Source organism: Alligator mississippiensis, chromosome 1 (genome assembly GCF_030867095.1).
Source record: "Alligator mississippiensis isolate rAllMis1 chromosome 1, rAllMis1, whole genome shotgun sequence".
Taxonomy (NCBI): domain Eukaryota; kingdom Metazoa; phylum Chordata; order Crocodylia; family Alligatoridae; genus Alligator; species Alligator mississippiensis.
In genome coordinates this window covers 109890909-109962997 of record NC_081824.1, presented here as the reverse complement: position 1 = coordinate 109962997, position 72089 = coordinate 109890909, and the positions used below count along the sequence as shown (strand labels likewise).

The following is a 72089-nucleotide window of genomic DNA, read 5'->3' as shown; positions in this document are numbered from 1 at the left end:
GGCTCCGCATGGCAGAATCGCCACTGCCACAGCCCTGGGAGGACCCCAGGATCCCAAGTAAGGCTGCTGAGGCCAACCCAGTACTGGCCCCAGCCTCCCCTACCCTACCTAGGGTAATTTACCACACGCCAAACCACATATGAGATGGGCATTCCCTGGGGACAAGTAGCTGCAGAGCAAGATGTGCTGCTGCTACTTGTCCCCAGGGAACCAAATGTTCACACTCATCTGGACGCACCCCTAAACTATATCAGGCAAGGTGTTTCCAGCATAGAGAGGGAAGTGTTAGTGCTATTGTATAGAGCACCAATGAATCTGAAATACTGTGTACATGTCTAATGAACCTTGTTTGTTCAAACAGGAACAGACACAAAAGGGATTTTAAGATGATCTAAGCAATGGAAAGCCTGACTTATCTCAGAAGATAGAGTTTGGCCTAACTGCTACAACAAAACCAAAAGCTGAGAGAGTATATGATTGGTCTCTCTAAATACATTAAGGAAGTAATCTCTATGGAAGGAAGGGAGCAATTTAAGCTGAAGGACAGAGATGACACAAGAACAAATGGGTACAAAAGGCCATGAGTGTATGTAGGAAGGAAATAGGTAAAAAAAAAAAAAAAAAGTGTTTAACTTAGAAGTGGATGGTTCTTGAACCACTTTTCAACACTGTGAGACCAAAAACCCAAATTATTTTTGTGATGAAATTTGTGCTTTGGTGTGATTAGATGACGTGGTGGCCTTCAATAGCAGAGGACTGAAAACAGAAGGCCTTTTCCAGTCCCTCATTCCTAATTTGTAGTAACTGACACAGGGCATGAACCTAAAGAAGAGAGGACAGTTTCTGGTACTGACATATGTTAAGAAGTTTGGAGAAACCTGAAGTCCCCCATAATCTTGCTTCACCTTGTTAATCTGTGTGAAAACAAGTTGCCTTGTCTTCACCAAGAGTTTATTCCTGTTATCTATGATAAATTACAGATATACCTTTCTTTCTACTAAAGACAGGGACTCAGAAGGGCCTATGTTTGTGTAGAGAAATGCATTCAAAACTCAACAACTTGAAGTAGAATGTAAGTGCTATGTAATTTTACAAGTTCATAGGAGAACAAGCACAAAGGAGATTTTCTAGGATTCCAACCACAGAACCAACATGAAGGTTTTACTTGCTTATATCCCCTGCAAATGGAACCTGTACGAGTTAGTTTTTTGTTGCCCCACAAACTGACCTTTACATCTTTTGTCTAGTCCTATTTGGAATATTTGTAATCTTCCCCTAATAAAATGCCAAAACATTTCAACTCTCGCTGTCACTCATATAATGTGAAATTCAACCTGGATGTAAAACTGTTGACTTCAGTGGGTCAGGATGGTTACAAGAGGGGTGAATTTAGGACAGTATTTTTTCTTCCCTTGATAACGAGAATACAAACACTCTTCTGGATGTATATCTATATTGCTGACAAAGTTCGCTGTCTCTAAAATGCAATCCAGTCCCAAAAGGCAACTATGTTAATTCTATATGGGGCAAAAACAAAGTTAGATTTGTGTTCTCTGGAGGAGGGGTCAGTAGGGAAAATACACTATATAGAATATTACAAATCTATAAATATTTCTAATGAGTTGAGAAAGGAATTTTTTATTTTTTATGACCCACTGTTTCCACTTAGAGTCTGAGACAAAGTCACTCTTACATAAACAAAAAAGGTTATGGTTAGCAAAAATTGTAAAGAATAGAACTCTTTTAAACATCAATATAACATCTAAGTATAATAAACTAAACTTTTCTTTCCGGTCTAATGATATGCTGGGCATATGCCTGCAAATCATTTATTTTGGAAATGATACAAAAATATGTGAGGTTTTGTTCAGGATGATCTCTAGGTAGAAAAGTCAAGCACATTAGTGTACTCTGCATATAACTGAACCTGAATTAGAATACTCCAGAATTTGTTTGGGTTTCAAAATCCAAGACTACGCTGCAGCTCAAGCCCATTTCTAGCATGCTAATCTAAAGGGCTTTATACATAATCAGGAAAGGAGGCCTACATCATATTTACTCACTGGCATTTCATGACTTTAAACTAGCTCAGCATAGAAAACAACTCTATTTTTGTCTTCTCTTTAGGAGATTAAAAACCTCAATGCCCCACTATATACTGTCTCTGCAGGCTGGAACTGTTAAGCACTGATATAAGGTTCTTTAGAACACACATGTGGTGTTAATCCTATGGGATATAGCATTTCCTGGAAAGGTATTAAAATGTAGCTAAGACATTCATATCATCACCCTGCAAAATGCTCCATTGTAACATATACATTTTAAATGTTTAAGATACAGACTCTATAAAATGAATTCTTTTTGTCCTGAAGATAAACATGCAATCTAAAGTTACAGAGACTACTGCTTATTGAATCACACACACTAAATAAAGTTCTGTTCTCATACCACTTTCACATGTTGGCTCAAAACCACCAACTTTAGTAGGGTTATCAGTACTCCTGATGTACACTTTTGAGATCAGAATGAAGCCCACTCTGCATCCAGATAATGTTTCACCAGTTGTAAAAATATTATAAAAAGCCCACTGCCTAGCAGGCAGGATCACATTCCTATGTAATCTTTAAAGTGCTGTTTTGCCTATGATTAAAAAGTTCTACAATTTTGGAAAGAACTGTCAAACCATGAGAGAGAAAATGTTATGCTCTACAGTTTTTCAGACAAGAGATTTTGCAAAAAGTATTCTTATTTGTCGCTCAGCCTTACTATTATCAATTTCTATGATGGTCACACCTATAGTAACTAACTCATATTTATCCTCAAATACACAAATTCAAATCCTAATCTGGCTCCCAACAAAGCTAGTGGGAGTTCAGCCATACACTTTAATGGGAGCAAATTGAGCACTACATATGTTCTAACCTTTAAAAAAACATAGAATTTGCAAACTAAAGCTGTTAAACATTTGACAGTCTAAAGGCATTGGAAAAGAACCAAGTGTAGTTTCCTTTCTCACTGAGCTTTTGGACCACTGAGTGTCTTAATTCTTAGTGAAAACCAAACTTTATTCCTATAAATATTAGTTATTTCTACTGTATTCTCACATGAGGACCTTTGTCAGGAATCAAGATGTTTTTCCCCAATTAAACTTACCATACTGGGAAGCAAAAGTTTTAGATATACCATGTGTGGGCTACCTCTTACCCTAGCAACAGTGCAGCAGCATGTGTGTGGTACCATGAATATGCTAATTAGCTTGGGGTGAGCTAATTGACACTGTCGCTCAGTCCACCCAAACCACCGTGGCAACCCATCCAGAACAATGTGGTGTGCTTGAGGAAATGTTGCCAGGCCTGGTAAGGTTGCTGTACATACTTAAACACTCTGTCCAGTACCACACACATGCTGACTGTTTCCTTCCTAAATAGATACATTCTCTATAGGCCACTGTGCGAGCTGGGCTGGAACCCGGGCCCTTTCGTCGCGCTGCATGAGGGCTGTGGCCGGCAGCCCGGGCAGGCCGGGTCGGAGAGGGCGGGCGCCGAGCTAGAATTAGGCACAGACACGTAACGGTTGATTTTAAGATTGTTTACTTACACCAAGATGGTTGAGGTGCAGGCTGGAGACTTGCTTGAGTTGCGGTTACAAAAGAAAACATGAACAATCACGTGGAGTTTGCTAGGCTCCATGCAGACAGAACACGAACAATCACATGGCGTTTGCTAGGCTCCACGCAGACAGAACTCCGGATGTCAAGGACAAGCGCGTATCAAAATAAAAAACTCGTCGATACGTCTTATAGAAAGTTACCGCTCGAAGACGGGAAGAGGTGGGCGGTGGATCAGGCCACCAAACTCCTCTGAGTAACACACAGGGCTTCGATGACCCTGCCGCGCACCCAGAGTCCCCACGAGATGGATGTGGAGTCCTCTTCGGCTTGGGCGGAAACTGCTCAAGCCTCTTATATGGCTAGCAGGCCAACCGCTAGCCGCCACGTGGGAATAATTTAGCACTAGCCAATAGCGGGACATGAATTTGCATGCAAAGAGCGGGAACTCCTTTGCACCGTGCATTTCTGTGTTGCAAAGAAAATGCACCCTGCAAAGACAGCTGCAAAGTGGCGGGAACTCTCTCCCTTGCACGCGGGTTCTCTGAGCAGCAGAACTCCTCCGTGCAATGAAGCTGTAAACCCACGGGGATAATACTTAGTGCCGAAGCACACACAAAAAATCAGACCTTTAGGTCATGACAGCCACCATATAAAGAATGCTGATGAGGAGCTGGCATAGGGCTGGCTGCACCTGACCTATGCTTCTCTGAGAACCCACTTACAAAAGTGGACAGTTTTGGTGCTGCTGTAATGTCACAAAACACTTTCCCTTGATCAAATGATCTTGTGCAATGTAGCCAACCTTACTTTGAGGAATATAACTTTTAATGTGTTATTTTGTGTATTTACAAAGTCTTAATATGCATTAATATGTATATTTCATAGAAGTGCCATAAGTTAAATGAAAACTTGTTGTTACAATTTAGTTACTTATTGGTAGCATCTACATGTGCAATTAACGTGAAGCAATAAACTCCAGAGCAGTATGAGCTGGAGTCTACACATGCACCCAGGACAGCAGCAATTTGAGCTAGGGCAGAACAGGCCTGGGCTGGCAGGGGGCACTAGAGTTCAACCACAGGCCCTAGGTGGAGGGGCTGGCTGGGGCATGAGAGTGCTGAAAGTGTGGAGCCATGTGGCTAGGTGACAGGCCACAGGCTAGCTGGGCTAATGAGGTGCAATTTGCATGCGCGGTCAGATTCTACACATGCATTTAATCACAGTAAATTACCCTAGGGTAAAATAGTGCTATCTTTGACAGTACTATCTTATTGTGGCATTAATCAGTTTTCTGAGGTCTAACAGCATTGCACGTGCAGATGGTGACACTTTACTCAACAGCTAATTAGTCTACTTCACAGTAAAGTACATGTGTAGACACAGCTCTTTTGTTATAAGAGGAAAATATTCTTTTTCTTATTTTTGGTCATGGTGCCACACCGCTTTTGATCTTCTTTTGCACACAATAGATGGAATCTCTTATTCACAGAGAAAACAAGTTGTGTTTCATATTAGGCTTCTATGTAAGCAGACCTCTGTGTAATCTTTATCTATAACAAAGTTGTAGGAATGTGTAGTTATATCTTAATGATAGCATTTGCTGCCTGCAAAGATACCAGTGGTATATCCATATGATGAAAAGGAACAAGCACCATGCTAGCTCCAGAAGTCAGAGAAATATATTTATGTTAGCACAGCACTGGGGTCAAGCTAATAAACTCTGCCAAGAAGCAAGTGCAGAGCTTCTCTTGCACTGCAGCCTAGGAGTTCAAGCATTCACCAGTTTGCACTAGCTGAGGATGCAGTTCAGTATTTCAATACAAATATGTAGCTATAGGAATATTTAGCACAGATGGAGTGTTCAAGGGGAAAGAGAGAGAAAGAGAGAGACATCTAAGTGGAAGGGGGAAAGCTCTTGATGGTAGTCCCATCTATTCTGAAGGAAAAAACAGAACAGAAGATTATGGATTTTAAATTGTGCATCTGGAAGAATGTGTACCTGAGTAATATATAGCTGGGAGGAGTTGAGGAGGGAGGAGGGGAGACGGGAAGAGAGAGAGAGAACAAGTTAGGATGAACCCTGTTGTGACTTAATAATGTCCTTTTAATCCCTGCCTACATGAAGATTTTTTTTTTTTTTAATAAAAAGGCAAACCATCTCACTATTATTCCAGCACTGATGTAGCAACATCATTTAGATTTAGGTAGGGTAGGAAGATGGTCCAAAACTAACATATGTTAGTTAAGTCACCAAGTGGTTTTTTATTTGGGGTTTTTTTGCTAGATTTAACAGGGTATTTTGCTTCAGTCCACTCTGGATTAAGCCATTTCCATAACCTTGAAGCCAAAACCCTATTGATTTTCAGTGGGTGCTTCTACACAACATGCTACATCACCATAGCAACGAGCTACGGTGGCATAGCTTGTTGCTATGGCAGCATAGCAGGAGTGGGCATGCACCGTGATGCTGCCACTACTGTGCAATAGCAGTGAGCTGCTGTACAGTAGGGTTGGAAAAAGATCATGCAATGCCGGGACTCTGCAGTACCGGCGGTTACTGCGCAGTCACTTAGTACTTGGTAAAACTAAAGCAAGTACTAAATGACTGCACAGTAACAACTGCGCAATCAGGCACACATGTAGACATGCCCAGTAAGACTTAGTTTTCCAAATACTTAAAGCAAATTCGAAAATAGGGCTTTGAATCATAACCTAGATCACAAGGTAAAAGCTCTGGACTTGGGGCTCTTACATGTATATTATTTGCATTGTATTGTTTGTGACTATTATTCTCTTCTAATATTATCATTAAGCAAACTGTGAAGCTAAACAAACTCAAAGTAATACCTTATCCACTAGAGATATATTGTATTTATGTGCTGGTTAAGATAACTAATCGTACCTCCTCTTTTCCCCCAAGAAACCCATTCTGTAAGCTTCTCATTAACAAACCCTCTCTCTAACTTTTACAAAAGTTCTCTTTTTTGGACAGGCTGAACTCTACAAAGAAAAGAAGGTCTGTGGAGAAGTTATTTTCATTAGGCAGGGAGGTGGGGGGTGCATGGGAGGTGGTTGTGTTCATGTGTTGGGGGGGGCTTCCCACAGTCTAGATCCCAAGAGTCAGATGGGGAGAGGGAAGGAGGGAGGAAGGGGGGTGGGGCAGTAGGGGGCACATGAGGCAGAGCTTGCCTGGACGATGCAGATGCAGTCCACCCCTACCATACAGCCCATGGCTGCTCCTGTGGCACTCCTCATGGGGCTGAGCCCCATCTGCTCCCACCCGGGGCAGTCCATGCTGTGCCCCCACCTGCCCCAGCCCTGGCCAGCAAACACAGCTTTCCTGCAGAGCTGCTCTGAGTGTGGCTGCAGCCACCCCCGTGCTGCTCAGTTCCCCCCACCTCCACCTCCCATCCTGCCCCTGCTGCGTTGCTCTAGGCAGCAGGCAGTGAGGAAAGCTGTCGGGATGCACACCAGGCAGCAAATGCCCAGCCAGGAAGGGGAAAAGCTGCAGTCAGACAGCTCCTGGCCCAGCATGAGGGCTCCACCCACTTGGATTTTCAGTGTTACCTATGGACATCTTAACAGTCGAGTAGTGGGACCTTGCTTTGCATTACTCTACTTCTAATCTCACCAGGTCAGAAATGCTCAAGGGCTCCCACCTGATAGCTGTTTCCATTTATGCCATGAATCTTATAGAAGAGCTCTCACTGATCTGTCTAGACTGATAACCAGCCAAGTCACTACTCCTTACCAAGAAGTAGGTGGGCATCCTTAATATTCCCACTGATCAAAGAGCTTACTGAACTACTTTTGGGTCTCATATTTCTAACAAATATCAAACCTCCAGTTCAAACAGTAATATTATGTGGTACAGGGTTTGAACAGCATCTCTGTCATACAACCCATGCCTTACACATGCTACATGACTAGTCTGAAGATGAAGTTATGTAAAGAATTGTATGGTAAAAATATCAGAGCACTACATGTTATAGTTAACATCTGAGGGAAACAGATGTAACAGAGGCAAGAAAGAAGGCAAGTCTTCATTTAAGGTTTGTAGTAAGTGAAAAGCCAGAAAGGCAGAGTTTCAGGATGGCTGTTTCGAATGCTGGTGGCTGACAATTAGGTAATGCTCAAGCCACCAATGTTGGGAGAGGAATGAGAAATAAGCTAACCTGAAAGAGCATCAAGAGATTTTAAAAGATGGACAGGTGTAAGAAAAAAAACAACACATTCTACAGTCCAAGACTCTTGTATATCGCTACTTGACATGCAGAGGCCAACAATCAGTACTTCCCACATAAGGCAAAGTTCCTCATCAATAAGACCAATTTCTTGAGTATTGGATGAAAGATTATATTTGAAAACGTAAATTGGGAAGTCATCAAGTTTCTGCTGTATGCTGATTTACCAGCCTTTCCAAAGAGCAATACAATTAGCATTTATGAGTTCCTATCAAATATGGCTTCATTTATTTGTCATAAAGTTCATGCAGAGTACAGGAAGTGGACTACTTTATTGCTTACATTGTGGGGGGGGGGGAGAGGGGGCGGGAGCCTGTTCTTGGTTCCCTTGGAAATAATTGTATTCTCTGGAACAAAAAAATGAAACAGATATTTCAGATGCTAATTGGCTTTTGCTATATAAACACATTGCACTTGGAAAATCCTTCATCATTAACATTCAGACATTAAAAGAGTCTATGTTCCTTATTAAAAGAATAAATCTTGGCAAACTACCATTATGATAGAATGTGATATATCTGTGTCAAATTATGAACCCTGTGTTCTACTACGAGTGAAAACATGCTGGGACATGCCCAAATACAACCTATTGTATAGCATTCAGACAACTGGAAATATGTTTGACACCTCATTGAAGGTTTCATATAAAACAGCCATCAAGACTACAATCTGGAGTCCTTGACTGTCTCTCAACTGCTTCCTCTTTCCCAGGGAGCAATGATTTTTCTACACAGGATCCCAAAGCAGAGCAAGCATGATGAAAGGGAATCAAGATAGGAACTTCCCCATGCTGCCTAAGGCCCAGCAACAATATTCTACTTAGAAGTACAGTTCTGATCAGTGGAGCAGAGACAGGAGGGTTAGGAAAGGAGGGTTGGCCACCATCATACATAAGAAACATTTGCATAAAGAAAGAGGTGGGAGAGATTCTTGTCAGCTTGAAATGCTGGTGAGTATTATTTTATATGTATTATTATGTCAAACCAAATTCATGGACCAGGACTCCATTCTTCTAGATGCTGTGCATTAGAACCAAAAATAGGTTCTTGCCACACAAAGCTTACTATGCAAGGTCTTGTTTATAAGACAAGCCTTGTGTCAACAGGGCTGCCACCACAGGAAAGTGGCCAGAGTATGTCTTCTTCCTGCTCAGTTTCTGCTGGCTCCTGCCAATGCCATGTAGCTCCTCAACAGTAGCTCTGCTGGCCCTGGGAGGGCACGAGTCGTTAAAGCAGCAGCAGCTGCCTGCAGAAAGCAAGGATGCAACTCCAGGCATTTTCTGGCAGCTTCCCTGTGGTGGCAGCAGCCTTCTGTCACTCCTAAAGCATTGGTCTGCTGAAAAAAGAAGAGGTTCTGCTTCCAAGGCCATTGGTGATGCGTAGGGGGTACACCTCCTACAACTGGCCGGTTGCTGCTCACAACCCCCCCTCCCCTCAATGCCAACACCACCAACCGCATCTGCGGGCGGTCACTGATTGCCGCTGGTCGCCACTGACACTACTGGCAGCATCTGCGTGTGGGTCGGCACTCACCACTCACAGATATTCAAAAAGTCCAAGGCAGAATTGATCTAAGTTTGGTGGTTTTCTTTAAACAGCATAGTTTAGATCAGTATCAAACAGAACACACATTTGCCCTTTGGTGGGGCAGAGGGGCAAATCTTAGACTGGGTTCCACCATTTGTAAACCAATCTGTCTGCCAAACTTCTGTTCTGTTACAGGTATAAACCAGTTTCCAACCACTAATAATGATAAAAGTGTAATGCCTGCACCTGGCCAAAGACAGCTGAGCTCAGATAGGGGAACGGTGTTTCTCAGGTCTTGTTATTTTCAGCGATCAGTAACCTTCAAGTGATGATGTGCCTGTGATTAAGAAATTCCTTAGCTGAGTCTGTTCCTTGGATTCCTGCCACACAGTCCCCCAAAATGGTTAAATTAGAAGCTCAGAGTGTCTGCTGCTTAGGTGGAGCTGTGAGGGGATCATGCATGAAACCCTGGGACAAAGGGGAGCTTTGGAGAACCAAGCAGAACTGGTTGGGAACTTTCCAACAACATGTTTTTGTCAGAAACTGTAGATTCATCAAAACTGAAATTTTCTTATGGAATGTGCCAACTCTGAGGAAAGTTTTAGCAAGAAATCAAAGTTTTGTTTAAGTCAATGCACAACCTGACTCTCCCATATCAGATGGCTACCCTAAATATCTAACTATACAGAGTCAGAGAAGAGTCAGCCATTCCCTCAAACTTTGACAATCTGGGGGATTCATCCTAATACAGAACAGAAAAATGTCCAAAATCTCAAAAGTATTTGTGGGTCTGATGCACTGGTCTCAGGCACTGACACAAGGGAATAGATCAGCTGTACAGCAGCACCCCACCTATATGTCCGACTCCTTCCTTGGAAGCAGTCAGATAACAGATTCGGAGTATATCCCAGGGCTCTGGGCCAGAAACAATAACTAAACTCGACCTGGATGCACTTGGCTTGAGAATGCATGGTTCCCAGAAACAGAAAATATTTGCAGCAGGTGACCATATCTCAGGTGACCATATATCAGGCCATTATTTGTTCTTTAATGTTTTCATACCTTCCAATGCCTGTACTTTGTCAACTTCCTCTGAAGAGCCTCATTAACTGCACATAGCTGTACTACAGGATTCATTTTTCTGCTGCCTGGATCTAGAAGATAAAATGCAACAAATATTAATTTCCTGAGTTGGTGAGGGGGAGGGGTTGGAGTCAGTACGCACATTACATTGCCCAGTGACCCATGCTACAGAAGAACAAGGAACATTGCTAGAAATCTGGAAAAAGGGAGCTGGTATTACCAAAAAAGGAAACCATGACCCGATGCTTTGCAGATAGAGGATTATTAAATATGAATCTCAGTGGAAATTCTGAGCCTCTTTAATTTTTTTTTTTTTTTTTTTTGAAGGGACTAAGTGACCCTAAACTTGCTACGGTTTAGTTCTTACACATAATTTATTCCAATCTGCCCATTGTCAAAAAGCAAGTGTAAGATGAAACATAGCACTGGTATATGCAAATCAGTGCACATGGTAACGCAAAATTAAAGTATTTGTGAATTAACTGTGACCAGTCAGAGAAAAGTTCTGGACAACATTTTGGATGGCTCAGTATACCTTGGTGCACAATGAACAATGAAAACAGCAATGTATTAGACTACATGAAGACCAAGATAGATTTTTTTAAGAAGCCCATTAACATTTTTTCTATGACATTTCCTCTGCTTATTCTACTGACAAAGAAACAGAGCAAAAAACACAAACCAAAATATGGGCATCAATAATAATCGGTATGATAGTGATAATGGTATGATTCCATGTGATAAAATATTGAAAACATTAGTTAAACAGAGTTACACCTTTTAGACTCAGTGGAGGCTGCTCCTGGGTCCTACTTGCCTTCCATGTTTAGTTTATTCCCCCTGCTGCTGCAAGGGCAGTAGAGAAGGCATCCCCAGGGGCCTCCCACATATCTTGTTCCATGTTCCCTCTACAGCATCTGCTAATCACTGCAGGGGATGCAGAGATTTGCAGCCTGTGGCAGGGACTGGGTAACAAGCAGTGGACCATGGCAGCAAAAAGTTGCCAACCCCAGCTCTAAGGTACCACATTGCACTAACTTTTGCCTGATTTCAGACTACCACAGCTAACCATCTCTCTAGGTTGACAGGGATGAATAAGAGAGGTCATCATAGAAAGGTAAAAATTAAAAGGTCAGAGGAGAGAAATAAAGTATCCCTCTATAGACCTAGGTTGAGAACAGATGGTCTAGTTCATGAAGGAAATTGACCTGTCAAAACATGGCTTTGTTCTGATTCAGAACAAACATGGAAACATTTCAAAATTCTCCCCCAAATAAAATTCTGAAGAAAAAAAACCAACAGGTCAATATACTTTGGTGTGGACATTTGTGGTTTGAAAAATATACTTTCACATGAATTTTTTATATGCACATGCACTTTCACTTTTTTTAAAAAAACATACATAGGCACTTACCATGCAAAACTGTATACTTCTGGAAAAAATAATTTAGAAAATGAAAATCAGTATTTTTGAATGTTGGAAGAACATTTTTTCTAGTTTGTTTCCAAAATAAAATTTGGGTAAAGCCAGTTATTCTGTAAAGTGTTTTGATTTTGACAGAACCACCTACTCTGGTGGAGTATGGTAACATTAACATTGTCTCTGACCCTACTATTATTTATACATTCATAAAATACAAGAGCAAAGGGAGGGGAACAAAATTAAAAGGCAATGTATTTAAGATATAACCGTGGCCAAGATTTTCACATGCTTCAAAAATAGGTAAGATACAGTAGACCCCAGATAGTTCGTAGGGTTAAGTTGCACATCCCTTAGAAAGATGAAGGTTTGAGGTTATTCACAGCCACAAAAGACTAATGCATGTACTGCAGCTGTTTGCTCTTGCTTTTATTTTATAGGGTGCTGCTTCTCCAGTTATCCCTGCAGAACGGCTGCTATGCTTCAGCTGTATAGAGAAGCAGTGGCCTTAGAAATAAAAGCCACAGCCGTCAGCCGTGTGACTCATCCTTTACTAGGTGACCCATTGAAAGTTAAATAGGTTGTGAACCACCAGGACAAAAATGATCCATGTCTTACTCTTTCTACATAGATGATAAGAACATCCACAGTAACATTAGCCATTAGAAAAACAGCTGCCTTCATAAACCAGGAGATAATCAGTCCCATCAGTCAGTGGTTAGTTTAGGAAGAAACTTTTCTAGTAACAAGCCATTTTATCTTTATCTGTTATTGAGTTCTTTGCCTTTTCCTTTGGCATCCAGTACCAGTGTAACATAAATGAGAGCACTGGGCTAGAGGGTACATTCGTCTGACACAAACTGTTCCTCCGCAACCTGAAAGAGACAGTAGTTATGTGTGGTTGGCAGCATGGGCAACTGGTGCCACCTTAGTCAGGGGGGCACGTGCCCCTCCCCCCCTCCCCCCCCAGCGACCAGTCAGCGACCGGGGGGTCCCCCCGTGGCTGATCCTGCCAACCACAAGACAACCAATCGCTGCAGCTGCTTCTGGAAGTGGCTGCGGCCACTTCTGGGAGCACATCGGCACTCTACTCCCTGGCCAGTGCTTGCAGGGGGGGCACTGGTGCTCCCACCTGCCCCCCCTGCCCATTGCCTAAGCAGCAAGCGCGGCCAGTCAGGGGGTACACCAATGCTCTCACGGGGTGCACTTGCGCCCCCTACACATCACCACTGGTTGGCATCCCTTTCCTGTTCCATACCTCTACCAGTGCACACCCAATCCACATTTGGCGCATATACAGTATTCATCCATAGCTGTAAGCACATTCTGAGGCAAAACTGTCACAAAAAGACATGCTAACTACTATTAGAGATCTTTGTTTTCCTCCGTTTGACTAGGTCTCGCCCTTTCTTTGTGTTTATCATGTTTACACACTTGGATGATTTTTTTTCATAACTTTCAAGGCTACTCATTCCTTAGAGCATTTCTTTTGCTTATTTAAAAATTGCTGAGTGCCTTCTTGTATTTATGAGGAAATCCATCCATAGTTCAAACAGAACATAAGTAATAAACTCTAGTGTTCTGGTTATTACATGTTCTGGAGAATTTTATTCAACAGACTATATAGGAATTTGGCTATGTAATTCTTTAACAGTAAAGAATTAGAGGGCAGTAAACTTATGCACAAAAGTGCAATTATTACAGTGATTCAGACAGGAACTTATCTGTTTCCTTGGAGCTACCTCACAGACAGAAAGACACTTGGCTACAACAACTATCAGCTATGAGGTCATTAATAAAGCTGGTCAGCTTCAGTAGTCCCTTTTAAGGTGATAGTGTTGGAGGATAAAGCTAAGAAGATAGCTTTGTTGTTTTGTATGTAGCCGTATTAGGGTTTGGTATTTTAAAAGATTTTGACAGGGCTTTCTTTGAAATTTCTGGCCTAGGTTTCAAGTCAACGAACCATTTGCATATTCGGCTCTTTCCATAAAGCTGGCCTGTGGAATCAAAGAATATGGGTGAGTCCCTGCCAAAGAATATAAAAGGAAAAAACAAGATTTAAGATTTATAGTAGAGCTGGTATGGCTTAAACTTGAGAAATTCTGCCAGGCAAGCAGACCCTTTCCTTTAGAGGAGAGGCCTTTAAGCTTCTGAGCTACTGAGCATTTAACTAACATCAATTCAAAGGCAGCAAAAATTAAAAAGTGGATGGTGTCTTGAAAAAACTCTCTCTGTTTTTCACCCCGCTTCTGCACAAGTTCTTATACTTGTCTTGTACGTAGTGCTGTAGTATTCAAATGTCTTTTTTGAAGGTGGAGGTATGTCACTGAGTTTGGCTACCAGATACAGCAGCATAACTGAAGGAGCAATGACAGGGACAATAGCCCTGGGTGCTGCCTTCGGGGGAAAGAACAGCAGCTGACCACACTGCTGCAATCAGCCCAGCAGGAGCCAGTGCTGCCCCGTGTATTGCAGCTACCCCAGGTGCAGAGCTGCCCTGCTTCTCCTCTGCAGATATAACATGGTGATATGAATTGGAGCCAGTCTAGATGGCCTCTAAAAGCAAAGGTCAACATTTTCAAATATAAAAGCTTAGACAGAGATGACAAAAATCCATATTTAAGATAAATGAAATTGGTGAATTTTTCAAAAGGGTTGGATAGCCAAAACTCCCACAGTTGGCAGGTTTATAAACAAAAGTGATGAGTGCCTGCACTTTCCTATCAAACCAAGAAGAGACTGTACTACCCTATATATGGCTGCAGGAGCCTGTAGAAAAGAGTTCAAAATCCTAGATGATTCTCACGCCCAAGAGTTAGGAAAATATTTAGACCTGGAGCCAAATATTGCAATTCAGGGCCATGTCTCCCGTAAGTTATGCAGCAGGAGGGAGAGAGCTATTCTTGAAGGTACATTTTTCACACATAAAGTGCATAGCAGACTAATTTCAAATCAACTGATTTATCAAGGGTCCCTGGAAGATTATGGAAAGATGTAGCTCTTTTCAAAGATAAAATGAAACACGTCTCTGCCACTTTAATCCCAAAATGTGGGGCCATTCAGAGGCAGGGTTTTGGTTTGGATCCATCTCTTCATAAAATATTCCTCCCTTACTGAAGTATTAGGATGCTTTTTTTGTCAAACCTAAAACTCAGAACTCAATATATTTCATGTGACACACTACAGTCCTTTTCTTTCTTCCATAAAACTAGTAATAGAGTTCAACTGCTCCAAATATTGTGCTACAAAAATATTATTAATACTTTAAAGGTGTCATTTAAACCAAAGCTTCCAAGTGGACATTTTAAAAAAAGGAAGAGGTGGGGGGAATTTAAAAAATCTGCTTGAAAAACTTACTTCAGGATTTTTACAACCTGATCATATTACTTTATCCCTCCCTGGACTGTCATTACTGAGCTGAAAGTGCTATGTTGTTATTTTCCAGTGAAATAAATTACTCTCATTTGTGTACAGGAATCCAGGTCATTTCTCTGGGTCATTATTTTCTCCTCTTCAGTTTAAATAGCAAGCCCACCTGACTCCATATCACAAAGGGTACTCAATGTGGGGTAGGGTACTCAATGCAATACACTAACACCACTTCAGAGCAGTCACTATGCACTTGTACAAGAAATTTTTCTTCCCAGAACTAGAGGTCTCTCTAGCAGCAACTCTCAAACTCTGACATATTTGAAGATCACCATTGGCTTTCAAGGTCTTTCCTGGTAGCCTAGGGTATTAAATGAATTGAGAACAGTGTAACTGGAAATTATCTGTGTGGGGATCTCTTATGAAGTGATTAAGATATGATGAATGATACTGAGCAAAAATAGCACTTTTCGTTATTGCCGTTTCAAAAGTAAAACCCAATTTTCTTACGTGGTAGGGAAAAGCCCCCTTATAAGTGTAGATATTAGCCTTTTGAAAAGCTGTACAGGCTTTTGGAATACAGAAACATTTAAGCCTCTTCTTTCTGTGTTGTGTGTGTGCATACCCAGTGAAGTTATGCAGAACATTTGAGTAAGATGAAATGAGTATTTTGTTAGATTCCCCCTCTGTAATGTCTTTTTCTCTAGTCTGTACGTGAACTGTATTCAGTGCCCGCTTTCTCCGCACTCCCTCTCTTGGAACTCTTTGCAGGCCTAGTCGCTCTAAGAAATTTGTTGTTGTACAGTAAACAAAACAAAGAGCTTTAAAACTGATACTAGTATAACCTGCAAATGCATGACTAACATTAATATCATGCATGACTTTTTGCCAAATCCTTGCCTTGTGTCATCACTATGATTGGCATGTTTGCAGCCCACATTGCAGGAGCTTGATTTGGTTCACAGCTCACAGTGGGTTTTATGTTCAGACATATAATCTAATGAGGTGAAAATGGAAAGCAACCCCTGAGCATTTGGCTATTGCTGGGAAAGAATGCAAATTAAATATATGAAAGAGGGAGTAGGGCATGGGGTAGGGTGTTGTGGAGGCTCAGAGGTCCATCAGGTGTCTAGCCAGCTCTCACAGCCTTTGTGTCCACATTGTCTGCCTGCTGGATGGAGCTAAAAGACAGAAGAATGACAGTCTGGGGGGGAAAAAGAAAGACAGTAATTATGGGACGTATGTGATTAGCATGGTAGCCAGAGAAATTAAACCACTAGTCCCAGGAATCTTCCCTTCTGTAAGGTACCTGTGGTGGGAGAGAAAAGCTGCTCACCACAGAGTTCAGTTGGAATCCACTCCCTGCTAGTTTAGCTTGATTGCTTTTTTGGATACCTACTGTGGGGGTTCAGCTCCTTGACCTTCCTGTCTATAGAACTGTATTGTCCTACCATGAAGAAAGGCAGATTAAGAATTTACAGGGATCCTTCCATCACAGGACTGTGACAGGACTTCTGGGGGAGTTAATTTTTCATGGCTTAAATTGCCTCAGGCCCAGATTCTTATCAAAACGGTTTGGTTTAATGTAAAGTGCAGACTTTTCTTTTTTATTTTTTTTAATTTTAGCTTCATATAAAACCCCCCACAATTTTCCCTTTGAACAGTACGTTCCTGAGCTGCTTTCCTTTGAAGAATGTAGAAATTTGGGTTAAGGTTTTATTGTTCCCAAGTAAATCACTTTAGCTAAGAAGTTTATAATTATTTTCCGGCAGGTAAAATGTTTTATAATAGCTTACTAGTCTGAAAAAACATTCCCAGGAAAAATTAGAGCTTGGATTCATTGTTTAACTTGCATGCCATTTTAATAGTGGCTGGTTTACAATGTAGTTTCCAAGCTTTGTCTTTATGGTATCAACAGATCTTGGTGAGGTAGGCAATAAAAGGAATTAAACCATTGCAGATCTTAGCTGACATTTGTACTATACATTTCAAGTACAGCCCTTTGCTCTATGGCACCTTAAAGTCTTTACAGTGTGGCCACCGTTCTTCTGGTGGAGTCTTTCACTTTTTCCTAAGCAGCTATAGAAGTGACAATGCAATGGCACTAGAAAGCCTGTCTGCCTTCTCCCCAAGGGACAGCAAGCTGCTTCCATAAACAAGTGAGGGACTAAGACCAGGAATCACAAAGTATTAAATGGGAGAGTGGTCTCCTCTTCTTCAACAACTCAGTGCTCAAAATACTCCTGAGGATATAAGAGATCTGGATTACATTTCTTCCTCTGCCTAAAGAACATTTAAACTTGCTTCCTCCCTCCCTCCCAAGAAAGTGGTACTCACAGGTGGCAGATTACCTCCATTCCTTTTTACCTAAGAAATTCCACTTGACATGGAATAAGTAAATATTCATTGGGCAAGAAAGAGGGAGTGTGACAGAGCATGGCTAGGGTATTCACCTTTGAGTGGAAAGACCTACTCTCTGTTGTAAAAACTATTTAGCGCACCCCAGTAGGCATGGGGAGGTCTGGATTTGAATCTCTAGCACTGAATGTTGGTCTTCTACTGCCTTAGTGGTATGGATTAGAGCTCTAATCCCTGGACTACTGAGTAAAGGAGATCACAACTCCTCCATATTCTGTGCAGAGCTAGATCTGGGTTCTGGGAATGCCTATCATATTGAGCCTTACAAGTGGAAAGGGTGAAGAAATGGCTATCTGTATATTCCGATGGGGCTTCAGGTAAGAAATAGGCACCAGCCTCATCAATGCCGAGGCAGCTTGGGGCATTCCCAGAAGCTGAATTTAAAGTGGAGAAACTTTAATTATGAAAACTAAAACTTCAGATTGCAGCTGGGTGATAGATCTGAGGGTCCAAATTTTGGAGTTAAGGGCATAAGACCCAAGCAGGGTGCCAATTTTTTTTAGTGGATCTAGTCCTAGAGCAGAGTTCTGGGCCCATTTAGTCAATGGAAGTTTTGACTTCAAGGAGAAAAAAGTTTAATTTCCAGAACACTGTAAAAATATAAAGAATGGCCTACCTGGCAAGGGTTAGAATATTTGCTTTAGTTTTGCATTTGTTAATCAATAATAGATGCATTAAACCCCCTCCATAACAAAATGTTAATATGACAAGTATGATCGCTAAAGAGCTGCATCACAAATATCTATTTTTGCCAGGATTTAAAATATGTATTTGTTACCTGTTATACCTAAACATACATAAAGTGTCAGTCAAGGTTACTAAAACTAAGCCAATACCCTAGGAGATCAGTGTCAAACTGTAGACAGATATGTTGGCAGGGGAGTATCTTTGTGGGAAAGATCCCCTTTTCAAACAGTTTAAAAACCTCAGAGATATGAATGTATTCTTAGCTAACCAGATGCTGTAGACTAACAATGTGCCAGTATTCTCTCAGTTCAAAGAAAAATAGTTGAAGCAACACATTTGATGGATTTGTTAGGGATTTTGTATGCATATGGAAATCATTTGTTTCTCTACTGCAAAGTATGTTTAATCGTTCAGCATCAACATTAACTAGAAAAAGTAGCTACAGTGATCCCAGTTGTGTAGAGCACAAGCTAAACTAAACAAAATTGGAAAGCAGCTTCAGCATCTCTCATATCCATTAGGAGAACAAATGAAGAAAATATTAACTGACACAACTTTCTAATGCACAATTCCTGTTTCATCCACCTACACTAAGCTAAACCCTAAGAGGGCAATCCCACTTTTTAAAAATATCAGCATGTTAAGACATAAAGATCCATTGCACAGATAATTAAAGTCCCTAACAAATACTAATCATCTCCGTTGTAAATGCTGATGAGAGCAGAGCAAGTGTGCAACAAATTTATTAATTTTACTTTTTTCCTGTTTGTAGCACAACAATGAAGAAATTGTGATTTTTCTAGAATGCATTCGTTATTTCAAAACAATGACATTGCCGTCTTATTTGCCCTAAATTCAAGCTGCAAGGTTGTGACTTTCCACAATATGTTTCAAAGTTGTCCGACTGCATAAGCATAACCGGACTTCTAGTATAAATGAACAGAAAGCAAATTCAAATATCACATTACTGTTTTATATATAAGCTTAAAATGCTCTCTTCTAAAAACATTCGATCAGTAAAACTCACAAGGAAATGTCTTTAAAAACTCAAACAAGTATTCGCAGATAACATTTGCTCAGCTCTAGTGGTAACTTTTAAACTCCCACTTCCAGTATTACATTGCAGGTGATCATCTATAATCAGTTTTTTTCCATACTATTTCATAAAGGCTTACTCCAGAGATGACACTGGAACTAATTCAACTACTTAAATTTGGCTGGTGGGCTCACAAGACCAGATTGTGTCTGTTTTGTGCAACTTGAACCTCAATTTGCAAGCATGTAGACAAGATCTGAATGAACAGATGAATTTGAAGGTTCCTAGTCAAAAATCCAAGCAAAGCTATTTGAAGTCTTACACACTGTGGATCACTATAAATGGGACAAAGGCTAGTATTTGGACTCGAAATTAGGTTAATAAAGTCTTTTTACTCAAATTGTGGTTATAATAATTATAATTGAAATCTTATTTCAAGGGTTGGTGGCAAAGAGGACTGGGTTGAAATACTTATGGATTTCTTCTAAAATTAGCCAGTGCCAGCAATTAAAGCACCCACCACAGACTGGCAAAAATAAACACCTTCCCTAAGCTTTCAGAGCAGACAATGCTACCCCTCTTGCACAGAATCAGATTGGGGAAACACATTAACAAAGAAGCATCAGCATCTTTATGCAAATAAATAAACAAAACATAAATAAATTTTTAAAAAGAATTTCGGTGGCTAGTTCTTTAACTAAATTCCCTAATGATACAGATAATATAAATCAATAACCATAATCTTTTTCCTCCTTACTGTTTCACTATGCCGCACTCACAGTTAGTTGTCAGCAGAAGCCCCGAAATTCAGGCCTCCTCTCAGTCAGCTCTCTGTCCTAAGAAATACAGCCTAATCCGATCCAGTCCTAGAGCTCTCCCACCTGGCCCAGCTATAGCGCTTTCAGCTTTTGTAGTGCTGGGAAGATGGGGCCTTCATAAGAGTTCACTTCGTACCACTAAGTGTTCGCTTAGTACCAGGTGCTTGTACACATGACAGAAATTACCTGTTTTTGCAGTTTAATTGCATCACGCTGTAGACGTGCAGGGCTTTTTAATGATTTAAATGAGTTTGTTACATTACAAACTAAACCACATCTGCATGTAGTTTCGTTTTCAATATAGCTATTTGTAACATGGCAGCCTTTTGACAGCTCACCCCCTCTTCCCACCCCCTCCACTGTAGGATTTCATAGATTTCACAGATTCCATAGACATTAGGGCTGGAAGGGACCTCAGAAGATCATCGAGTCCAGCCCCCTGCCCAAAGGGCAGGAAGTCAGCTGGGGTCATAGGATCCCAGCAAGATAAGCATCCAGTTTCATCTTGAAGGTGTTCAATGAAAGCACTTGAACCACCTCCGGTGGCAGGCTGTTCCAGACCTTGGGGGCTCGGACAGTAAAGAAATTCTTCCTTATGTCCAGCCTGAAACGGTCTTGTAGTAGTTTGTGACCATTCGACCTCGTCATCCCTTGGGGCGCTCTGGTGAACAAACGTTCCCCTAGATACTGGTGGTCACCCCTGATAAACTTGTAGGTGGCCATCAGATCACCCCTGAGCCTGCACTTTTCCAGGCTAAAGAGCCCCAGGGCTCTCAGCCTGTCATCGTAGGGTCTGCTTCCTGACCTCTGATCATGCGCGTGGCTCTTCTCTGGACTCTCTCAAGCTTCTCCACATCCTTTTTGAATTGTGGAGCCCAAAACTGGACGCAGCACTCCAGCTGCGGCCTCACAAAGGCCGAGTACAGGGGGAGAATGACGTCCCGGGATTTGCTTGAGAAACATCTATGGATGCAAGCCAGCGTTTTGGTCGCTTTACTAGCTGCAGCATCGCATTGCAGGCTCATGTTCATCTTGTGGTCAATGATGACCCCCAAGTCTCTTTCTTCCTTAGTGCTAGCCAACATAGCACTGCCAAGCCTATAAGGATGCTGCAGGTTTTTTTTCCCCAAGGTGGAGAACCTTGCATTTATCAGCGTTGAACACCATCAGATTCTCATCCGCCCACTTGCTGAGCCTGTCCAGGTCAGCCTGGATCATCCGCCTGTCTTCTGGTGTGGATGCTTTGCCCCAAAGTTTGGTGTCATCGGCGAACTTGGCCAGTCCGCTTCTGACTCGTGTCCACATCATTAATGAAGATGTTGAACAGTATGGGTCCAAGGACAGAGCCCTGGGGGACCCCACTGGTCACAGGACACCACGATGAGTGACTTCCATCAATTACTACCCTCTGGGTCTGACCCTGGAGCCAATTTTCCAGCCAGTGGATAGTGGAGGACCCAAGGCGACAATTGGCCAGTTTCTCCAAGAGACGATCATGGGACACCAGATCGAAGGCTTTTTTGAAGTCAAGATATATGACATCAATCTCATCTCCCTTGTCCAGGTGATAGGTCACCTGGTCATAGAAGGAAATGAGATTGGTCAAACAAGACCTACCCGCAACAAACCCGTGCTGGCTATCCCTTAAGATGTTGACGTCGGTCAGTCCATTAAGGATGGCCTCCTTAATAAACTTTTCTAAAAACTTCCCTAGGATAGAAGTCAGGCTGATGGGCCTATAGTTAGCCGGATCCACTTTCCTCCCTTTCTTGAAGATAGGCACCACATTGGCCTTCTTCCAGTCTTCGGGCACTACACCAGAGCGCCAAGAGTTTTCAAAGATCCGCGCTAGAGGCTGGGCTATGATGCTCGCCAGCTCCTTGAGTACCCTGGGGTGAAGATTGTCAGGGCCGGTTGACTTGAAGGTATCCAGCTTCTCAAGATGTTCCTTCACGAAGTCAGCATTAATGGAGGGCAGGGGATCATCCTCTCCCGGACTTCCCGGCCCTGTAGCGGGCATGGGCGTCCCATGGGGCTGATGAAAGACTGACGCAAAGTACCTATTTAATAGGTTGGCTTTTTCCTGGGCGTCAGTTGTCAGTTGCCCCATCTGGTTCAGCAGGGGTCCAACGTTGCCCCTGCTTTTCCTCCGGCTCCCCACATATCTGAAAAAGGACTTTTTATTGTCCTTGATGCTCAAAGCTAGCTGGAGTTCAGTTGCAGCCTTGGCTTTCCTGGTCTGCTCCCTACAGGACCGGACCAGTGCAGAATAATCCTCCTTGGAGGTGACTCCCATCCTCCATCCTTTGTAGGCCTTTCTTTTTAGCCTCAGGAGGTCTACTAGGTCCCTGGAGAGGCGGGATGAAGGCAGAAGTGGCAAGGGGCCCAATCCTTTTTTCTTTTTTTTTTTCGGCAGAGCCTGCCCGTGTCTCCAGTGGCCAGAGGCAAGCTGCCAGTGGGTCAAGCAGCCCCCGAGCCGCAGGCTTTCCCTCCATGGTGGCAGCACCCCCTGAGGCCATGCAGGGAGGCTGTTAGCAGTCTGGATGCTGCCCCAGCTCAGACTCGGGGAAGAGTTGGAGTGGGCTGGGTGCTGCCTTCAAGTTGGGGCAGCACCCGCCTGCTAGCCACCCACCTGGGTGGCCCCAGGGGCTGCTGCCACCACAGAGAGAAGGACCGGGGGCCTCTGCAGCTCAGGGCCCACCACCAGCTTGCCCACCAGCTGTGGAAGAGGCGAGCAGGCTCCACAGAAACATTTTAAAAAGGATCAGGCCCCTCACCACTTTTTTTTTTTCCTGGCAGAGCCTGCCTGCATGAACTACTGCAAGACTACACATCCCCTGAGCTGTGGTGGGGCCTGTCCTTGCCTCTGTGGTGCTTGGCCCTCTGGGGCCACCCAGGCAGTGAGCCAGGGGCTGCCCCAGCTTGCAGATAGGACCCCACCAGATCCAACTGTTCCCCAAACCTGCCCAGGGAGCAGCACCTGGCAGGCTTCTAGTGGGCAGGCTTGAGGAGAAATTGGATCCAGCGGGGTGCTGCCTCTGAGCTAGGGCAGCTCCTGGCTCACTAGCACCCATCCTGGGCAGCGCTGGGGGGTTCTGCCACCATGGAGGGAAGGACTGGGCCCCCTACAGCTCAGGGACCACTCAGCCTGCCAGCAGCTCACCCCTGCAGCTCTGGAAGATGCAGGCAGGCTCTACAGGAAAAAAAAAGGATCAGGCCCCTCACCATAAAAGTGACAGAAACCCCTAATTTGAAATGGTGAGTTTTTAATCATTACAATTAAGAACCGCCATTTCAATTTAGGGGCCTAAACCCCCATCACATCTACAAGTGCCCTCAGTGCCTAACAAGAGCAACCTCTGCAGCATCAGTATCTAATCACCTTACTGCCACCTGTTTGGTGAAGAGAGCTTAATAGTCTATAGGACTCTGAGCCAGAGTGTTAAATGGTCTTAAAATGAGAGTGCCCATGCATAAAGGCTGGAAAACATAAGCTAGGTGCTCTCTGAGCATCTCAACATTGCATCTCTTCAGACAAGGATTATTTCCAACTCGTGTTAAGCGGCTCATGTTGTAGTAACATCAGTCTACTCCACAGGGTCAATACCAGCAATTTGCCGTTCTCCACCATCCAAGGATGCTCCCCTCCCAGCCCCCTACATTTATGATCCATCATCCAAAACTCTACTGCCTTGGCCTGACAGAGCTGGACAGCCACAGGTGAGTGGGGAGCCATGGTGAGGGGAAGGGGATGAGTAGGGGCCACTGGATTCCCAAGAAGTCACAGACATGCTTGGCAGCTTTTAGCCCCTCCCCTGCTTTCTATCCCTCTACCAGCAAATTAGAGTTGTGTATGTTAAGATATTAACTCTTAATGTACTACTGCTCAAAGCATGCGCTAATTGTGAAACTGCCTAACATTCCTTAGAGTTAGCACATTTGAACTGTAACATGTAACAACACCCTTATAAAGACATAAACACAAGTTCAAGCAGTTCAGAACATGTTAATTGCCATTGTGACACTGCCAAATCGTTCCCTTTTGGGCAAGGGTTATCTAACATACTAACTTTAAGATGTCACAACATTCTAATAACTTACAGTGGTTGCAAATGAACATGTGACTAGCAGAAGATCATTTTTCCTCTCTTGGCTTATGGTCATACTTCACTACCTAGCAGGCAAGATTAAAGTTGTGGTTATGGTGACCTTTGCCTGAGGGCCTATTAAATCTAGTACTTTTGCCAGTTTGGCACAAAAAGGTAAAAAAAAAAAAATTATTATCTTTGAACCCAAACCTTAAACAAATTTTAATCAAGTTGACTCAAATGTTCATGTTGTAATGGACGGTAATCAAGTGCAAATGAGGCCTGTCTCACTCAGGCTCCTTCCTCAGGCATCAGTAAATTATAGTAGAGACCACATTCCTCTATGGAGCCTCTGTTCAACTTTATTTTAAAGAGAGGTGAATTCCAAAAAGACCAGTTGTAGTTGGAAAGGGCTGCAGTTCCTGAGCAGCTCCAACCTAAATTTTAGAACTCTCAAGTGAAGCCCAAAAAATGGAGGCATCTAGAATTAGTAGGGACCTCAAAATCTGGGCCATATAATTTCTCCACATCTTTGTCAGAGTTGGAAATAGAATTCAAATTTCCTGCCTTGTAGTCATGTGCTTTGTTTCTCCTTCTTTTGAAAGAAAATCTTGAAGGTGGAGGGAAGTTCTACCTTTTCCTCCTATGTAACTACTACCATACTTAAAAAATGTTATAGCCTTTAATAAACATATCACTTAAAATGCTTATTCTTCCATCTAGCAATGATGCTAACTAGGGACAACTCTCTCTCTCATTCTAGTGATATACATGAGCATTGATGGGAAATAGGAAAACCAACTGATTGTCAAGGACATCTCAAACTATGTATTAAACAGTTGTGTAATTTAGAGAAAACATCAGTAAGTTTTCCCAGGAGGTTGTTACTAAAAAGGAGGTGGTGGGTGGGAGGTACGAAGTGGAGCCTAGAAGATGCCCTTCAAATTATAGTGTTCTCATGTAACATATTGAAGATTATATGTCATAGATGGAAAACTCATGGGGGATTAAATGGACAAATATAACCCCTTGCTTGCAAAATCATTCCAGGAAATGGTTTAGAAGACTTTTTTTTTTAATTCTCTCTCAGCTATGTCTGGGACTTGTATCATACAACATCCCTTGCAGTTTATGGAAGAGAATCATTCCACCCCCATCAGGTCTTGTGAGGGTACCATAAATACAAGCAGTTCCAAACTTTAAGAGAGACAACAAATATATGATTTTAAAGAGAGAAAAGCCTGTGGCTGGGGAAAGATGCAAAATGGTAGTCACCTATTAATGCTCTGTCAATCAACCTAAAGTAGGTTAGGATTGTTGCACCTAGCAGCAGAGAATGGTTAAATGAGACACTGTGCAGAGCAGACTTCCTTTCTGTTTCTACATTTTTCACCTGATATGATTTTTAAAGCCAGTTTGTATGAAAGAGAAATTTCAGCATGCCTTCTATCTATGTACACCACTCAGAGTTGTTGCTTACTAGCCTCACAGAAAATATGGCCCTGGCCAAGAGAAAAAAAATAACTTCTGTTTCTTTCTGCATGTATTTGTTTGAGGCCCACTAATTATTTTTTATGTTTGAGATGTGAACCAAAGAAATCTCATAAAATGTTGGGCTTCAATTTGAAATCTTTTCCTTCCAGAAGTACAGCTAGATGTAAGTCTTATGTTGGATGATTCCTCAATATACATGTTATTATTCCAACATTATATATTTGTAGTCTATTAACATCTACACACAGTCCCCCACACACAGTCCCTGACCAAATGAACTCCCAGTCACAAAAGACAGAGAACAAATGAAGGGTGGGAAAAAGAAATAAAAATATGCAATCAGTTAAAATGTTCTGTACAGTGCTATGAAGGTGAGCTACTTGTATCCCTTGTTGCTCTGAATGTTGCAATTAGTCAATGGCTAATGATACCTTGTAGGTATCATGTTAAAACTGGGTCCAAAGGAGGGATTTGATAGAAGGGCACATAATGGAACAGTTCAGAAAGGGCATTTCAGGAATAAAGAGATGTTTGTGAAAACTGAAGAGAGGGCAAAACTGGGCATTGCTGACTGCATAGATAGATGATACATCATGAAGGACTAGCCCCTCCATCCTGCAGAAGCTTAATACAAGTGATTAACTCTACATAATGGGTTGATCTACACATGCAATTAATGCAACACAATAAACTCCAATGTCATTTAAGCTAGAAGAAACTGCTCCAGGGTAAAGCATCTACACATGTACCCAGGACAGCAGCAATTTGAGCTGGGACAGAGTGGGCCCCCAGCTGGCTGGGCTTACCAGGCAGAATTAAGCCCCCAGTCCCCACCAGTACTATCTTATGGCAGAGTTCATTGATTTACTATAATTTATTGACAGAAAGAGAGACATAACAAATAGGGCTGTGTGAAATGGCTGTGTTTCAATTCGGTTTCAGAGTCAGCCATTTCAGAGGACAGTGATTCATTTTGGTGTTTTGGATCACTGTCCTGTTTCATTTTGGCTGAATCTGTTTTGAACAGTCTGCAAGCTTCACACCACCCTACCCAGCCAGGGGAGGGAGGGCTTGGGGCTGCAAAACCCCACCAGTGAGCAGGACAGGGCTGTTGGTGGCTCGTCTGTGGAAGGGGGAGGGCCACTGCTGTCCGTGCAGGTGAGGACACCCCCACGTGGCTCTCTAATCCCTATCACACTGGGTCACAGGGCAGGGAAGCAGCACAAGGCAGCAAGCAAGCCTACTGGTCCCTGCCACATGACCCAACTCCGCACAGAGCAGAGATCCATTCCAGGGGGTCTCCTTGCTGCTGCTGCTTGCCCTGCATTGCCCTGGTGATGTGGGGCTGCACAGGATGGGCAGCAGCAGTGAAGAGACCCCAGCACGGATCTCTGCTCCCTGCAGAGCCACGCCAGGGTCTCCTCGCCATCGCTGCCCATCCTGTGCAGCCCCACGTTGCCAAGACAGTAGCAGTGAGGAGAGTCCCGGTGCAGATCTCTGCTCCCTGCAGAGCTGAGTCGAGTGGCAGGGCAGCAGCATACAACTGTTTCCCTGCAAGCCCAGCTCTGAAACTCCAAAATTTTTAGAAACATTTCAGATGCCTCATTTCTTTTCAGAGATGTTTCTGAGCCTTCCATTTTGATTCGGTTTCGGTGTTATGGGTGCCAAAACACCTCTGAAATGAAACAGCTGCCGAAATTTTGCACAGCCCTAATAACAAACACCAATGTCTAGTTGCTAAAACTAAACTAGGTGCTTTTCTTAGAAAGATGCTATCATGCTAGGACATGAACATCCAAGTCTGGTACCACTCAAGGGTCAAAGCACTGCCCCAGGTCAGGATATATGAGCATGTTCTGAGGAACTAAGTCAGTAAGCTGAGAGATAAAGCCAAGAGCAGGGTCTAGGAATGAGCTGAGTCAAGAGCACTGGAAGAATAAATGAAAAGTAAGGTCACTAACAAGCCAAGTCTAGAAGCCAAAAGATCAAGCTGACTCTAGGAGTGAGCCTAAGGAAACAACAAAGCAGTCATAAATCAGATAGAAACTGATTGTCCAGGTACTTCTGTGGCAGGCCAGTAGGGGGCGCTCCTGCATTGAGCCACCCACCTCACTGCACCCGACCACCTTCCAGGCTCCGAGTGCCTCCCTGGGGGTGCCTCACGTCTGGCCGACCCCCTTCCTGGAGCACACCCACTAGCCTGGGGGTTCCACTACCACCACCCAGGGCTCTGGACTGATTCTGGCTCTGCGCACCCTGGGAAACACAGGCCTAGTAGCCCTGAAGGGTACTTGATTCACTTCAAGAAGTTGGGATGCTTCCCTCAGTCAGAAGCAGAAGTAGTGAACCAAGGGGACCCCACGGCATAATCTAGACCCACTCCCAGTAAATCTCCCACACTAGGTACAAAGGAGAACTTTATTGGTTACAAGGGGTAGGGTTAGAATAGGGTACAGGGTAGAGCAATATCAGAGAAATCCCATAGAGCAAACTCCCATGGCTGGGTAGCCTTTGATCACGCATCTGAGCTACTGCAAGCTACATATCTAGTTAGATCTCAGGTAGCTTACTCACAAGTATCATCCAGAGGCAGGTGGAGATTCCCTCTGGAGGCAAGCAGTTCCTTGATCAAGAGTTTTGAAAGAGAGAGCAAGTTTCAGATGGTTCAGCTCTTCTCTGTCTCTGAGTCTCCCTCATGACTGCTGCCCCTCCTCCTGGGCAGTCCTTAACTTACATAGCCCTTGTGACCTCATTTACCTGCTCCAATGGAATCCAGCACCTGTTGGCTGTCAGCCAACCAATTTGAAATACATCACTAGTTGCCAGGCAGACTGGCAGTCTCTAGCCCATCAGAGAGGAAGCCCCTCACCCAGGTATGTGATACTAGTCAGGTAGGCAGAGGGAGCAGGTTTCCCCGCCTCCCTCAGGAATGTATCCAGCTCAGGTTACCTAAAGAAATAGGGTAAAGGTGTGTCTACTCTGCTGGGCCTATCCTAATCAAATTGTCACGGAGCAGAGTTTTTGGGGAGAAACAAAGGTGGCCTTCTGCCACACTTCCTGTTCTTCTTCAGGGATTTGTGTGTGAGAAATCAAGGGCCAGGTCACCCCAGCCAGCACTCTGGGCTTAGGCCCTGCTGAAGCTTCAATCCATGCTTAATTAGCTTGAAGAAATGCCATATGGTGGCAGGCTAAAATGAATGGGTAGGTTAAGGCCACAGGTTTAATGCTGTGATCTGATAGTCAAATACAAGTTACTCTCCTCAATACAGGAGTGACTAAATGGAATTTAATGCCTTGTGATTTATAGGACATCAGACTAGATAGTTTCATGGTTCCTTCTGACATTAATAACTTTGCATTTATCAACTACTATAGCACTCTGGCAGCCACACAGATGCTGAAAGCAAACTATAGCTCATCAAGTTTTCTGACAAACACATTATATCTATATAGATAAAAACTTGGCACATTGGCTGTTTCTTTGTCTGGCTCTAGCTCCAACTTGTGATGGGGTCATCACTCAGATCATGACTCTCCACTTTTTGCAATAAACTGCATCCAATGGCTAGATGCTCAGATCTATCATATCTTTCCAAATATATTTCCTTTTAAGGTTTGGCCACCCTCTTTACATACTGCTGGTCAGAGTAAATTGGGGGTTGGCAATCTTTCACCATCAGTGGCACAGGTGCCAAGTAGGTGGGGACCTGAGGGCCCTGGCCCCCCTCAGGAAGAGGGCTGTCACCTGAAATGCATAAAACTTCCTAGATATCCATCATCTGAGCCCCTCTCCCCTCCCCAGCAAAAATAAAAGTCAGCACATATGATCAGTTGGCCAAATTTCCATAGCTCATCTTTCCTTGGGCTGGAGATGGCAGTTGATGGAGATAGCCATAAGTTGGAGCATCCTCACACAAATATGCTTGGTGGGCCAGGTAAAATATCTTCACTGGATAGATTCATATGGCTGTAGGTTGCAGACCTCTGCTGTAGATCATGTTTGTAACAGTCTCTCTGTCCTGCCCATCATATGAGCAAACCATCTCAATCTAGCTTCTCTGGCCTTTTCAGTGATTTTTCATACTCACAAGCATGTCTTAATGTGATAATTTCTTACCTTGTCCTTTAGGCTTACTCCCAAAATCTACTGTGATTTATTGGCACTTTATTTCCGTGTTTAAAAGAATGGCCCTACAGTTTCTTTACAGAAGGAATGTTTAAAGCCACAAGTAACCTGCAAGTTTCACTTTACTTCACTTTGTTACTGCCACCTCTTTGGAATATCACTTAAGAAATTATTTTTGCTCCAGGAAAAATTTCAGTGAAATTTCAATTTCCACATCATTCAACTTTATCAAATTTGGGGACTTATGTTGAAATATCCTCCTAAAAATCAGTTTTTCAGGTTTTGATCTTTTTTTTATTAAAACCAGTAGATTATTTGCTGCAAACCAATTTTTGCAAAAAATATTTTGAAAGTATTTTTCTACTGGTTATTCCTTTCACTTCTATATTTACTATCAGAACCTAAAATGAAAACTCAGTCTATTAAAATGACCTGAGTCCCATAGGCAAGAGTTTTTATGGGTTGTATCTTTTATAGGACTAATTGCATGGTTACGATAGATTTAGATAAATTTTAGAGTATCACATGCCTTTCCTCAGATCTCTCAGGATACCACAATACCCAAAAGCTTGTCTAAATCTATCTCAACCATGCAGTTTGTCCAATAAAAGATATCATGAACAAAAACTCTTGCCCCTTGCATATTTCCTAGACAGCCACAGCTACATCATTTCAACACTACCAAACCTTGGTTCTCCCACATTTTTGTGCACAACCATGGATTTGCTCTAGTCCTTTCAAAAATGAACACTGACACATTTGACAGAGTTGAGAGACTTGAAGAACTTTTTTGATAAGTAAGGTCTGGGTTCCTATTCTGAAACAAAAGCAGAAGCTAGTGAATTTTATGTGCTTTCAGATGCAATTGTGAATAATTCACAAAGTTCTAGTTCCTATATGCAAGTGATATCACAAGGAAGGTGTAGGGCCAATGGCTCTATTACATTTTCTTTTTCCAAAAGTTCAATTTACCATAATGATCTCTAACCCTCTCTCTCTCTGAAACTAATGTTTCATAATAATTTAAATCATATGTAAAAAGATCCTTAGATCTTCTACTTTTAATTTTTTTGGAGCCAGCCTGTTAATTCTATCTAATTACCTTGGATCTATAATCTATGGATAACATGGACAGATGTGTACAAGTAAATATAAAATACAGTGAAGAATATTTTAGCCCTATCTAATAAAAATACAATAGCTGTGTGTAAACTGTCACTTCATCTAGCCCATAAATGCTCTCTTTGTCTACACAGATAACAATTTGTTAGGGAAATACAATCAAACCCAAAGCTACATCTAAATAACTAGTTTATCTCAAAAAGATCATACTTATATTGTGACGCATGTGGAAGGGCAATATAGTAGCAGTACCCTGTTCTTTGTAACATAGCTCTTTTGTTTTTCAAAACAGTTTTCAGGAAAAAAAATATCTAGAGAAACTGGTATGTGGCATCAATGCAATACACTTATAGGTAAATTGACTGGATTATGTAACAAGGCTTTTTTACTTCTAATCCTCTAATATAGTAATAGTAAGCAATGCTGTCAGTGTCTGAAATTAGAAATGCTAAAATTGTTTCTGAAGATATTTCCACAAAATCATGGCAACGCAAAATTCATACCCTATCAACAAAAGGTACATAGAATGGGGTGGGATAACTAACAGATCTCAAAAGAAGTTTGCAATGGGAATCATTATTGAAAGAGGTTATTCCTGATGCATTTCCACAGGAATACATACCAGTTCTGATGCTATTCAACAGGTTCACCAGGGATACACTAGGGAAATTCAAATTCCTGCTGAAAAAGGCTGCGGATGATGCAAAAATTTGCAGTTTATGAGAGCAGTGCAGTCGTTCAAAGCAATCAAGAACACTTAGGAAGCCGGGTCCATTCAAACAAAATGTTTTTTAATGCAGTCAAAAGCAAATCTATTTCCCTATGTAGGTTATACATAAAGAGAGGAAGGATGTGTCCTAGAAAGCAGTGACTGAAAATGATTTAAGGAGGTACCATCTTTTCTCACATAAAACACACACTTTTTTCCCCAAAATTCAGCCACTGGAAATTGAGGTGCATATCATAATCAAGGAAAGAGAAGTTTCTGTGGCTTAAGCCCCTATGAAAGTGAAGGTAAAGCTACATATGCCACACACACAACTCCCTAACTGCACAATTTCTTTTCTCCCCCAGCAGAAGCTCTCAAGGAAAGATCTTTTCATCTTCATTCTGCCTTGCAAAAACAAAGGTACGTATTTTATGCCAAATATATTGTATATGAAAAAAATACAGTAAATAATCATGTTCTACCAGGCAGGTAATATGGTAAAAAGGGTGTGTGATTCTTGAATGTTTATTCAGGGGAGTAATAGGGAGAGGCAGGAGTAGTAACAGTGCTACATGCAGCATTGTTAAAACAATATTAGAATACCACATGCAGTTCTTGTGTACATCTTTAAAAAATAATATTGAAAATTTAAAGACTACAGATAAAAATACACAGAAATGATTCAAAGACTGGAGAAACTGCTTTAACTTTCACCAAACAATAGAAAGTGTAAACATGAAACTTTAGCCTAGTTAGAATACTCACTTGGTGAGGAAAGATCTGAATTGTGGCCCATATTCAAATGACTATTTAATATCAAATAATTAAACATTCATTAGAGTGGGACTAGAAGGCAGGTTCAAGTGAGGACCCTATCTCTCATGGGAGTACCTTACCGATTAGGATATATACTATTTAATTATTTTATATAATGTGGACCAGCTATACCAAGGAATTAAAAGAGCCTGGTCCCAGCATAGCCTCTAAACTGGTGGTTTCCTTAGGAAACTCAGGTTCAAACGTCCACGGGAAGATTATCCCCCCAAAGCAACTAATACCCCGGGTGTGTGGTTCTCACCACCGAGGTGTTGACTGAAGGGGGAAAGTGGCAACAAGAGTATCTGTCATGCTTTGTGCAGGGCCTGAGTCATTAGGTAGTTCTTAGGAAAATCCAGTTTATAGATACCAGTGAGTCTTATACGTGAACTCAATACCAATCTGTTCAGCACTGTCAGGACTTAGCATTCCCAGAAGTGGACCTAAGTATCTTTAAGAAATTCTACTGTTAAGGACCGTCTATAAGAACAGGGTTAGGTAGCAGCGCAATCTCAATTGTGGGCTTTGATCTAGTCCCAGGTCCATGACTGGGGCTCCCAGGCACTAGTGCAATACAGATTGATTATAATTGTATATTTATAGGGTTTGGCTATACCACAGTGACAGTGTGTCCTGGTAGGGGAACAGCAACATAGCTATGGTAGGGTGAGTGGAGCACCAGTCCCAGATGTCAACTATGAGGGGCCTCAATTACCCGCTTTGCCCTAAGTCTTTGCCACAAGAGGGACAGCCCTGTCCTGGCCCTGCTCAGTCACAGGAGTCAGGTAATATAGTGCTGCACCAAAAAGAGTATCTGCAGGGTTGGAGGCAAGTGGGGCAAACAAAATAGTGTTTGCTGCTTCTCCCCAAGGAGCCTTTGTCAGAGCAGGCACAGCCCTACACCCAATATGTATGCATCTTGGGGATGGGGGCCAGATCAAACAGGGCACCATGGTCAGCTCCCAGGGAGCCCAGCCATGTAGATACTATCATGGGAGCTGACACTGCTCCAGCAACAGCAATACTCTAGGCAGGCAAGACTTCCCTTCCTCTCATTCTCCCCTCCCCTCCTTCCCATCAGGCTTACAGTGGTCAGTATCTCTTTGACTCCTACCCTACCCTGGATGCTCAATGAACTCACTACACCTCTCCTGGGGGGACTACACCAGGGACTGAGTTCTCAAGAGCAGTCATATAGGGATGCCCAAGATGAACTCACCAGTGTATTTCCTAGTTAGGGGCATGCAAGGTGGAGAAAGCAGGTGGTGTGCGCTCAAAAACAGCCCAGCTAGAGTTCACTGCCACCACAGTGCAGACAAGCCCTAACAGACTAGCTTCTCCGGATGCAGACAGAAGTGACAATTTTCGCCCAATCTGGCCACTGAAAGCAGTCTGTAACCATGACCAAACACAAATGGAAAGCTGCAGACCGCTTCAAAAATTGCATGAGGGGTCAGATGAAGATGTTTAAAAACACAGCATTTTCTGTAATTTCTGTCTATGTTGCCTGCCAGCCTACCCCTGTTTTAGAATGAGAGTGGGGAAGAGCAGAGGGAGTTCAGTCTGAGGTTTTTTGAGCCCCCACCCTCCAGCACCAGCTGGGGATCCCCTAAAATGAGCTCCATCTGCTCTCTTTCCCCTGTCCCATTCTGAAAACAGGGACAGGATGGGAAGGAACAGGGACCATTGCTAGGGGAAACCAGCTGTAGGCTCACAACCAGTAGCTAGATTCGCCTCCTCCCTGGAACCAACATTGAACTTCTGTTTGGTCCAGGGAATCGTTGTGATCTGTCATAACTTCTACAAAGTGTTCTCAGTTACAGTGGGGAGCTGCACTTCTGTCTGCGCCCTCCACATAACTAAATTAGCACAGCCTCACTGAAGCCAGTGAAACCATACCACTTTACAGCTGAGGATGTGACTCTGTCTCCTTTACCAATTTCAGATTCTGATGCTGGTTCTTTACTACTGTGCACTTACACCATAGCTTAACTAGCATGCATGAGTGCAGAATTGTACTACACTGCTTTCTACAGCCCCTTTGCAAGTGTGTAAAAGATGGCCCTCATGGAAATGTAGTCAAGAATCAGACTTCTAATTTAATTTTACTGTGTAGGACCCAACTGAAACACATGACAGTAATAACTATAATCTTTGATAAAATAATCAGATATCCTAGCTTGTAAACACAGCTATCAAATGCGGCTCATTAAAAATATTCATGAGGTTAGATTCGCTTGCTCCAGTATGTAATATGAAACACAGTTCTCTCTCACGAACCAGGCAGGACTTCTATTGAATTTAGTAGAATTTTGGACTTTGAAAGGACTGCAGAATTTTGTCCATAAATAACATTCAACTGGTTAAGCCTTTATCTTGTGTTTCTAATTGGCAATATTTTTAGGTCAACCATAATCCATTAGATAAATGACAGCCATACCTACCAATCACATTAAATGAAAGGGTGCTGTCATTGTTTTCATTATACATTCTTAATCGAAATGTTAGATTGCAGATGGAGTTTGGCATGGTCAGGGCTGACAATCAGTAGATTGTCAGCTCTCCCACAGGACTGAACTAGGTTGCAAACCAGCCCCAGTGGAAGTTCCAGGGCCAAAAATCAACTGATTGTTGGCCCCAGCCTAGACAGTCCCAGATCTCAAACTAGACTTGGCGCTGTCCAGGAGGGAGCCAACAATCTTCTGGTTGTGAAAACCCCACATCTGCCAGCTTTCACCAGGTCGCCGTGCTTGGAATCAAAGCCAAGGGACTTCACCTGCTGAGGACTTTAAGCCCTACTGGGAGCCTCTGGTTCCCCAGGCCCAGCAGCCCTCCCAGAGCTGCCAGGGACAAAATGTAAAATTCCCAGCAGGGGAAGCTTTTTGGCTCCCCCAACCCCTCCCAGTCTTCCACCACCAGTCAGCTGATTGTTGGTCCTAGGGCTGAGACCTCCTCAAGGCCAGTTCCAGGCCCTCATGCAGTCTTCGCCCTAGAACCAGCAATTAGCTGACTGTTGGCACCAGACACATTTCATAGATATTAGGGCTGGAAGAGACCTTGGAAGATCTTTGAGTCCAGCCCCCTGCCCCAGGAGCAGGAAGTCAGCTAGGGTCATAGGATCCCAGCAAGATAGACATCCACATGTCTCTTGAAGGCGTTCAAAGTAGGTGCTTGAGCCACCTCTGGTGGCAGTCTATTCCAGACCTTGGGGCTCGGACAGTAAAGAAGTTCTTCCTTATGTCCAGCCTCAAAACGGTCCTGAAGGAGTTTGTGACCGTTTGACCTTGTCATCCCTTGGGGTGCTCCGGTGAACAGATGTTGCCCCAGATCCTGGTAAGCACCCCTTATAAACTTATAGGTGGCCATCAGATCATCCCTGAGCCTTCACTTTTCCAGACTGAAGAGTCCCATAGCTCTCAGCCTCTCATCATAAGGTCTGTTTTCCTGACTTCTGATCATGCACATGGCTATCCTCTGCACTCTCTCAAGCTTCTCCACATCCTTTTTTAATTGTGGAGCCCAAAATTGGATGCAGTACTCCAGCTGTGGCCTCACCAAGGCTGAGTACAATAGGAGAATGACGTCCTGGGATTTGCTTGAGAAGCATCTACGAAAGCAAGCCAGCATTTTGCTTGCTTTACTAGCTGCAGCATCAGATTGATGGCCATGTTCATCTTGTGGTCTATCATGACCCTCAAGTCCCTTTCTTCCATACTGCTAGCCAGCGTAGCACTGCTGAGTCTATAAGCATGCTGTGATTTTTTTCTTCCCGACATGGAGAATCTTGCATTTTTCGGTGTTAAACACCATCAGGTTCTTGTCTGCCCATTTCCTGAGCCTGTCAAGGACAGCCTGGATCACCCTCCTGTCCTCAGGCATGAACGCTTTACCCCAAAGTTTGGTGTTGTTGGCAAACTTCGATAGTAAATTTCTGACTCCAATGTCCACATCATTAATGAAGATGTTGAATAATATAGGCCCAAGGACAGATCCTTGGGGGACCCCACTGGGTCAGCGCACAATGACAATTGACTTCCATCAACCACCACCCTCTGGGCCCGACCACGGAGCCAATTCCCCAGCCAGCGGATTGTGGTGAAGCTGAGGCTGCAGCTGGCCAGTTTTGCTAAGAAGTGACCATAGGATACCAGATCAAAGGCTCTTTTAAAATCAAGATATATAACATCAATCTCCTCTCCCTTGTCCAGGTGATAGGTAACCTGGTCATAAAAGGAAATAAGACTGGTCAAGCAAGACCTACCCACTATAAACCCATTCTGGCTATCCCTCAGGATGTTGCCATTGGCCAGTCTGTTAAGAATGATCCCTTTGATAATCTTTTCTAAGACCTTCCCTGGGATAAAGGTCAGGCTGATGGGCCCGTAGTTTGCCGGATCCACTTTCCTCCCTTTCTTGAAGATAGGCACCACATTGTCCTTCCAATCTTCAGGCACTTCATCAGAGTGCCATGAGTCCTCGAAGAGCTGTGCCAGGGGCTGAGCTATGCTGCTTGCCAGCTCCTTGAGTACCCTGGGGTGTAAACCGTTAGGACCGGCTGACTGGAAGGTATCCAGCCTCTCAAGGTGTTCCTTCACAAGGTCAGCATTGATGGAGGGTAAGGAATCTCTTTCACCCAGGCCTTCCCATCCTGTAATGGGCAGGGGTGTCTCTTGGGACTGGTGAAAGACCAACGCAAAGTACCCATTTAGCACATGGGCTTTTTCCTGGGCATCAGTTGTCAGTTATCCCATCTGGTTTAGCAGGGGTCCAATGTTACCCTTGCTTTTCCTCCAGCTCCCCACATATCTAAAAAGGACTTTTTATTGTCCTTGATACTTGTAGCTAGTTGGAGTTCCATTGCAGCCTTGGCTTTCCTGGTTCACTCCCTGCAGGTCTGGACCAGTGCAGAATATTCTTCCTTGGAGGTGGATCCGGTCCTCCATCTTTTGTAGGCCTTTCTTTTTAGATGCAGGAGGTCCACTAGTTCCCTGAAGAGCCAAGGGGACTGCTATGCCCTTTTGCTGCCTTTCCTCCAAGATGGAATAGACTTTGCTTGTGCATCCAGGATCACTCCTTTGAGGGGTAACCATTGATCCTGAACTCCCCTCCGCTTTGGGTCGTGGTCCCTTAGGGCCTCACTGACAAGCCTCCTGAACTTGTCAAAGTCAGTTTTCCTGAAGTCAAGGACTTCTGTGTTGCTGACTGACTTGCCAGCTTTACGGTGGATGGTGAAGGTGATCAGCTCGTGGTTACTGTCACCCAGCTTCCCTTCAATCGTTAGGTTGCTGATTAGGTGGTCCCCTGTTGCCAGTACCAGGTTGAGCAGTGCTTTGCCTCTCATCAGCCTGTAGACTTCTTCAATCAGATAGAGATCATCTATGCATGTGAGGAAGCTTTGCGACCATTTGGATTTGGCCAAGCACTCTTCCCATGAGGTGTCTGGGTAGTTGAAGTCTCCCATGACAACCATGCACCAGAAGCATGCGGCCTCAGCCAATTCCCTGGAAAACTCCTGGTTAAGCTCTTGATCCTGGGTGGGAGGTCTGCAGAAGACTCCCACCACTATGTCCCCTGTGCCGTGTTCCCCAAAGATTTTAACCCAGAGGGTCTCCAGTCGTCCACCCTGGGTGCTAATGTTAGCTTCCAGGGATGCATAGCTCTCCTTGATGTAGAGAGCTACACCCCTGCCCCTTTTGTCCATTTGATCTCTCCTGTACAGGGTATAGCCGCCTATACCTGTGGTCCAGTTATGGGTGGAGTTCCACCAGGTCTCCGTTATCCCTATGACATCATAATTATTTGTGTTAAGTAGGAGGACAAGTTCCTCCTGTTTATTCCTCAAGCTCTTGGCATTTGTGTACAGGCATGCAAGTGTCCCTTTAGGGGCCCTTGCCTTGCCTACAGATCATTCCAGGGCCAGGGCGGGGTGGGATCCCTTAAGTGCCTTGGCCTGCTGGCTTTGCAAAGGTTGCTCAGTGAGCCAGCAGTGGCGGTAGTCCCCACATCCCCTGGTGGGCTTAGTTTAAAGCCCAGTGGAGCAGGTCAGCCAGCCTGGCTAAGAAGCGCCTCCTCCCCAGCGAAGAGAGGTGAAGGCTGTCCCTTCCCAGCAGCTTGATGCCTCTCTCACCAAAGAGCGGACTGTGGTCATGGAAGCTGAAGCCTTCACGATGACACCAGCGCTGCAGTTTTTGATTCACTACCTCAATCTTCCTCTCCCTCCTCAGCCCATAGCCCAAAACTGGGAGGATTGAGGAAAACACCACCTGCACCTCCAACCCCTTAAGCCCCACTCCCAAATCCCTGTAGTGCTTCATGACCTGGCTGGGATTGCTCTGAGCCATGTCATTCATGGCCACATGGATAAGGAGCATAGGGTAGTGGTCAGTGAGCTGGAGGAGCTTAGGGATCCTCTCCGTGATGTCTCAGATATAGGTTCCCGGGAAGCAGCAGACTTCCTGGGTGAAGGGGTCGGGGCAGCCAATTGCCCCCTCAGTCCCCCTCAGGATGGAGTCTCCCACAACAAACACTTTTGTCTTAGGGAGAGTGGAGGTGGTAGCTACAGTTGAGCCTGTGTTGCCTACAGGATCTGGCAGCTTAGCAGCCTCTGCTGGGGCTGCAAGAGGTTCATACCAGTTGCAAAGCTCCAGTGGGGCAGGGACCTTGGTGCAGTGGGCCTTGGGTCCCTTGACCACCTTGATCCAACCCCTTGGCTGGACAGAATGGGAGGTCCCCAAGGCCTCCCTTGTCCTTGAAGGTGACCTTGGCCTACCCACCACCTCCAGGGGGTTAGGGGCCTGGCAGTAGGAGTCTATCTCCTGCTCACCATCCCTGATGGCACGCAGTCTCTGGACTGCAGTCTGGAGCTCCTCCAGCTGGCACACCAGAGACCCCAAAAGGGAGCAGACCTCACAAGGGGAGGTGGCCATGCTCCCAGACCCCAGAGCCTGAAAAAAGTGTCAAGCAGCCCCAACGGTCGAGAGCCAGGGGCTCCATTGGCATGGAGCCTGGAACCATGGGCTCCATCTGGGTGGAGGCCTCCGAGGCGCCAGAGGGGGAGGCTGCAGTCTCCAAGGGACCCTCAGGGTATGGTGTGTGCCCATCCACATGGTGCTGCTGGTAGGCCAGTTGTGGCTGGGACTGTCTTGCCTAGGGTGCGCTGGCAGGGTCTCAAGCCCTCCTACTGGCCCTCCTGCTCAAACTCTGCGCTAACTCATGCACTGGGCAGACAAGCGTGCCTGTTTGCATGACCTGTTTGTGAGGCTCTGGTCGCGTGGCTCCCTGGGGGCTGGGTGAAGTAGGAGCCAGGGCGGGACGAGAACCTCCTTGGCTCCACTCAGCTGCCTCCTCAAAGCTGTCTGGGGTTAATCCCCTCCCACCATGGGCCCTGCTTACCTCCAGCTGTGCTAGGGGTCAGCAAGGTGCTCCGCAGCTGCTGGGAGTCGCTGGGGTGGCTTTGGGGAGCAGGGGCACAGCAGACTTGCACCCGCGCATATCTTGCCACTTCCAGAGCCTGACTGTGAAATTTAATGAGAAATTAAAATGAGAATGTAATAGGGTTACCTTCTCAGCCCAGTCTCTACTTCCAGTCTTCCCCCATCGCTGGGCAGTCCACTTGCTCCACTCACCTGCCACACCTTGATCAAAATAAAGTTCAGCTGTTATTGAGCAGGAGACTACCTTTTGTATGCCCTGGTGACTAGGGCCATAAGTCCACACTCTGAACACCCCTGTACGTGCCCCATGACTCACACTGTTCCACTGTGTATTAGCTCTCTGGCCTCAGTCAGACGCAAACTGGGCACACAGTTGTAGCTGTACCATACCACCCTGAAGGGACACTCTCATGCCACCCCTGTCTCACTGGGGTCCCTTTCACTCTGATGGTTCTCACCCGGCCCCTTTCATGCAGACCCCTCTCCTGGGCCACATTCATACCGCCCAGCCTCACCCGGCTTCGGGCTTGTCTCTCCGTGCCTCAATCAGCCCCGGCACAGTCTGTTGGGCATCTCCTGCTGCCCTAAACTGAACATTTGCTGAGCAACTCTACAACTGTTATCCTACTTCACTCCTGGCCTCATGCTGCCTGGGCAGGGCCCTAGGTCTCTCCTCCAGCCTGGACTCTGCCTCAGGGTTGGACTCCCCCTGCTCTGCTGGAATACCACCAGGGATGTGGGGCTTGGGATATAAGGTGCCCCTTCCCACTCTTCACCGGGGAGGTAACTGGCCTGGCATTTCCTGGAGGTTCCCATGCCACTAGGAGCCCCACCAAGCCACCCTTCCCCAGCTGGGTGCAGTTTCACATCTTACCCAGGACAACAGGAGCCCCCACCTCCACATAGCCTCTTTCCTTACCTCCAGGTCCCCAAGCAGGAGCTCAGTTGGCTGATGTTGCTGCCTCCCTTGCTAGCAGCCAAATGCCTCTTTATATAGTTGGCCTGCATTGAAAAGTGGCTGCTGCAATCAGCCACATGGAGGCTGCCTGCTCCAGTCCTTAAAGTGGCAGGCACCAAAGATGCACTGCCACATAGAAATTAAAATGCTCTACATTATACATGAAACATTTTTAGGGCTTGTTTGCCATTTTCTGGCACCTTTAACTAGGTACATGTGTAGAACCCTTGCCATTTATGCCCCAATTAACATGCTAATGGGGGCATGTTAACATGCCCCCATTAGCATGTTAATCAGGGCACAAATGTAACATGTAGAGGGATTTTAGAAAGGAACCCAACCACCAAACACCAAATCTGGATTTGATCATCTTTAAAGTTCATTGGGTTTGGACTCAAGAGTTTTGGTTTGAATCCATCTCTATTAATGTCTTTTAAATGTAAAAGGACTTTTTTCCCTGCTAAACCCAAGGATCTGTGTCTCTCTTGCATCTGTAGACATCATCGCTAACAAATATTGTCTTAACCCTGCAAGCAGCACAGCTTGGAAAGACCCCTGCATCTACACATTAAAGACAATGTACTTCTACACAAGCATAAAGACACACTGGCCAGCATACAGGACTAGAGTCTAAAATGGGCAGGTCCTGTGACACTGTTCAGTGCCAGTTTTTGGTGTTAGCTTTGAAGAAAAAACATGAATACAATGCCATCTATTTGTTTGGTTAGAGGCCTTGAAAAAAATATTATTATAAAATGTACAGGTCATATTTAAACACTGGTTAGTTCATTCAAATATAATTTCAAAAGCTCTTAACATGGATAGGATATTCCACGTGGCTTTTTCTCCATATAGATTGTAAAAAAAATTGAGATACACTCTGAGCACCCAGAGCTGATATTAGTATACTAATCCTCCTTATATCCAGGGCCTGTATTGGAAGAAGGGATGAAGACTTAGCAAACTCAAATATTGGCAGGACAGGCTGAGGGAAAGTAGAGGAATCACACTTAAAAACTGCTTGCTTTCAGATTTGTAAATGATTGAGGGCTGAGAGCTGTATACTGAACTAATCCTGCCTCCTCTGCCAAAGTAACATGCAAAAGGGATAACACTATGCCTCTCAATTCATTAAATTTCCTTCTGCCAATACTATTCCACTGGGTATGGTTTTTTCCTTTATATTTGCACTGATTTCCCCACCCCCTGCCCCCACCCCTTTTAGATCCCTGATTTTCAGTTTTGTTAGCAAGAAATCTGAGTTTGGGCTAAATTTTCCAAGCCCACAATATTTCAGTGGCTTTCAGGGTTAAGCAAAATGTATTTGCTCATCATTATCAGCAATCAAAAGTTACATAAGCAGAACCCACCTTCTCACAAAGTTTTCCTGTGAATGTTTCTGCGTAACATTTCACAAGAAACACTTGCATGTTTCACTGTAATGGAATAATTGGCTCCCTTATAAACTGTCTTATTGTAGCTGGATTATAAATGTTTTTGTTTTACCAAAGTTTCCCCAAATGAATAAGCAAGCTATCATTTTAGCATGTTGTTGTACAGCCAATTGCACTGATATCCTCAAGGAATAGAAAATGTGCCTCACTGGTGTAGCTGATTTGATATGAAATGTGTTCGCTGAAAGATGAACATTCTGGCAGCATGTTCTCTTGTTACAATAAATAAGGTATTAGCAGAACCTGCATACTTTAGCAAGACTATCTGCTAAAGATCCAAAACTATTTCCATCTCCATCAATATTTTACTTCACTTTCAATAATACAAGCATGGTAAAAAGATTACACTCCAAGAATGAATTCACATGTAGAGTGTTGGTATAGATTGGTGTTGGCGTCCCTACTATTTAAAAATCAGGAAGAATATGCTGCATGCTAAAGTCTCTGCGCTTCATCTGACTAGCTCAGTATTGAATACCAGCTCTGTTAAGTTAAAAGGATTTCTGGTTTGTTTCAACTTGAAAGTGATTTAATATGAGGCCCACAGAGAAAATCTGTCTCAGTAATCAAATTATAACAAGTAAGGATTAAAAGTATTAAGAAGTGTAAGCAATCTTTTAACTGCCCTGTGTTCCTGAGGTCATTTGAAGCTGGCTGTGGGAATAAGTAAAATAAAACAACAAGAAGAAAAAAACCCAAAGTATTACAGAAGTGAATCAAAGAATGCCTTTCAGGATTAAATTATAGTACAAAAAAGAGGCCGAAACATTTTCCAGGATCCTTAATTCATTTGCATTTAGGGAATAGAAGTTCAAAAGCTCTTAGCATATTTTAATAGCACTCTTTCTTTCCTACACCATACAGCTGACTGCAGTAACTCTTAAATATCTAATATTTTTATCTAAGGTATTCATTAAAAGTTGATACTATCAGGACACACAGTCAATTAAAGAGCTCACTGTTGCCCAGCTAGAGGGGAAGGGAAGATGGAACTTTTTTATGTGTATCCCATAGCTCAAATTCAATATGAGACACTAGTGACAGATGCATTAATATCAGATAGCTTTTCAGTACAGATGCAGAGGTTGTATCCTCAGCACCAAAACCACCATGGCAACCATACTTATAGGCATACTTTTTTGGCCATTTCAGCAGAGCTCAAGGATAGAATTGGCATGGGGAATGAGCTGCCTTCTCACTCTGAAGCTCATCCCTGCACTGCCAACTTGAAGCTCAGGGTTGAAGCTTTTCTAATTACTGCTGAAGCAGTTCTTTTGGCACCCTTCACTACAACTAAAATCATTATGTATTTATTTAAGGAACATGCATAACAGGTATGTTATAGGCAGACAAGGTTCCTTGGGTGAATTTGATATCTTTTATTAGACCAACATATTGTAGGTATGTTATACAAATTCCATGAGTCCAATTCTGCTAAGCATTACTCTATTGCAGCTGCCTCTATTGAAGTCAGTGGGACAATTGTCAGAAATAAGGACTATTGCTCTGAGAAAGAGTTTGTGATTTATCTGCTCTAACAGTTAGGCAGAAAATGGACATAATAAGTCATGAAAACTTAGTTTTGTGCTGGCATGTTGTTCTGATAAAACAAAACAGTTCTAACCAGTTCTTCCAGTGTATCTATTGGCCTGTAAGACTCTATACAATTAATTTAAAATGACAGCTCCTTTACAGCTTGCCGGTGCTGTGGAACTTATTGTACATGAGAGATGTAGGGCCTTTCAGAGTGCCCAGGTGACCAAGGCAACTCACCTCTTAGGAAAGGGCAGTATACTTCCTGCTATGCATATAGCCACATCCATTACTTGCCATCTCACCTCACTTCTCAGCACACTCTTGGGAGACCTATCTCCACAGATGGCATGAGCATAGTCAACTCATGTGCTAAGGAGAATTTATGGGCTACATGTGTGTCTTGTCATTTTGCAGGAAACCCAGGAGGAAAAAGCTCAGAATCTTTGGCTATCCGTACTTTAAGACTTTAACGAATTTGTCCTGCAAGGCCTGAAGATCTAACTGCAATTCATATTCCTTGACAATGCAAAATTCCTTAGGCATGGTTTAAAAAAAGCCTGACAAATTACGTATACCCAGCCAAAGCAGTCAGAGAAACGTTGTATCTATTAAAAGACTGCTTTAAATTATCATCCTTCATAGGTACACCTCCTGGAAAAATAGGGAGTGAAAACTATTGTGCATATAGGTAACTGGGGGTAGCAACCTTTAATTGGAGGGGGACACAGCCAAAGAGGAGCTCTGGGGAATGAGCAGTGTTAAATGGCTGACCAGAGAGCTCATAGTGGGGACTGTTTCCAAAGGATATAAACTGGACTGTTTTCTTGTTTTTTCTCAGTAACTAAGCTGAACATGCCTTATCTGTTTAGCTTATATTAAGAGTCAATCTGGAGATGTTAAAAAAAACATATTTTTATTTGTGCTAATTATATTATCTCTTTGAATAGGTCTTGTTCTTGCTAAGATTACTATTGTGTAGGTAATTCTGTACAGATATCCTTAGAGCAAATGGAACATCATAATGCTGCTGACAGGTACAGTGTTTCTAAAATGTAATACCCCCACATGCACACTTAGCATCTGTCATGCAGTGTGGAGAATAGGGTCCCACCCCTGTGGGTGGTGGTGCCATCATGCTGCAGTAGGTAAATCAAGAAGAAAAGCCTGAAAGACTAAGGCAGAGACAAGAGATATCTGAGCACTGGTTCAAAAATGTTACATATAACACTAAAATGTATGTACTAGATGAGTATAATAAGTATATATTATAGAATTATATCTATTATATTTTTTACCTATATGTACATGTTATGTACTGTATCTTTGAGCTAGAGTCAACTGAGAAAAACGGCATTTAAAAAAAAACTTGTCAACTTGTTTGTCAAAAAGTTTCAGAATGTGAAATTTTTCAATCAGTTCTAAGAGATATTATGAAGTTGTTTTTGAAAAAAGGATACATATGTTGTTTTATCTTGTAAGGATGTGAAACTTCTTTATATATTCACAGAAAGTACAGTGTTGAAGCCTAAAACATTTGACAGTATCTCTTTAAATTTATCATGCCTAATTATAAAAGCAGTGTTACTTAATGCAAGTCATATTTGCCTTTTCTCCTGGTCTTTATATTTAGTGTCTGTGTTGCTGTTACATTCCCAGATGTGGAAACAAAGCTAAACAGAGGCTGCTGCTAATTATGGCGTATAAGCCCACATGAAGTCCAGATGTAAATGTGTGATTACGCTTTCTATCCACTGCTGCTTACATTTGTTTTTAATATATGATTATGTAAGTTTGCCTAGATCTCACCTAATTTTATAATAGTCTGGCTGAAGCTTGGCCCTCTGCTGGGAAAGTCTGTATTGTTTAGGGGCCTGCTTCTACCTCTACTGAACTCAATATATATTTTTCAAAGGGCACTCCTTAATAAGGGTCTGATCATGACTTTTTTAAATAAGGCATTGATTGTAAAGGGAATTTTGCCTAAGGAAGATATCAGGTCCTTAATGGCAACTCTCAGTAACACACGAGCTCTATTCTTTGAAGGGACATACTGGAGCTGGGACAGTTGCTAGCTACTATGGTCACAGGCTGAGCATAGAGAAGAGCAGGTTGTCCTAGGACTTCATTCCTGTACATATTCTAAGCATGGTCAGGAACTGGTGGAGAGGGCATAACATCCCCACAGACAGCACAGTTATTCTGACCCACCAAGTATGCTGCTCTCAGAATCACAATCAGCCTTCCAGGCAACAAGGCAGACTGCACAATGGATGTGATGCTCCATGCTTTGTGTGGGTAGCAAAGCCACAATGTACAGTCAAGGAATAAAGTGCTACTCACCATGACTCTAGATGGGAAAAGTTGGCCCCAAATAAGGATGCCAGATTTGGGACCTTAGATTGGATGTATAATTAAAAACATACATAAGTTTTCCTATAGCTACTCTGCCACTGTTTGGTGGAAGAGAGAGGAGGTGGTTGTTTGTTTCAGGGCATGCGTAGATGAAACAGGTGCCCTAAGTTGAAGCAGTGGGTTTTAAAAAACACTGCTTCAATTTAGGGCTGATGAAGCCCTGTGTCATGCACACACCCGGCTGACGGCAGAGAGGGGAGGGCGAGCTGCTGGCAGGCAGAGTGGTCCCTGGGCCACAGGGAGGGCTGCTGCTTCCCTCCATGGCAGCAGCGCCCCACTGCCAGGCAGCACCCGCCTGCATGCACCCAGCTCAGGCAATCCTAGGGGGCAACGCAGCCATGGAGGGAAGCACCAGGCCACCACGCAGCTCAGGCAGGCAGGTTCCAGGGGGGTGGGGAAGTAGGAAAGATCAGGCTCACCGCTTTTTTGGGGCAGATCCTGCTTTCCTGGGCTGCTACCAAGCTGCCTGCAGGGCTTCCTGCAGAGCTGCAGAGCTGCATGGAGCCCAGTGCTTCACTCTGCGACTATAGGGGCATTCAAGGAGTTTTAGTTTGCTGCGCCCCAAGTCATTGAAGGTGCATTAAGCCGACGAATTTCCTGCAGCGGCTGGAATTAATGTGCAATACGCCGCTGAGGCATGCAAACACCAATACCATTAAAGCGGTGCAAAAGCGTTTAGCCCTCTTTAAAGTGTCATGCACGCACACCTCTCGTTTTGTCTACACACAGCACATGACATTACATTTGGGGCCAACTCCACAAAACAAAAGTAAGCAACAGCAATGTCTGGTGAGCAGCGCATTCTCAAACAGTGACATAGACGGCAATCAGAATAAAAATATTCAATACATGTCAGCCAATTAAGAGGTGTGCTTGGTAGCCGTGTTGGTCTGAGACAAGAAGACATACAAAAAGCTAGAACTCTTGGTTCCAAAACAATACCTTTTATTAGACCAACTGGTGCTCTGGGAGGCATTGGGGGGGGGCACTTTAATTAGCAAGCGCTTTTAATTAAAAGTACCTGAGAGTCACATGTATCAGCATCCCCCATGTTGAAAAATGGCGGCGGGGTGCTTTGAAATAAAGCTCATCAAACAAACTTTAGTTCAAAATGCACAGCCACCATTTTTCAGTGCAGGCATGCTAATATACATGACATCAGAATCTGCTGGAGCACATTTATTTCCATGCTCCAGCAGACTCAATTAATCAATTAATCAAGTCTGCTCTGACACACTGGATTTCCAGCATATCAGAGTCAGCTTCCAGCATGTGTATGTGAGTCCTTAATGTCATCTCTTTGTACTCCCAGGAATTATCTCCTCCTCTACATCCCTTGTCATTGGAGTAGTGTAGAGTGAAAGATGTTAACTGATTATTTAAAGATCTCCACACACACTTGTCACCACCTGCAACATGTCTCCAAACTGTGGTCTGCTGTATTCAAATGAAGTCTTGCATTTGAAGTCAACCCTTCCTCAGCAGAAATAACTGTGATATACAGCAATAGAATAAGATTAGGACAAAATCTGAGGAGATGATTTTAAAAGAACCAAAACATTATAAAGCTAAACACTTTCTCAGAGACAGTGGTTGTCATGTTCACCATTTCTACAACTTTTTTTCCCTTGGATATACTGAGTAAACATTTATTGAAGTGGGTCTCAGTGATACAGAAAATACATTAATTGATTGCTGCTTGCAGTCAGAGATGGGTGAAGAAATCCAGGAGACACACACTATTTCAGAATTTGGTTTTCTGTTGAAACTGAGGTTCCAGTGACACAAAAGTTACTCAAGCAACTGAGGAGCCAGAGTTTATTCTCTGATGAGGCCTTGGACTGCAACAAAGTAACTAATTTTGACCGGGTTGAATACAAAGGCATAGAGAAATCATATTAGCTTATGTTGTAGGGATCATTGAATAATGTGTGCCTGGCTAGGAAAAACGTATTTAGAAAAATACAGTTGTATAGGTGAGTTGTTATTTTTCTATAGCAATCCTTTTTTTAAGGCATAACTCATGAGTGATATATCTGGTATATTACCCAGAAAAAAATAAGTAAGACAACATTCAAGGGTATTACATATAAAACCAAATGCTTTTGGTTAGCCAATCCTTGCGCTCAAAATGCTCTGGAAAGAAGAAAAAGCTTGCTTTTTGACAAGGGCTAGGGTCACAGGAAACATGAGAGCAATTGCAGACCTCATTTGTTCACACATTTTCTTTGTGCACATGTGCAAATAGGGTACTCATGAACACTTGTGAAACCATGGTCATTTTAAAGCCATATGAAGCCACACAAATGTTAGTTTTTAAGAAGAGAGAAAGGCTTTTGGTTTAAGGTGCAAATAAACAAAAGTTTTTTTCCAAGAAATTACTGAGTATTAATTGAATTACAGCCTATCTTTGGGCTAGAACACAAAGCACAATAGTATTCTTCTTTTAGAGAAGGTGAAACATCTATAATCAGGCGCAGCTCAGTCAGAAAAATGGAAAGACTTTAGCCAGAATTGAGAGAATAAATTGTAATAGTACATTTATATCATTAAATGTTACATAAGCTATAAAAACCCACAAAAGAGACATTCTTTTTAAAATAGATTATTGGTTTTGTTAAAAATGGCCCACTAAACTGTTAGGTAAATGTGTTTCCTAGGAAACATGAAAGTGATACAACCTTTGCCATCTAGGGGCCTGATCCTGTGAAATGCAGAACGAGCTCTGTGGTACTTAGAGAATTCGCTCACTGATTTCATTGGAAATCAAGTGAGCTGTGCACCTCCTTTGATATGGTCAGCACTTCCCAGAATATAGCTTTAAACACTGATCTCTTGGTTCTCACATTTTCCAAAGCTATGATTTGGCAAGCTGACTTTGGCAAGCCTTACCTTGGTATCAAGCACATTTCTTTCCAAAAGTGTTGGAGGGCTTCTGCCATAACTGCCGTTGTGCTTCAATCCAAATTTGAATTTCTTGGAACGCACATGGGGACAAGCAGTCAACAGATTTGTGAAATGCAGACCAGTGCTTTGCCTCGTTCCTTCAAGCATTCGTCTATCTTGGAACAGAATCTATTCAAGTCCACCCCGGAGGGATTCAGACAGAAAACAGCATAGCACAGAAGACTGCATTGGCAATCAACTCCAAAGAAATAAACTTTGCTATAAACTCAAAGGAACAACAAAATAATGGAGAACCTGCTGTTGAACAGATAACCAATTGCCTGCATTATCCAAGATTTGGTGTAAGTACACTGATTTGGTATCAGAAACAATTATAAGAAGCAATCCAATACTTGAATTCAACTATAGTGGGGGGGGGGAGGGGAGGTTAGAGGGTTTGGGAAAGTTGTTTATTTGCTTGTTTTACTGGGGCAGGGGGAGGTTGGCCTTTAGTAATATTTAGTCATCTTTTCTTCTTTCTATTTTTTCCCCATTCCTCAATCCCATGAAGCACAGCTGGGCCTAGGAGCTGAAGTGTTGAAATACCGTGACAGGTAGCTCTTGTTGTACTCTGTTTCCAGCTTGATCGGAAACAGAAGACCAGAGTCAATGGGAGATTTATCAGAATAAAGGCTGAGACCACCCCATACAAAATACTGTCCTTAGGAAATTTCCAGACTAACCAGTCAGAGACTAGGGCATGGGAAGTCTATAGCTATAGTTGGAGCAGAGTTTCAAGTAGGCTGGGAACCAGGACTGAAAATAGGAGTGAGGTAAAACCTAAACCTATGGCTAGAACTAAGAACAAGATAAAGGTTTAACCTTAAGTAGCCCTTAGGAGCTGGAGAAAGCACAATGCATAGACACCTCATTGCTTTTATGGCAGACTCCTGAGTAAGGGACACAGTTACTCAGAGCTCCTGTGGAGGATGGTCTAGCCCAGTTATCTTACATGTATAACCATGCCTTCAGTGTATGCTAGCTGTTTGGCACTTGGTCAATGTACAGCTGTGCAAAGTAAGATGGTTCAAACAAGATTTTAGATTTTGGGGTACTTAGCTGAACTAAGATGAATTTTGGAATCATTTAAGCCAGCAAAGTGATGCCATTTTACACTATCTGGATCTTAACATTGAGCCACATATTGGATGAGTTGTGCCAATTGGGGCTAAATTTTCACCACAGACACATAAATTAAATACTAGCATGGCATGTAAGAGGAAAGCTTAGTGTAGCATCTCTAAAGAAAAATTTGAGTTTAAAAAAAACAGAGGCCTAATGCTGAACTCATAACAGTGTATTAAAGGAGTAAGACTAGTTGACAACAGTGCAGCCAGAGTAAGTCTAGTTGACAACAGTGCAGCCATGCTGGTGTAAAACTGGTTAAAAAAAAAACAGAATTAATTCCGTAAAAGATAACATCATAATTGCAAAAGCCCAGTAAAACAACTGTGCAAATGTATTTACCACCATAACAACTCTGGTATCTTTATTGCAAGAAGCAATTATTTCTTAGGGTAATATCTTTTATTGGACCAACTATGTAGCAGAGTTAGACAAGCTTTCAAATGCAAGACATTCTTTGTCAGGTCATTATTATTTTCTTAGCAAGATATAATTTAATTTATGCATATATTCATATATGCATTTGATCATACATATATACATAGATATACATGTAGGTATATGCATGTGTATGTGTGTATAGTTTTATATATATAGCTAGTTATATAGTTATATATATAGTTATAAAGTTTTATATATAGTTATATCTATATAAATATATATATAATTAGATCTATATATCTGCATATATATAGTTAGATAGTCATAGTTATATATGTGTACATATGTGTGTATGTGTATGTCTTTACTGGTGTCACCCCAGTGTCCTGTTCAAATACTTGTGTTGCAGAAGCTTTTCATTCAGCAAAGCAGGGAAAGACGTGGCTGCTTCCTGTCAATTCTGCACCATGAATCAGCCATAGGGGTCAATGCAGGTAACTCCTACCCCTTCAAGATTTACTGAACCATTGAGAGAGAGAGAGAGAGAAAATGAGTAGAATGACTTTGCAGCCATATAATTAAGGCATTTACCTGGGAAAAGGGAGATCAGGGTTGCCTTCCTTGTTTCTGTATTTTGTCAAATGACTGTATGAGAGCAGGGAGTTGTATTCTGTTCTTAGTGGTACCAAATGAGGGTCCTACCTACTAGCCGACAGAGTCATGCTATCTCTTGTTCTCTTGCATTGTTTCCTTCTTAACTTTCCTTAACCATGTATGCTTGATACTTTTCAGCATAGTGGAAGAACGGTGGGGAATGTCCCACTATCCAGAATAATGTCTAGCCAGGTGGTATTGAAACTGTCTTTAGAGCTTAAGCATATGTTCTTGAATCCCCTTAAACTGAACCTGGGTCTTCCATTTTCTCAGTGAGTACTGTAACCTTATGCTATAATATGTGAAGCAATACAGCCATATTTAAAAGGACAGGGTGGCTGTAACTTTATTTTATAAAGAGCCTGATCCTGTCCGCATGTGTGTTATACACGTTCAGAGAACATCTATTAGATTGAGCCCCTCAAGAGAGTTAGGCAGAAGAACACTGATTTGCTGAATCCCAGTCAAGCTTAGGTAGAGGTGGACACCAGTTTGCTTAAACGTGTGCAGAGTGAGGCTGTTCTATGCCCATGCCGAGGTGCAATTTGAGGTGTTTGGGGACCTTTAAAACTAAACAGTAAACGGCGTGGAGGAGAACCTACTGAGTATGTCTGTGCTGGCTCTACACAGTTTTCAAGACTGCCACTAAGAAATTACCCTTGTCTACCCACTCCTGCTCAATAAGCTCCAGAATTGGAACTGAGACTGTGAGGATACCCCTCCCACCCTGAGCCCTGTCAAGCTCTCTATAGTTGTGGAGATGCCCTTTGCTACCTTGAGGGCTAAGCAGCAGACAAAGTGTTTTTCAGGATTTCAATTTTGTCTTTAGACAATTAATTTCACCCTAATCCCATTTTAGACACCTAAATTCTTTTTAGGAACTGACCCTTGGTTCCTAATACAATAAATTAAAAATACCCAAAAAAGCATTCATTCCTGCTCTGCTTCAAGCAGTGAATGCCAGATGCTTCTACCTTATACTGGTCAGTTTTCAAAACCAATCAGCCCTACAACCTGTTGCATGAAATACAATACAAAGATTTCTGGTGAAAAGCCAGGATTCTACCAAGTTTCCATTTTTTGCAAATATATTTATCCAGTTCTCATAGCCTAAATATCTTGCCACATGTTCAGATTAAAGCTGGATAGGAACTAGCTATAGAGTTGTTCCACATTTTCAAGCACTAACTTTGTAGCTGGTTAACTCTTTTTACACCTACATAGCCATTTTTATGGGGTGATAACTACTTTGCATGTATGGCTAGCCTAAATTTATTTCATGATTAACCAGTTAATTGTGTGATAATTACATTGCACTTTTGGCTTGTCTTACTTTGCACATGTGGCCAGTCTAAATTCATTGTGTGATTAACCCGTTAATTGCATAATATACAAAACATGTAGCAGGGACCTAAAATATCAACACCCTTACTCTTTCTGGTTTGTGATACAGACTTTACTGCCTTCCCACATCATTTTTTTTCATTTCTTTTTATTAGTCCTCAAGTTGAAAAATTAATGTCTTTCATTGAACTTGGTCCTACATCATGATCTCCTGAAAAGAGGTCCCACTCATTTAAAAGGCATCCAGATGTTCCCAGGAGTCTGAAAACCCAATGAAAGCTCAGAACTACAGAAATCTATGGTAGTTGATACAGTATATGCATTATATGTTATTTATGGACTTTTTATATCACTTGAGGAATTCCACACTGCACTAGATCTTCATTCCCAGGTCAGCAGCACAAAAACTACTGTGGTAGGTCCCACTCTGGAGAAGGAACAGGTTATTTTTGTAAACAGTGACATAATTAGGGGCAGATAACAGACGCAACTGCCCCATGTGGCAATGAGAATGGGGAGGAAAACAAAAATCAGCTTTTGCTCATGCCGTGCAGCTGTGGTGGCTACAGCAACCAGAAGTCACCACTGTCCCTCTATTCAGTGGCTGTCCTGAGCAACCAGCCACATTCTTACACCATAGCAACCTTCCTGCCTAATGGAAAATTGGTACTAACAAGCTCCAGGGCCTTCTTATTATGGTCTCCTCTTCAGGATCAGCCTGCAGCCTTCCTGATGGACCTAGTAACCATTCAGTAGACCTACTTCTCAACTGACTGCAGAGTTAGTGACATCATGGGATTGGCTGCATTCTACAATCCAAACTGTACTGTGGGACTGTAAAAACCCTATGCCAGATGCTTCTCCCCCTCCCGTCATCTAGGTGCACTTTAGGACTTATAGGAGCTAGCTGATTTGCATGTATATACATTCATTAATACACAGTAGTTACTGCACATTTAATGTAGTACTTACTTAATGAAGTACTAAGTACTAGTAGCACTGGCAAACAACTTTTTAGTGACTCAACAATTTTTTTACAGAAAGGAAAATTATTTCCTACCTAGATCCCTTTCTGACATTTAGTCCTATGCCCAATGTACTGGACCTTGCTATAATTGTCTCACAAATGATTCCTCTTCCTAGAACACAATAGGCCAAGAGCTCACTGTGGCCAACATCTGCTCAATATGGTAGAGAAGGAGACATAGACGATTCAGTTACAGATCCTTGATTCTCTGCCAGTGTTGGCTGTTGCCCCAAAATATATTAAAGCAGCCCCTGAGCTATTCTAACCTAAACCAGCTGACAGTGGTCTTAAAAGGTACTATCTGCCAAAAGAAAATAGTTGGAGAACAGTAGCATTGCAGCCACCCCCACCTTCCCCTGGCACCACTGCCTAGACCAAGACTGGTAGGACAAATCAAGCTAAGCCAGCTCTATGTCTAATGCAAACTCCCTCATGCTGGGGGAATTTTCACTTGGCCAAAATCAACCAATAGCACAATAATACAAAGGGGCCAGAACAGGGAATAGATCTGGCCCAATTTCTTTTGGCATATCATTCTTGTTAACTCATTAATTGAGAAAATCTCCTCATTTTTAAGGATGTGTGCTGTGGTGTCATGCTGTGATGATCTTGCAGTGTTATGTTATTCTGTATGATATAACTCAATGTCACTGACACATCCCAAAATAAGAGGTCACCTCAAGGAGAGCATCAGCCAAGAAATCTGACAAGAAACAGCTTTCTCCATACTAACAGAGCCAAGATTTACAGAAAAGACAGTTTCTGAAGACTAAAAGATAGCAACACCACTGGTGATAACTATGAACTATTACACAATAACTGCCATGATTACACAAAATCCTACTTAGTAGAATACAAACCAGAAGGAAAGTTGTTTGAAGAGGCATATTTTCTTGTATCATAAATACAATGAAGACCTTGACATAAAGGAACATACCTGTTAAAATAAGAAACTTCCAGTGATGAACACAATAAATAAATAAAAGTAATCTCTGTCTCTCTGTGTATATGGAGCTGTGGTTGTCAACCTTGTTAGACTCAAAGCACCCTTCAAAAAATGCCAGTTCCTTCTTTTCTCTCATTTTTTGAATAGGGAAAAATAGTAGAGCAATTCTTACGTTGCAAAAAAACTCAGAAAGCCTACATCAGGTCAAAATGTTTTTGATACTATGGATTTCTATTTGAAATTTCTGGCCATTTTTACACGTGCTTCCAACGTGGTGCCAGGTTAGCAAGTCATGCTAATTAAAGGTACCTGCGCATCATGTGTATCAGTGGCACAGAGCATCCCCATTCTGAGAAAATGGCGGCTATGCGCTTTGAACTAAAGCACAGAGAATATGTTTTAGTTCAAAGCACACCACCGCCATTTTCAAAGCACAGAGGTGTGCTGCGCTGCTGATACATGTGACATGCAAGGCTGCCAGAGCACATCAATTTACATGCTCCCGCAGACTCAATTAATCGAGTCTGCTCCAACACGCTGGATTTCCAGCGCGATAGAGCAGGCTCCCCGCATGTGTGTAAGTGCCCTCCAGGTTTATCTTGTGAATCATGTGCAGGTACTTGCACACCTGACAGTGCTAATATTGCATGGCAACCTGTAGTACCCTAAGAGGATCTCACGACACCCCAGGGTGCTGCACTAATTAAATAGACAGATTGAATAGATGTACAGATTTATTACAGAAGAAATAAAGATATGCTAACAAGAAATAGGTCTGTAATTTTATTTTTTTAATCAGAAGAGCAAATATTGTATAGGTTATTGGGGTTATGCTCTACTTTTTGACAAATATAGCTATTTATAACATTAATACGAATAGCTATATTCTTCTAGAGTAGGGGTGTCTGTGGGGCTGGATCACAAACTTTTTATCACCCAATAGGCCAGTGAGCATATTCAAAGACATCACAGGAAGTGGTATCATATCAGGAAGTGATGTCACGTGATCTTTGACACCAATGAAGTTGCAGGTGTTGACATGGTGCTGGTTGACATAGCATGCATGCCCGGGTTGACATGGTGCTGCAGGAGCCGCTTGGCTACAACCGGGTTGACCTTGTGCTGGAGAAGCTGTGGGGCCAGGCCAGGGTTAACCTGGGGCCCACCCAGCCTGCCGGTGCCATGCCTGGGTTGACATGGTGCTGCAGGACCCGCCTGGGCAGAACCAGGTCGGCACTGGCCAGGAAAAGCAGCATGCAGCTGAAGCCAGCTTCCCATGTGCTGCTGGTGATGGGAGGAGGCCGGCCAGGTCTGCACCGGCCAGCAGAAGCGGTGGTGGAGCTGTGTACCACTTGGGACTGACCGGTGCAGACTTGTCCCATCCCGAGAGGCACATGGCTCCACCGCCACTTCTGCTAGCCGGTGCAGACCTAGCCGGGCTCCTCCTGCCCCAGCAGCACATGAGAAGCGGCCCCCTCGGGGCCTCGCATGTGGGCAGCTGGACCCGGAGAGCTGCAGTGCCTGGGGGGAGACTGGCTAGGGGGAGCAGGCGCCGCCTTGCTGTGGGGCAGGGTGGGGCTGGCTTGAAGCAGGTGGGTGAGGAGGCGGGAGAGCAGGTGAGGAGGCAGGCGCAGGCTGGCAGCACCAGCAGCCACTGCTTGGCCTCCCACGCAGGGCCACTCCCCCGGGCCCCCAAAGGGTAAGCAGCTCCCCTCCCCTCGCTGCCGGCTGGGACCCGCAGGCCGGCCCTGCCCGCCTCACCACAGCCCCACTGCCACTGCGGCCACCGCCGCCCCGTGCTCAGTGGTGGCAGCTCCACACTCTGTGCCGCCGCCGTGGCTCCACACTCCACCGCGGCGGCTCCGCGCTCCATGCCACCGCAGGCCAGATAAAATGGCTTGGCGGGCCGCATGGCAGACAGCGGACTGTATGTTGGACAAGCCTGTTCTAGAGCATGGGTGCGCAACCTATGGTCCATATGGTCTGATCCGGCCTGTGGAGCCACTGGATCTGGGCTGCAGCCATCAGGCTTCAGCAACATTTGGCAGCTGGTGTTTTAGCTGCAGGCATTTTCTCTGTGCCACCATGGGACAAGCAGCAGCAGTGGCCAGGTCCTGGTGCCAATCTACCTCTGGCATGGGATGGGTCATTGTAGCCCATATCCGGAAAAGGTTGTCAGCCTCTAGTCTAGAAATTCAGATTGAAGACTGGTAAGTTAACATTTTGGTAAAACTTCATATAATACCCAAAATAAAACTTTATTCAAAGCCTTATTCAGGTTTTTAAGTGGCAATATCTGACCTATCACATCAGTTAGAACAACCCAGTAGTAAAAACCTATTAAACAAAAAGTAAAGAATATAACATATATTACACTGCCCGCACAAAAAATATAAAAATGTAGTAACAAACTTTTTAAAGTTAGATGGAGACCAGGAAATATTAGACAAATATCAATTCAAAATACTTCAAATTACCTGGAACACAAAAAACATTTAATTTTGTTCCCAAACATCACAGCCTCATTCACCTTGTTCTCAACATGATTACGGTACTCTTCAAGTCAAACTGGTATATGCAAACAATATTACATACCTCAAGGAGGGGCTGTAAGAATAATATAATGAATGTCTGTAAAGTTCCTGTGACTTTAAAACCTCTAGCAGAGATTTAACTTCTACTAGAGACAGACAGCATATAGTTCTGGTTATCATTTCCTATCAAAGATGGGAGCTCCAAAAGTACAGCAAATGCTAGCATTACCCTGGTATGTTGACAATTGGACAGGAGCTAGATTTAAAAGGACTTCCAAATTATTTATGGCCTTTTCCTTATTTCTAGAGGGCTTCACACTTATTATTAATTTATTTTCACAACCCTCCTATTAAGTGAGACAAAGGGAGGCAAAAGTAAAATAGGTCCCTTAATTTTTCGTACCCAGTTGGATACACGTATTTTTCAGAGTATTCAGCATTACATTACACTTCTTATAATGTCATGGTGGCACCTAATTGAATTGTCCGTGGGCTTGGACCTTTTGGATACACAGCACAGGCCTCTACCACGGGAATCAACAAAGTAACTGGTAGCCGTAGGAGGCTATCACACTGTATGGAAACCAATCTTTAAGAGATAAGATATACACTGTCCAGTTAGTCTCACAGATATTTGCCTACAGAAGAGGAATATGGCAACTCTTAAATCTTAGCTTTGATTCTAGTTGCTGAAGGAAATATGCTTTTGTAGGTACAGGCCCTTCAGCTCATCTTCCCCCAGGACTGAACCTTCCTGCCTAACCTGGCTCAGTCTTTTTATATTAGTCTCCTGTCCCACCCTCTTGGTTTAATCAAAGATTTTGGTCCTCTTTGACCATTTCCAGGCTCCTTGGCCCAGTCTTCTTGCCCAAATAGCTGCAATCTTCCTTTACACACATTTTCTGGTTACGGCTCTTCGTTTTCTTTACCCTTCCACCAACTGTTAATGCTAGAACCTCTGCCACTCTGTTCCCAGGTTCCTCCCTGGCTCCCAGTCAGTCCTATTACCCAGAAAATCCCATTCCTGTTACTCAGCTAGTCTTCCCTGCTTGTTAACTACCAGCTCTTGTCTGCTGAGCCATTGGAGAAGAGGTCCTTGAAATGGATTGTTCAATCTGTCCTGACCCCCCTCATGAAGACATCTCTGGTGGGAGGTATGCAGGAGAAAATGTGTAATGGTGGATTTAATTTTTATTACAATAATAATTGGCATTTAAGGGGTTAAATATAAAGCATATGCTGGTAGGAGTACACAGGCAGCTGGTAAACCTGGAAGGGGGTACACAATAAGAAAAAGTTTGGGAACCTCTGCCCTAATGTTTACCAGATCTGCCTCCTCACAAGGCTGCTCTTTAGTCAGACAGCTTCATTCTCTTCTTCTTCAACCACCGAGGCATCCATCAGACAAAGTATTGAACACGCAAAAGAAAGAGACTCCCGGCTCTTTCTGTAATAGGAACCAAAGTAGCCAATGGTTCCCATGAGCAGCAGTTGCAAAGAAATTACCACTTAGCCATTGCTTCAAACAGAATTTTTGGAGAATTTAGCTGCCAAACTCTAACAAGTGATTATCAAGCATATGCAAGCTGAGTTTTTTTTCAGCAGTTTATGGCATTATAAACCATTATAAACCACTTATAATTCCTGACACTTGCTTCTCAGTTATCGTATTTTTTTAATATAGGCAAACAAATCATTTTTCCTAATCTCATTTTATGCATCAACCAAAATGTTTTAGTTTAAACTTAAAAAAAAAAAAAAATCAGCCTGAGGCAGACAACTGGGATGGAAAATATTGGCCCAAGCTCTTAGCATTATAAACCAAAAGCAAGATTTTAACATGGGAAGTGTTGGGAAGTCTTAACTACAATACCACAAGTTGGTTTATTTATATTGGGCTGTGTTATCCCTCCCAAAGTAAAAATGCAGAGGAGAAGCAAAATTACGAGAGACAGACTTCCTGATTCATTCCATTCAGGAAATGGTTTACGGGTGTATAGAGAGGTTTTGGCCCTCCCGTTGTTTAAGCACACTAAATCTTTGCTGAAATCTCACAGTGAAGAGATTTACATGACTGGACAAGCACTTCACAATGTCCTTGGTGAGCCTCCCTTCAAGTCCGTCAGAAGGGTGCCTTATTTTAGCCATCCTGTTATGGTCGCAATACACAGCACTGTATTCACTCTCACATTGTGAGGTTGGTTCAAAAGAATGGCACACAATCAATCCAAGTACATCCAGACTCATGAGTTTTACCTACTGGAATGTCTCTGAGGGTTTACCTGAAAATTTCTGTCCTTGGTCCTCTGTCCAGCCAATTCCTCCAATCTATAATGTGCCAAGGGCAGCAACAACAAAACCGTATTTCACATCATGGATGACCAAAATAACCAACTCTGACTAAAGTATAGGAGTGAGTCTACTACCCACTTTGGGTGGGTAAGTGCCTTAACTACAGGAATAGAGAGACATCCATGCATCTCCAGAGGGCAATCCTATAATGGTTTTTTGCACACCCAGAGCAAGTAATACAACTATTCCGGCACTTTAGTTGGGTAACTCAGAGATGGTCACAACCTGCACTTTGGTTATGTACTGAGTGAAATACAATTCTGACCTAAATGATTATTGCATGTACTGAGGAGTTTCTGTGCTATTGGAAAGAGAATGGGTACTGCTGCTTTAGCTTTAATTCCCTAACTTGTATGTTCTGAGTCAGCAGAGGAGTTTCAACTTCTTTTAACCTTCCTCTGAACACTAACAGAGTTAACTCATTGACTGTCTATTGTTTCTTCTTTCATGATGCGAGTTTTTTGTTAATATTGACATATTTACCTGTTACCCAAGTGTTTCTATAACTACAGTTACATTTTGTAACATTACAGTTTGTGCATAGACTTGGGCTAGCTTTAAAACAGGTACCAATGCATCTGCAATGGCAGGAGCATCAGCTGCCAGCTGCAACTCACAATGAAGCCTGTCCTGATGGGACTAGATTGTTATCAATAGCTGAGTTACCTAATTTAGAATTAAGTGCATCTACGTGAGCTGCAATCACAGCCTTTAATTGCAGTGTAGACACATAGGGCGCTTGTACACATGACAAAAATTGCCCTTTTTGTGATTTAACTACATTACAGTTTTCACGTACGGTGGGGTTTTTTTGTGATTTAAATGTTTTCTTTTCAATTCGTAGTCAAATACATCCCAAAGTATTTTAGTTTGTATCTCCACAAATTAAACTGATGCGTCCATGGTCCACCACGTGAAAACAGAAATTCACTCAACGACATGTAATGAGCCCCTTTGTCCACCAGATGCCACTGCAACTTTTGTGTAGGGAGCCCCTTTGTCCACCAGATGTCGCTTTGAATTACAGATAGGAGAGGAAAAGGTTACCTGCAATTTTTAGGTACTTGGGTGTAATGTGTTTTCCTGATGTCAGGTGTAGCAGTCCACCCAGCCCAACGTGAATCAATCTTCTGTTCACCTACAAGGACATCCGCGGCTCTCCCCTTACCCGGATGTGCCCTGGCCAAGGTGACAATGGTACAGTCACCCCCTAATCTGCCCCTGGTTCCATCCGGGAATGAAAAAATTGCTTGGCTGCCTGAAGGGGGGAGAGCTTTCATTTGCTTTCAGAGCAAATGACACCCTCCTAATCACAGGATTTTAGCCCGTAGCCTTCACGCACAAGATCGCTCTACAGTCAGACCCATGGCAGCCTGCAGTCCTTCATGAGAACAGCATCATCAACCCATAATCTGCCCCTGGTTCAATCCAGGAATGAACCACTTAGGTGCCTAAAAAGGGCACCCTGAACTGCTTACATTTGCCCTTTAGTCAGACAGAGCAAATGGTGCCCACCTTCTCACAGCACTGACTGCAACCCGTAGCCTCCACACTTCTTTTTTTTCCTTGTGCTGGCTGCCACGCCAGTCGTGATTGCACCAGCTCACCCCACAGTCAGACCCATGGTAGCAGGCAGCCCTTAATGAGGATGGTACCATCACCCCATAATCTGCCCCTGGCTCAATGCAGGAATGAACCACTTAGGTGCCTAAAGGGGGTGTCCTGGACTACTTTCAGATGCCCTTCAGAGCAAATGGTGTCCACCCTCTCACAGCACTGAGTGCAGCCCATAGGCCCCATACTTCATAATATTTTTTCCCCTTATGCTGTCTGCCCTGCCAGTCACAATTGCACAGACTCACCCCACAGTCAGACCCATGGGTGCTCCTGCAATGGCAGCAGGTAGCCCTTACTGACAACATCACCATCACTAGGATTACCATATTTCCAGTTCCAAAAAAGAGGTGCCCAGCCCATTCCATGGCCCCTCACTCCCAAGCCACAGCCCAGCCAAGCCCTGAGGCTGCACCTTACTTCTAAACTGGCACGTCTGGCCCTGCCAGTGCACCTCACTCCCAACCCGCAGTCCTTTGCCCCACTGTGCCATGCTGGTGCCAACTGGGGATTTACTGTTTTTCCAGTTTTACAAGTTTAACAACCCTCTGCAAACAGCTGTTGATAAGCCAGGGAGCCTGGCTTGATGACCTCCTAATGGCCCACACTGAAAGAAATGAAAAGAAAACAGGTTTTTTTACATAATTAACATTTACTGATTTATTGAGCATAATTTACATAAATTACCAAACATCACAGCTTTTACAAGGTAACCATGATCAACAAGAAATAGTCTTCTACTTTTAAAACCTCAAGCAATAATCACTGAGTTTTGTTATAAAAACAAGCAATAACCATAAGCATTTGGTTATGTTTAAAACAACAAACAAGCGATAATCAATAATCAGCAAAAATCAATGAATGACTTTCACTGGAGATAAGCAATTCTGTTTTCTACATATCCAAGCTGGACTGCCCTTCTCTCTCCCATTCTCATGTATGCCTCCTGCTGCATTGCTCAGATGACACCCGGCCACAGATATGACATGCCCATCTTACCCCCTGCAACCACGCCATGCAGGTACTGATGGTGCTGACAATCCTATCTGTCCGGACATCATTAACAGGCTTCCTATCTGGTTTGCTTTTTTTTGGCAGCAGCGGTGTAACAAGTAGAGCTGAAAATCAAGAAATGCAGAGAATTGAGCCTCTTTTGAGAGCTCTGTCCTCAGCGAATCAGAGGAGCAGATAAGAAACAATCGGGGAAAACCACTGAGAAGGGCTTCCCTGCCTGTCCAAGCTGTTAGACTGCAGGCCCTGAACAGCTGCAAACAATTGACCAGTAGTGTCTTCCTGCTGTGCGTTGCCCTGCACATCCCTGAGCTGCCTAACTCACCGAGTCTTTAAAGCAGTGTCCAATGCTTACCCAATCCCCCACAACTGTCAGTTCAGATGAAAGTTGACTTCAATTCCCACCCCTCCACCTCACAGCCCAGCCTAATTTCAGGTGTCAGTTCAGATGACACTTGACTTAAAGGTTCCCCAGGGCTTCACATGTCAGTTGTGGAGGACAATGCCCCCGGTCTCTCCTCTTCAGCAGACCCTTCAAGGGCCAGTATTAGTAACTGCCGCTGCCTTCTCACTTGAGGCAGCAAGACTCAGAGTCAGACCCATGGTCAGTGAGCTCTCAGGAGCGGAGGATGGCCTGGATACCTCTGATCATCTCATAGCTTGGCATTTGAGAACCTCCATTAGTGCTTGGAGGTACCGATAATGCGGCACATTATGCACAGGGGTGCTCTTCCACTGAGCTCTTGCTACATCATGTTGAAATGCAGCTCTCATATTCTTGGCCTTCACCCTGCACTGGCCCGCCATCTTGTTATGTCCTCGCTGGGCAAGTCTCCTAGACATATCCAGGTAGATGTGCAAGTTTGCACTCAGGCTGTTGCCAATGCTGAACTGGGTTAACACCTCAGGATCCCCCTGCACCCGCACTAGGCTCTTAGTTTCTGCATAGGACCAAGTGGTCCTAGTCTTACAGCCCTGGTTGGCTGTCTTCTCTCCTGGGTCTGCTCTCTTCTCTCCTCAGCATCAGACATCTCAAATTAATAAGAGGTATCGTACCCCCCAACCCACACAGGAAAATTACTGCATGGGCCAGCTGCCAGCTACCATGCAGGGGTGAGCAACTGCACCGGAGCCCTATGAGTGGCTGTAGCAGCCAGTGGTGGCAGGGAGCAAGCAGAGGGGCTACATTGCCTGGGGCAGACTGTGGCTCTGCTCCAGCTATGGACCATGGTTTTACCACTGCAAGATGCCAGGCTGGCTGGGGTGCAGGTCCATACCATGCCATGCCATGCCACGCACCCTGACAGCAGGGTTGATGCTAATATGGAGCTTTCAGGGGGTGACTAAGCCACCCCAAAATTTTACAAAGCCATGCACACTGCCACCATGCACTGCCAGCACATCTGGCCTGGTCTCCACGGAAACGCTGGGGACATGCTCACAGTGTGGCTGCTGCTGGGGTCTCCATGAAAACTGGCCCAAACCACACAGGCAGGGGCTGCTGGGAAATGTAGTCCAGCCACAAAGGAAAAAAAAACATTGAGGGATAGAACCCAACATAGCCCCCAGTTGTGGCTTTTTACTGCCTATATACAGTGGTCACCGGGCTGTAAAAACTGCCTGAGACTGACCCATACTTACACAGGTAGACACAGATCCAGAGTGGGTATGGTGGTGCAGTCACATCCCCAATTTTGATCATACCTTAGAAGCATCAAGCAGAGACTTTTTTTTAAGTTCCCAAAGCAGGTAAGAATTCCAGCCCCCCTTTCTCCTCTATGCTCAGCAGCACCTTCACTCCCATTGTCTCCCTCCCCTGTCCACCACTACCACTGTCCACACTATCCCTAGCTAAGTCAGAGGCGGGGGGAAGCTTTAGAACTGCTTCTGTCCTGCTCCAGCTGGACTGTACTAGGAGCTGGACTAAGCCAGGGGAAAGTGACAGGCGTGGCAGTGGGCAGGTTGTCTATCCCTCCCTCAGTACCCCAGGTATTCCATGCCAGCCAGGACAGGGTCAGTGAAGGAGGCCTCACTTGCTGGTGCTGCTGTTTTTGGAACCCCGTGAAATCACAACCTTTATATGCAACCCCCATGCGGCCTGGCTAGAGCAGGGCAGGAATGGCTCTGGTCAGCTGGGGAAAGTGGCAGCAGCATACAGGGGAGAAGGGGAATGAGAGGGGAGAGGAAGTGCTGCCTAACACAGAGGGAAAAGCAGGGGTGGTGATTGTTACCTGATTTGGGGACCTAAAAAAGTCCCCAGCTGCTGCTTCCATGTAGTATGCCTACCTAGGTGGGGTAAAAGGGCTGAGAGCAGGAGGGGACAGCAGCAGTCCCTTTTATAAAATCCTGGATCAGTCTATTTATAGGCATAAAGCCTTTATTGACAATATAGACCATGCCATGGAGAAAATGAGAATCATGCTTAATTTGTGTTCTCTACATTGTAATCATCAGCAGCATCACTGAGGGAAAAGGTGCCTTCTAGCAGCGATGAGCCAGAGATCCTGGTTTTCTCTGATAAAAAAACCACAAATTCTCTGATAACCGCTTCCCCCAATCCGTTATTAAAATTAAAAGGTCCCTACAGCACCCCCCAGCCCTGCTAGTGCCCCTGACTGCCCCAAAAGCCCCCCCAGCCCTGTTAGTGCCCCTTACTTCCCCGACAACAGCCCCCCCACCCCACTTGTGCCTCTCGCCCCCCACCCATAGCCCTTGCCCCCCAGTCCTGCTGGATGGGCCCCTGAGCTGCTAGGGCTATGGGGCCAGGGACCCAAGTCTGCAGTTCCCTGTCCCTAACAGCAGGCAGCTGTAGCAGAAGCAGCATGGAGCCAGCTCCTCCACGGCTGCTGCCTGCTCAGGCAGGGCTGGGGCTGAAGCCAGCTCCTGGAAGCCCTGCTGGTGCCCCCAGCCATGGCCTGTAACCCCCAGCCCTGCCAGAGGGGTCCCCAGCCCCCTGCAAGCCACACTTACCACACAGGCTCCAGGAGAAGAGTGAAACTGAGCTGAGCAGAGCCGTGGCTGATTGAGAGTCTCAGGCCCCACCATTCCCCTTCCCCTCTCCCTCCGGGCAATGCTGGGGGTTTCCTGCCCTGTTTGCAAACAGCTCTTGCAGGCTGGAGCTCAACCAGCCTGCAGAGCTATTTGCAAAAGCAGGAAATCTGCAGGTTTCTCTGCTAAAAGGAGAAATACATAATTTCTCTGATGAAAAGGGGAAATCCATGGTTTTCTCTGTTTTTCCATGGGAAACAGAAAACCTGGATCCCTAGTGATGACATTATATCCTCAAATCATCCTATCCAAATGGTAAAACAAAACATGGAGCTGTTCCAGAGGACATAAAAAGCATTTCTGTCTTTGGTCCTCTGTCAATGACTATATTGCTCTGAACATCTTGAACATTCAGGTTTTCCATACAACATAACTGGATCCAAGTCATCAGGTCACTGAGGAAATATCATAAGAAGATACAGAGGTACTGAAGAGGAATGGATAGAGCTGCAATGTCAAACTGATGTCGTATGACTTCCTCACAGGAAGTAGTGACTGTAAGTACACGAGTTGGCTAATAAATGTGGGCTTTTATTGAAGGTGGCCTATTTCTCAACAGTAGAATTTGAAAACCATGATGAATGCAATGGGAGACAAAGAAATATTGAGGGAATGCAGTGCTAGCAACATCAGAAGCCAATTCATTTCTTAAAAACATACACACTACTAAGAACCTAAAGTTCATGAGAAAAAGAAAGAACAAAAGCAGCATAAGAGAGATCTTGCTATGTGCTGATCAAATTAGTCAGTATATGATCTGTGTCTTTGAACTTTGTGGGTAATAAGCAGCTAAGCTAAGTCACAGAGGCCATGTCTACATGAGTAGCAGACTGCACAGTTGTTACTGCTGCTGATGCAAGTACTAAATGACTGTGCAGTAACTTGTGTTACTGTTCAGTACCATCACCACAGAGGCTTTTAGTAGCTCATTGCTACTGCGCAATATTGTCAACACACGGTTAGTGCCCACCACCAGTACTACGTGGTAGCAACAAGTAACTGTGCAGTAGCATCTCATGCAGCTGGGCCAGGAAAGTATTAATAAAAGTTTTAAAGATATAAAATGTTAAAGATATCAAAATTCAGAAAAGCTATTCCAATGTGCATCTTGGGTGGGGAGGGGGAGAGTGAGACAGAGCAAGAGAGCAGCCTCTGCATAAATAAGAGCCCTAAGTGAACTGGAAGATCTACTGACAAAGACAACATATAAGGATGAGATTAAGAACAGGAAATTGCCATAATAATAGAGTTGTGGAGAAACATTCTGAATCTCATATTACAATATTAAAGACGTCAGGGGTTTAACTGGAAAATAGATGGTCAGGGTTTGACCATGAAGAATCATAACCCAGGGAATCAGAAACAGACAAGATCAGGAAAGCAGGGAAGCAAGGGTGAGGCCACATCTGGAGTACTATGTTCACTTTTGGACCCCCCACTACAGAAAGGATGTGGACAAATTGGAGAGTCCAATAGAGAACAACAAAAATGGTGAGGGAGCTGAGACACATGGCTTATGAGGAAAGACTGAGGGAACTGGGCTTATTTAGTCTAGAGAAGAGGAGACTGAGAGGGGACTTAATAGCAGCCATCAACTACTTGAATGGCAGGGGGGGGTTCAAAAGAGGATGGAGCTAGACTGTTCTCTGTGGTGGCAGATGTCACAACAAGAAGCAACGGTCTAAACATTGGTAGTAAGCAATGGTAGGAGCAATGGTAGTAAAACACTGGAACAGGTTACCTAGAGAGGTGGTGGAAGCTTCATCCTTGGAAGTTTTCAAAACCCAGCTAGACAAAGCTTTGGCTGGGGATGATTTAGTTGGGGATGGTCCTGATTTGAGCAGGGGGGTGGACTAGATGACCTCCTGATGTCCTTTCCAACCTTAACTTTCTATGATTCCTTACTGGAATCATTAGGGAAAAATTGGTTGAGGATGTTAAAATTGTTTACTTGAGATGAGAAGAAAACATGCTATAAAGGGGAAAATAATCTGATGGGGGACAAAACTGTATTGAGAGATGCCACAAGGAAGTGAAAGAAGCTGTTTTTATGTTGGGTAGCTTTGTGAAAGCATTTGTGAATAAATACCATATTTTCCTACATACATGCACCTTTCCCCCCAGAAGAGGTTGCTGGAAGGGCAAGTTCTGCCACTTATGGATGAAACTGAAAGTAAAATCTGCAGCAATCTATAGGGAGCAGAACAATGAGCAGGCTGGGCTTCCTAGTTGCTGCTTCTCAGTTACTTACAACAAGGAAAGATTTTTTCTTTCATTCTGCCTTTCAAAAACAAGGTATTATATTTTATGGTGCATGGCACATGAAAAAATATGGCATGTTAGTGTTAGACAGATGGATAATAAGAGTGCTAGAACTAACTAGAGTACACCTGTTTTTGGTTAAATTTACATTAAATATAAAACAAACTATATATTGTACCTGGAATGAGTGGCTTATCAAAGGAGGATTGAAAAGAGAAACTGAGAGTTTAATTACGACTTCGAAGAAACAAAATAATTGGCACATTATGTTAAAGCAAAGATAGATGATAGAAAAGGTGTAGGATACGTGACCAGACCCTAGAGACCATGACTCATAGTACAAGTGGACAGACCAAATTGGCTGGAGATGACAAAGTTGTGACAAGAGTTGGCAGAATTATACACCAGGCAGTTTGCAAGATGGATGGACTCTGAGCAACAGAAAAATGTAACCACCATAAGACAAAGTTATAATAAATAAGAGCATGAAAATATGGGATGTTTTAATTGTTACTGTTGGTTATAATGTTTATGCAAGTAGACTACGATGGTTATAAAAAAGGAGGCAAAAGAGTGCTTCAGAGTGGATTTCTTTCCATTTGATGAGACTGTTCACCTGAAAGTGCAAGAAAAAACTGACAAATGTGATCAGTGATGTCAGGAACTGAAAATCTGGGGCATTGAAAAGTATGACCTTAAGTTCATGGGAGTATGCTAACAGCACTCCACATTGGAAATTAGCTCTATAATAAAAACATGGATCCTTCAAGAAGAACATTGATGGGTGCCCCTAATATATTGAGGAAGGTGATCAAACTCGAATCTCACTGCCTTAATCCAAATTAGAACTGAATTTGGAAGCTGTATTCTCCCACAGATCCTGGACAGTAGAAGGATGATGATGTTGATACCACCACATGGCTGTTCTGTACTTTTCATACATAAATGTTGAAGTGATGTGCAAAAACCTTATCACTATCCACTCACAGACTTCTTAATCTCCTGGTGAGAAAAATATGCTATAATGAAAATATTTCTTTGTTAGTTTTTAATGCTTCATTAAAGACACTACACTGTGCTGCATAACCCTAATGAAATGAAGCCAAGAAAATTCAGTAGATCACATTTTGTAACACACTTTCATTGCTTATTCAGTCTTTCTATTTTAATATCCATTATATATATGTTAGATTACCTTACAGAATTTTTAAAAAGCTACATTCTCATTGCTGATAAGTGGGACCAATTATTTGTCAGAACAAAAATGAGGAAAATTCTTTTTCATCACAAAAATGCAAAGGTCAAAGTAACTAAAAAAATAAGTGAAAGGGAGAAAACCACACCACATTTTTAATTAATAGATTTTTGACTTTTCTTATAATTTCCTATGGCAATATCCTTTATTTGAAAATATATTTTTAAAAAGTTTTAAAGCCTCTTAATAATTTTAAACTGCCAGATCAAAGCTTTGTAAAATTCTACATCTCTGGAAATACAGAGCCAACTATGGGAAAATTCACAGAGGAGTCTTTCAATAGTGGGCTGGCTGGAGTGGCAAAAACCACTAGATTGCATTTTAAAAGTCCTGAAAGATAGTTTGGGTTTTTTCCACCCCCATTTTCCTCCATAAATGGAGGTTATGGTTAATAAGAAGCATATAGCCTTAAGGGAGAATTTATTCATTTACTTCAGTAATACTACTTCCCTGGTTGATTGAAATATGCTAACTGTGGCCAAAATGCTCACAATGAACACCACAAAAATGGAAAATATTTAGCAAAAAAGCATGATGAGCTCACCACCTTTTAAGAAAATCTTGGGCATCTTCCACCATGGTAGAGAAGACTCAGGGCCACCTCCTAGACACAGATGAATTCTAACTAAGGGTATGAATAGACATTGCAAAATAAAATGGATCAGCTGTGCCAGAATATGTCCCCACATAATTGATCTGCTTCATTGGGTGAAATGCACATCACCTGCTGTACCACCTGTTGATCATGCATGACAACAGGCAATGTGTTCCCTGCTCACAGAGATGCACCCCCAGGAATCTCCAGGGCACATCTTTGTAAACATGGAACCCTGGCTTTCCCAACTTACAGAGATGTACTCTGGAGATCCCACAAATGGGGAAAGCCAGGCAGGTACTCTCACAGCTTGAGAGGCCTGATCCTGCAGGCGGGTTCTCAGGGCATGCAGGATCAAGCCTCTCAAGCACCAGGAGAGCTTCCCCATGCTTTCCCACTATAAAGCAAATCAAATCATAGAAAATTAGGGTTGGAAGGGACCTCAGGAGGTCTAGTCCAACCCCCTGCTCAAAGCAAGACCATCCCCAACTAGATCATCCCAGCCAAAGCTTTATCTAGCTGGGTTTTGAAAACCTCCAAGGATGGAGCTTCTACCACTTCTCTGGGTAACCTGTTCCAGTGTTGTACTACCCTTCTAGTGAGAAAACTCTTCCTAATATCTAACCTAAACTTCCTTTGATGCAACTTGAGACCACTGCTCCTTGTTCTGTCATCTGTCACCACTGAGAATAGGCTAGTTCCATCCTCTTTTGAACCTCCCTTCAGGTAGTTGAAGGCAGCTATTAAGTCCCCTCCCAGTCTCCTCTTTTCTAGACTAAATAAGCCCAGTTCCCTCAGTTTTTTCTCATAAGTCATGTTCTCCAGCCCCCTGACCATTCTTGTCACCCTCCGCTGGACACTCTCGAATTTGTCCACATCCTTTCTGTAGTGGGTGGCGCAAACTGAACACAGTACTCCAGATGTGCTCCACAACCCCCTCCAAAGTTCTGAATAGAGGAGAATAATCACTTCCCTTAACCTACTGGCAACACAGCTACCAATGCAGCCCAGTGTGCCATTAGCTTTCTTGGCAACAAGGGCACACTGCTGGCTCATATTCAGCTTATTGTTTACTGTAACTCCCAGGTCCTTTTCTGCAGAACTGCTGCCCACCAGTCAGCCCCCAGCCTGTACCAGTGCATGGGATTGTTCCATCCTACATGCAGAACTTTGTACTTGTCCTTGTACTTCATGAAATGCCTTTTGGCTCAATCGTCCAATTTGTCTAGGTCACTCTGAATCTTAGCCCTACTTTCCAGCATATCTACTACTCCCCCCCCATCTTGGTGTCATCTGCAAATTTGCTGAGGGTGCACTCTGTGCCATCTTCCAGGTTGTTGATGAAAACATTGAACAAAACCTTCCTTGGGACCAATCCCTGGGTCACTCCACTTGATACTGACTGTCAACTAGACATCAAGCCATAGATTACTATCCTCTGAGCCCAATGCTTCAGTGAGTTTTCTATCCACATTACAGTCCATTCATCTATCCTGTACTTCCTTAGCTTGCCTGCCAGAATGTTTTGGGAGACCATATCAAAAGCCTTACTAAAATCAAGGTACACCACATCCAGCGTTCACCCCACATCCACAGAGCCAGTCTTCTCATCACAGAAGGCAATCAGGTTCGTCAGGCATGACTTGCCCCTGCTGAATCCATGCTGACTCTTTCTAATCACCTTTTTTGCCTCCAAGTGCATAGAAATGGAGTCCTTGAGGATCTGCTTCATGATTTTTCTAGGGACTGAAGTGAGGCTGACTGGCCTGTAAGTCCCTGGATCCTCCTTAGGTGTCTGCCATGAAAAAGTAGCACAAATTATTAATGCCTTTTTTGTGGCCACAAACAAAGGTATTTCTTGTGCAACAAAGGGCATGGACATCTATTTTCTTTCACTTTATGCCACTTTAAAAATTGTTCCAGTGGCACAAAGGCAATGTCTGTTTCCAGCCTTAATGCAGGACTCCAAGAAGGGAGCAAAGGCAGCTATACATGCCTTAGGTTTATGCTGCTACTAGTCACCATAGTTTTTGAATGCCTTCCATGGAAAATCAATAATCTCATCTTTATATTTTCTTAATCCTAATAATGATTGGAGGCCAATTTTGTCACCAGCAAAAGTTAAAGTAGCCTGTGGTTTTTAATATGTTTTTATCTTGTTTTCTATGCCAAAATCCTAGCTTAATGGGTTTTTTTGTTTGATTTTTATAATATTTGGAAGTATTAATTTGCAAATCTGAAGCGTTCATCTCTTATAAGGAATGAGAAGAGAATGCATCATCAGGACCAGTTTTCAAAAAAGTTAGCACAGTAATGACCGAAGCATCTTGGAATGGGCTCCCGAGGGAGGTGGTGCTCTCCCCTACCCTGGGGGTCTTCAAGAGGAGGTTGGATAAGCATCTGGGTGGGGTCATCTAGACCCAGCACTCTTTCCTGCCTATGCGGGGGGTCGGACTCGATGATCTATTGAGGTCCCTTCTGACCCTAACATCTACGAATCTATGAATCTTAATACTGCTTAAATTCATGGTTATAGCCCATTTATTTTATGGGAAAAGTAAAAGACTTGCCATCTATACTGAATGGTGCTAAAGTCTCTTATTCACCTCAAAGCAAAAAAAGTTAATTCACCAAAA

At 43.4% G+C, this 72089-nt stretch overlaps 1 long non-coding RNA gene across 1 annotated transcript; it reads left to right on the top strand.

Moving 5' to 3' along the window:
- Positions 1-28589: 28589 nt before the first annotated feature.
- LOC109281151 (uncharacterized) lies at positions 28590-51569 on the top strand. Its single transcript, XR_002087711.2, has 4 exons — positions 28590-28666; positions 32119-32170; positions 49432-49607; positions 51221-51569. It is a non-coding gene; the product is annotated as an uncharacterized LOC109281151 (long non-coding RNA).
- Positions 51570-72089: the final 20520 nt, after the last annotated feature.